General features: G+C 43.2%; 4 protein-coding genes across 9 annotated transcripts in view; 1 reads left to right on the top strand and 3 right to left on the bottom strand.

The window, feature by feature from the left end:
- Window positions 1-1,230: 1,230 nt before the first annotated feature.
- Window positions 1,231-3,065, top strand: RNASE1 (ribonuclease, RNase A family, 1 (pancreatic)). 4 transcript variants are annotated; one of them, XM_011976204.1, is made up of 3 exons: window positions 1,556-1,636; window positions 2,114-2,184; window positions 2,340-3,065. In XM_011976204.1, the coding sequence occupies exon 3, from the start codon at window positions 2,365-2,367 to the stop codon at window positions 2,821-2,823; it is 459 nt and encodes a 152-aa protein (XP_011831594.1). In that variant the 5' UTR covers window positions 1,556-1,636; window positions 2,114-2,184; window positions 2,340-2,364; the 3' UTR covers window positions 2,824-3,065. The 4 variants fall into 4 exon arrangements, with proteins under 4 accessions (XP_011831590.1, XP_011831594.1, XP_011831593.1 ...); XM_011976203.1 differs by having other exon boundaries at window positions 2,102-2,184; XM_011976200.1 differs by lacking the exon at window positions 2,114-2,184 and having other exon boundaries at window positions 1,231-1,636.
- Window positions 3,066-28,409: 25,344 nt separating this feature from the next.
- Window positions 28,410-29,827, bottom strand: RNASE6 (ribonuclease, RNase A family, k6). 2 transcript variants are annotated; one of them, XM_011976199.1, is made up of 3 exons: window positions 29,755-29,805; window positions 29,546-29,641; window positions 28,410-29,182 (listed from the first exon to the last, which is right to left on the bottom strand). In XM_011976199.1, the coding sequence occupies exon 3, from the start codon at window positions 29,175-29,177 to the stop codon at window positions 28,725-28,727; it is 453 nt and encodes a 150-aa protein (XP_011831589.1). In that variant the 5' UTR covers window positions 29,178-29,182; window positions 29,546-29,641; window positions 29,755-29,805; the 3' UTR covers window positions 28,410-28,724. The 2 variants fall into 2 exon arrangements, with proteins under 2 accessions (XP_011831589.1, XP_011831588.1); XM_011976198.1 differs by having other exon boundaries at window positions 29,546-29,827.
- A 9,317-nt stretch (window positions 29,828-39,144) lies between these two features.
- Window positions 39,145-41,615, bottom strand: EDDM3B (epididymal protein 3B). Its single transcript, XM_011976197.1, has 2 exons — window positions 41,536-41,615; window positions 39,145-39,960 (listed from the first exon to the last, which is right to left on the bottom strand). The coding sequence occupies exon 2, from the start codon at window positions 39,940-39,942 to the stop codon at window positions 39,499-39,501; it is 444 nt and encodes a 147-aa protein (XP_011831587.1). The 5' UTR covers window positions 39,943-39,960; window positions 41,536-41,615; the 3' UTR covers window positions 39,145-39,498.
- A 19,493-nt stretch (window positions 41,616-61,108) lies between these two features.
- The window catches only part of EDDM3A (epididymal protein 3A), a 26,208-nt gene continuing 16,478 nt past the window's right edge, over window positions 61,109-70,838 (bottom strand). Inside the window, exons 1-2 of one of the 2 annotated variants that reach the window (XM_011976195.1) lie at window positions 63,488-63,585; window positions 61,109-61,931 (exon numbers count right to left, since the gene is read on the bottom strand). In XM_011976195.1, coding sequence (XP_011831585.1) covers window positions 61,462-61,905 — 444 coding nt within the window. In that variant the 5' untranslated portion in view covers window positions 61,906-61,931; window positions 63,488-63,585 and the 3' untranslated portion in view covers window positions 61,109-61,461. Of the gene's footprint in view, window positions 61,932-63,487; window positions 63,586-70,838 lie in introns of those variants that run through there. The other variant, XM_011976196.1, reaches the window with a different exon arrangement.

Here is a 70,838-nt window from a genome sequence, read left to right as displayed (position 1 = left end):
TAAAGGCTTACAACCTTAAGGAGTCCATGTGAAAGGGTCGTGATAAACTGAGCAAGCGTGGGAAACGTGACTGGGGGCTACGTGCATCAGCTAACAGAACAGAAAGTTTTACAATGCTTTTTTCATACAGTGTCTGGAATTTACAGATAACACAAGCAGTTTAGGTCAGGGGTTGATGTTATTATTATTACTTTTTTTAACTCCTAGGGCCGGGTGGTGGTGCCAAGGTTGTCTGGCTGTTTATCTTACTTTTGTTTCTTTGTCTGTTTCTTCCTGTCTTGTGAACTAGGCAAGGTGGGGGGAGGAGGGCAGCAGGAGTAGTAGTGGTCTCCTTCCTTAACATAACACGGGGGCCTTCAGAAGACCCAAAGATAGAGGGGAAAGTGGGCATTTTTACACTTAGGTATCAACAAAGTATGAACAGCTGTGTAGAAATGTGATTGGACAACAGGGGTGAGATCTAATGAAAATAGACTGAGTGGGGAAACCCAGCAAGGCCTCCCTGTCTAGATTCTTCTTGGCCTCCCTGAGCATTCGTTCTTTTTTCTGGGTATGAGGGGCAGGACCTTCTCTGGAATGAGGATCTTATGACCTACAACCACACAACGTAGGTCAGATAATTTCACCATGGCCACTTTTTACACAGAAAGGCTGAAACAGTCTGAATACAGAGCATGAAGGGATATTTTGATAATTCTTACTCCACAGGTATCCAAATTGTTACTCAGCAAAAGAACAGGTCTCTTTCTAGGAGTGCATTCTGCTGCTAACAAATATGATATGCTTTGTATTTTTTACCCAAAAAGAATTTGAGATTTGGGATTTAAGTTTATCTTCAGTTTCTCTACTCAATTCCCACCTACCAGTGGTTCTGATCAGTAGATAAGAACAGCTCCATCCTCTCGATGCCCCCAGAGCAGGGGAGGAGGGTGGGCGGGAAGTGACCAGAACTGGGTGAGCTCACCCTAGAAGCCTCCTCCTCCTCCCTATTCAGTTACTCCCCGTTTCTTCTCCAGATCTGGGAAGCCTTCCAGCTGGGGGCAGCAGGACAGCCTCCATTCCCCCCAACCCCACCTTCCACCCCCGGGAGAGGTACTGTTGGGAGAATACCCTCCTAAAAAGAGACTTGGGTTTTGCTCCCTAGAAGCCCTGGAATAGCCTTGGCCAGAATTCCACATCTCCCATCAGTACCTCTCCTGAGGAGAGGGCCTCCCTTTCCCGTGATCACCTTTTGCGTCCTTTGTTAACCTCCAAGTCTACTTGGTGAAAACGGCCCACAAAGAAGTAACAAGGACTTTGTCCCTAGTGGGTCAGGTTTGGGCACCAGTGCTGTAGTGGCTTTCTCTGCTGCTCCTTGTGCATCAGCAGACAGATGTGGTTTACATAGGAAGAAAGACTAATGTAGGCAAAGATTTGCTCTTTCTTCAGCAGCCCTGGAAAGATGGTGGCCTGGGTGATTCACCACTCCTTCCTCATGTCCTTGATTTTATTTCAACTGAGTTCGATATGCTCCTCCCACCCTTTTCCTCTTGGAAGCCAAACCCCTTTGTAATCTGTGTAAGGTCCATACCCCAGGAGCTGAGTGACTGCAGAAACTGGCCTTCCATCTCTCTCAGACACCAAGCTGCAGATCCAGGTAAGCAGTCCAAGAGGTGTTCTCAGGTGCCGCTTCTGCTTCAGGGTTGGAGAGGAAGAAGCTAGGGCCAGTCCACAGCACTGAGAAAGCTTGGATGATGCTAGCACTGAAAAAATGTGGCCCAGGCAAACATCAGCTGGAGGCAGAGGGGTCGGGGTGGAACGTGCAGGCTGCAGAGCATCCATGGAACTGGAAAAGAAGGAGCCCTCAAGTTGGGGGAAGCCAGCATTTCTCTTTGGAATACAATGGAATCCTTTATGATGCCAGTGTCAGGCACTGGCCTGAGTTCCCTTATGCTGTAAGACAACAAGACTCTGTCACCCATGGTCCTAGATGTTGGGGATACAATCTGGTTCATGATTTATTCAAACTGATGTTTCGATGAGCCATTTGAGCACTGGATACAAATGTATTTTGGATCAAAGAAACACCAGTATTCAAAGATAGAAACTGACAGGATTTTAGGTCACTTCGTAGGTCACCACCTAAAGGGGAAAAAGACCTCGCTTTGGAGAGTGGCAATAAAACGCTTGTGGAGAAGGATACACGTGAGTGTCTCATTACACAAAAAACCTCAGGAAGTGGGACGGACAACTTTCTGGTTGACCTGAGACAGAAACTGTAAGCCAGAGAAGCCATAGGTGGGAGCTGGAGTTCTTTTTCTAAGAGGGCTCTTTTCCTTCTGTCTCCTTTTCTCAATTAGGCTTTTCCGGGAAAGTGAGGCCACCATGGCTGTGGATAAGTCTGTCATCCTGCTCCCTCTGCTTGTCCTGGTGCTGCTGGTGCTAGGCTGCCTGGGCAGGGAATCCCGGGCCAAGAAATTCCAGCGGCAGCACATGGACTCAGGCAGTTCCCCCAGCAGCAACTCCACCTACTGCAACCAAATGATGAAGCGCCGGAGTATGACACACGGGCGGTGCAAACCAGTGAACACCTTTGTGCACGAGCCCCTGGTAGATGTCCAGAATGTCTGCTTCCAGGAAAAGGTCACCTGCAAGAACGGGCAGACCAACTGCTTCAAGAGCAAGTCCAGCATGCACATCACAGACTGCCGCCTGACAAACGGCTCCAGGTACCCCAACTGTGCATACCGGACCAGCCCGAAGGAGAGACGCATCATTGTGGCCTGTGAAGGGAGCCCATATGTGCCAGTCCACTTCGATGCTTCTGTGGAGGACTCAACCTAAGGTCAGAGCCGCGAGATACCCCACCTCCCACAACCTCATCCTTTCCACAGCTGCCTCTTCCCTCTTCCTTCCCTGCTGTGAAAGAAGTAACTCCAGTTAGGGCTCCTAGTCAACATGCTCATGCTTCCTTTTCCTGAGTCCCACCCCTGCGTGATTTTGGGGGTGAAGAGTGGGTTGTGAGGTGGGCCCCATGTTAACCCCTCCACTCTTTCTTTCAATAAAACACAGTTGCAAGCACTTGATTTCTGAAGCTGTTCTGTCTAGGTACTGTTTCTGGCATTGCCTTCCAGCAAGGGGTAAGAACTGTAAATCTGATTCGCTTTGGAGAACGGTGAATGAAGTAATTAAATGCTTTCCCTTCTGACTTGGATTTTAGTGGCTTGAGAAAATTCCTTTCCTTGTAGATTCCTTGATGCCAAACCTAAAACTATTAAGTGTGGGCTGTTCTAGACAAAAGGGAGCAACAGCCTGGGACACTGCCATGCAGGGTGAACTGACAGAGGGGTGAAGCTCAAATACAGTCATTCTGTGGCACAGAAGGAAGGTGAGTGCAACCTCAGGAAGACCCTGCTTAGCCTCAGGATGAGGAAGAGGAGTCAATGAAATGATGATCCTAAATTTCCATTCTCCTTTTTTTTTTTTTTTTTTTTTGAGTAAGCTATTACTAAATCAGAAAAATGGGCACCTCTTAGTTGGAAAGTCAGAATCTTACATTTTAGAGCTAGAAGTGACTTTGGAGAGCATGGAATTGAGGGATAGCAAGTAGATTTCAGTTTGTGTACCAACTCTAATTGGAAGTGCCGGTCGGGCATGGTGGCTTACACCTGTAATCCCAGCATTTTGGGAGGCTGAGGCGGGTGGATCACCTGAGGTCAGGAGTTCGAGACCAGCCTGGGCAGCATGGTGAAACCCCATCTCTACTAAAAATACAAAAATTAGTGGGGCATGGTGGTGGGTGCCTGTAATCCAGCTACTAGGGAGGCTGAGGCAGGAGAATCACTTGAACCTGGGAGGCGGAGGTTGCAGTGAGCTGAGATGGTGCTGCTTCACTCCAGCCTGGGCAATAAAAGTGAAACTCTGTCTCAAAAAAAAAAAAAAAAGGAAGTGCCTACCCAAAATGCTGTAGAAAAAAAATTCTGGACAGTGATATGGTTGAACAAGAGCCTCTAATGAAGGCACAAGACGGGGAAGGGTGTGTGTGCCACACATTTGCCATCCCTGACCAAATGTAACCCCTGCCTTTCCAGTGACTTGCACATGGCTTGTTGCTAGTTAGTGGTTCAGCTGGAACTAGACCCTAGGTTTCCTGACTTCCAAGCCATTGTTCTAACTCAGGAAGAAAGTTCCCCTCCTCACTAAGTGCTGTGGAGCGGTGGCTCTCTCCCAGAGCTTGCTGCTGGGCTCTCACAGGCTCCCAGTGTACTTAGCCTGTGAGTCCACTCCATTCTTGGCAACCCTTCCTGATAGCCACTGAAAGACTACCTTTGCATCTGTCGACACTTAATCATTACATTTGATTCCCTGTTTACAGTGACATCTGGCTCCAGACAAGGTCACAGAACTAGAGAAAGGCCCTATTTTCAACCAACATGACTAGTTCTGTCCTTGTCGTTGTATACTACATCTATAAATGTTGGTAGAGGCTGTGATTTTCTAACGTAGAGTAAATCCTCAGCCCTGGGGGCTCTGCATAAGGAAGGAAACCTACAGGTGAGAAGGTCTGTTTCCACACTTCTGTGGCAATGGGGATCTCACTCCTTATTAGCAGTGAGAATGGAGGACAAAAAAAGAGGAAACTTCGAGTTTCTAAATATGTCTTCCTTAATCCATTTTTTTTTCTTAAGGTTATCTCACCCTTGTTCCTAGCCCCAAAGCTTCTCATTTTTCCTCCTGCTAATCTTACGAGAACACTTTAGTGAAGCTTTTACAAACACTCACTTGGAGTTTTGCCTCCTCCATATCTGCACATTCACCAGCTCTGGCTTCCGGCTCCTCTCACCTTCCCTGCCACAGGACTCCTGGGGCCCCCCATCTGGGGCATAAAGCAGTAAGTGAAGATGAAGTGTCCAGGTGCACCCCTGCATAGCCAGGAAGGCTCTGGGGAGGCACAGAGCCCTGAATAGGAGGGCAGAGGGGGAAGAAACCAAGCCAGGTCTCGGAGAGGACCAGACACAATGAAGGAGAGAAGCACCACAGCCACCTGGGGACAAATAAGACATCTCTGACCTGTGGGGGACGCCACTGTTACCCCCCAAATAAAGTAGTGCTAACACTTTCTAGGAGATGAACCCCAGCAGGTGAATCTTTTTTTTTTTTTTTTTTTTTTTGAGACGGAGTCTCGCTCTGCCGCCCAGGCTGGAGTGCAGTGGCCGGATCTCAGCTCACTGCAAGCTCCGCCTCCCGGGTTCACGCCATTCTCCTGCCTCAGCCTCCCGAGTAGCTGGGACTAAAGGCGCCCGCCACCTCGCCCGGCTAGTTTTCTGTATTTTTTAGTAGAGACGGGGTTTCACCGTGTCGGCCAGGATGGTCTCGATCTCCTGACCTCGTGATCCGCCCGTCTCGGCCTCCCAAAGTGCTGGGATTACAGGCTTGAGTCACTGCGCCCGGCCGCAGGTGAATCTTAAAATCGAGGTGCTGACATATGAAGATGGATCTCTGCATAAAGGCAGAAATGATCACATCCAGTCATTTTTCTGAAAAGGATACTATTAATTTTCAAAAGATTCTTCAAATAAGCTTAAGAAATTCTGCATTCTCAGTGGAGAGGTAAATATACTCCAGCAGATCAGCTTCTTCTTCTTTTTTTTTTTTTTTTTTTGAGACGGAGTTTTGCTCTGTCACCCAGGCTGGAGTGCAATGGCGTGATCTCGGCTCACTGCAACCTCCGCCTCCCGGGTTCAAGTGATTCTTCTGCCTCAGCCTCCCGAGTAGCTGGGATTGCAGGTGGATGCCACCACACCCGGCTAATTTTTGTATTTTTAGTAGAGACGGGGTTTCACCATATTGGTCAGGCTGGTCTCGAACTCCTGACCTTGCGATCCACCCATCTTGGCCTCCCAAAGTGCTGGGATTACAGGCGTGAGCCACTGCGCCTGGCCCAGACCAGCTCCTTCTTACCCTGGCAGCTGAAAGTGTACTCAGAAAATTAGAGGACCTTCTGCCTCTCTGACCTGCTGGTCCTCCCTCCACTCCAGCCTCTCTCTATGGTAAATTCCTCCTTCAATTCTAGTAGCAGATAGCCCCCCTCCTCCCAGCGCTACCACACATCAAAACAGGTCAGTCGTCTACACCTGAAATGAGTTCAATTAAAAGAGTAACTGATCATTGCATAAGGTTCTTTCTTACTCCTCAATCAGTATTCTCACCCTGAACTTTCTCTAGACTTGGGAAAGGAAAGGTGGCTCCCAGCTCCCACTCTTGCCTCTTTAGACTGATTCAGACCTCATGGAGCACGTGGGAATGAACCGTAGGTGAGCTCTGAATCTCAACGCCCATCATGGGAAGCAGACTTTAATACTGCTTTTGGGATCCATCATGAAGGTGTCCCAGCCCTCCACATGCATGATTCATGATGCATGATGGAGCCTTAAATAGAAGGTACAGAATGAGTGTGCCTCCCGGAGACTAGCCACTGGCACACCTGGAAGCATATCAGAACAGTTTCCCAGTAGCCACTTTCTGGGGAACAAATTGCATAGTACCTCTGTAAATCATTCAATAATTTGCATGTCTTTTTTTTCTTGTGGTTTTCAGTAAGCATAGGTAGGAAGGTGTCTTCTCAGCATCCTCCCTCCATGAGTGTCTTCCTTCCCATGCCCTTATTGTTGCTGCTACCACTGCTGCTGCCATCATCTTCTTTTTTGAAATTGACTTTATTTTTTACAGCAGTTTTAGGCTTACAGTAACAATTGTGTTCTTAAGTAACAATAAAGAAGGGGTTGTTGATCTGAATGGCTAGTCACAGGGCATGCTTTACTAGAGAGCATGGTGGTGGCATTTCAAAGCTCATTACTCCCATATGCCATTCTCTAGTTTCTTCTTAGAAACAAGTCTGGGAAGGGCCTATACTCAGGGTCATCTTCCTTCCCTTTCCACCTAAGAATGCATCAGGGTGGACAGTCGGCCAGGGTGCCTTGTTTAGTCCTAACTCTACGGTCAGCTCCCTGTGTCCCTGAGGCAAATCTGTATCCCTCTCTGCACCACAGTTTCCTAATCCATAAAACCAGGGGGAAAGACTTGATCATCACAAAGTCCCCTTACACTTACGGCTTTCTTGATGAGTGTCCACACTCTTTCTAGCAGTACTGGGCAGCAGAATGCAGTTTCTGGCTAGGTAGGAGCAGGCATTTTTAGAAAAATTTTGTCATTGAGATATGATTTATTTCAGAGTTACCCTCTCAACACAAAGCCACATTTAGAGGTATGGATCACCCTGGAAGACGTCAAACACCCTTCTAGGACTCAGGCTCTTTAGACAGCCTCTGAGACTCAAAGCTGGCCGGTAGACCCCTCCAGGGCTCGTTGGACTTATGGGCCGTGGGAGCTCATGAGGATTTTTGGCTTGGCTCAGAGCTCATGGATGGGAGAGGCTGATGTGGATGTGAAACCAGGGCAGCAGCAGAGAATGGAGGAGTGGGGTCAGGCATTTCCTTGGCTTTACTGGAAGCACGCCTAATGAAGGTGGAGGGCTAGGCAACACCTCAGGACAGCATGTCTGATGGCCTTTCTTCCTCACTTCCCATTACTCTCCAGCAAACACCATCAAATAATTATTTAAGGGAAGGATTCTGAGATAAGGGGAGCTGGGGCCATGGTAACATAGAGAAAAATCTGTTTGCACGGGGACATGAGTGTGTATGCTCATGAGTAGATGTACATGTGATCATGTCTGGAGATCTGTGGAATTAAGGAACATCAGGGTAGGAAGGACAAGAAGGGCCTTTTGTGATCTGACTCCAAAACCTTCATCTTAGAGATAAACAAACATAGGCATGAAATCAAGAATGGAATAAAGAAACCCAGGTCTGTTGATTCCCAGAGTGTGTGCTTTTATGCCCTATCTCCAAATTTTCTCTGTTTAAATATATATATTTTTTAATTGTCATACAGTAAAATTGACCTTTTGGTACACAATTATATGAATTTTAACACAGGTATATATTTGCATAACCAATACCACAATCAAAACACAGAACAAGGGTCTTTCCCTCTCGGAAGTCCCCTGTCTCTCACGAGAGAAAGCTGTTTTCCTTTTCCTTTTTCTCTCTTTCTTTTGCTTATTAAATCTCCGCTCCTAAAAAAACCGCCCCCAAACACAGAACATTTCCTCACCCCAAAACTCTCCTCGCTATCTATCCCTTTACAGTAATTCTCTTCTCCAACCCTAACATGTGGCAACCACCAGTTTGTTCTCCTTCACTATAGTTTTGTATTTGCAAACTATCTTACAGATAGAATTGCCTAATAAGTAACCTTCCAAGACCGGCATGTTTTACTCACCATAATGCCTTTGAGTCATCCAAATTGTTGCATGTAGCAACAGGTCGTTCCTTTTTATTGTTGAGTGGTAGTACATCATCATATGAACGTTCCACAGATTTTTCTTTCTTTTACTTACCACTTAAGGAAGCCAGAGTTTACTTATCCATTTACCAATTAAAGAACCATTTGAGCTGTTTCCAGTTTGGGTGACTATGAAGAGAGCTGCTTTAAACATCTGTGTACAGGTTTTTGTGTGAATTGGTGGAAGAATAGACACACAGATCAATGGAACAGCATAGAGAGTCCAGAAACAGACCCACACAAATATGGCCAATTGATTTTTGACAAAGGTGCCAAGCAATTCAAGAATGAAAGAATAGTCTTTTCAACAAATGACATTGAAGGAATTGAACATCCATATGCCAGCTGGACACAATGGCTTATGCCTGTAATCCCAACACTTTGGGAGGCCGAGGTGGGTGGATCACTTGAGGCCAGGAATTTGAGACCAGCCTGGACAACATGGCGAAACCACGTGTCTACTAAAAATACAAAAATTAGCCAGGCATGGTGGTATGTTCCTGTAATCCCAGCAACTCAGAGGCTGAGGCTGAGACATGAGAATTGCTTGAACCTGGGAGGCAGAGGTTGCAGTGAGCCGAGATTGTGCCACTGCACTCCAGCCTGAGCAGCAGAGCAAGACTCTGTCTAAAGAAAGAAAAAGAATATCCACATGCCAAGCCCCTCCCCTGTTCCAAAAACTTCCAGACCTTAAATATTCACCTTCCTGCCCCATATCAGCAACTCTATACTGGTGGAGAGGTCTATGAAATGCTTCTGAGTCCCAGCCCCATCAGCTGGATCTGTTCTAAGCCACAGCTTGAGTAAGTGGGGAGCCTTAAGGTTGGGGTAGGGCAAACAATGAAGAAGGCAGAGGAGATTAGAAGAAAGAAGGTAGAGGGAATTTTGGATATGGCTTTAAGGAGTAAGTATGGATGGACTTGAAGTACAAAGGGATGATAAAACAAGATAAGAAAGGACAGTATAGCTGGGTGCCTAACTCTCTTGGTTCTGTTAACTGCTTGGCCTGGCAGGATATAATTGATTAGGTCACTCTGAAGTAAAAGGAGAATCCACTTTTTTTCTCACGGAAAATGTAACTCCATGACCAGGCATGGTGGGTTATGCCTGTACTCCCAGCACTTTGGGAGGCTGGATCTTTTGAGCCCAGGAATTCGAGGCTGCAGTGAGCTATGACCATGCCAGTGCACTCCAGCCTGGACAACAGAGTGAGACCCTGTCTCTAAAACAGTCTTTAATTAAAATAAAAGAATTAGAAAAAAGAAAAAGAAAATGCATCTCAACTTTTCCAGAATCCCACTTTCTTTTCTTGGGCTTTCGGGGATGGTGGGCCTGCTTTATGGCAAGCATTAATACGTTACCTAAGCTCAATGGTGTGTTGTCTAGCACATGCAGTTTTTGCAGCTTCCATGTACTTTGCAATTCCTTCAGTCAGCAAAGATAATGGGAGGTGTTAAACTGTCAATTCTTTCCTCAAAATGTTTCCTTATGTAGCTGTCTGTGAAATACCCAACTCCATTGGTGAGTACCAAATAAACAGTTGTCATTAGATCAGGGTGCTGGTTAACGTTACCCATTTTATCTTTTTTTTTTTTTTTTTTTTTTTTAAGATGGAGTCTTGCTCTGTTGCCCAGGTTGGAGTACAGAGATTGTGAGCTCGGCTCACTGTAACCTCCGCCTCCCGGGTTTAAGCGATTCACCTTCCTCAGCCTCTCAAGTAGTTGGGATTACAGGTGCCTGCCACTACACTCAGCTAATTTTTGTATTTTTAGTAGAGGCTGGGTTTCACCATGTTGGCCAGGCTGATCTAGAACCCCTGCCCTCAAGTGATCCACTCGCCTCAGCCTCCCAAATTGCTGGGATTACAAGCATGAGCCACTGTGCCTGGCCCCCACTGTATTCTTACCTCAGAAAAGTAGCCAAACTGCAGTGACAGAGATGTAAATACTGCATATGGCTGTCTCATCACATTACTTGGGTGGTTGGGGCTCTTATGAAGCTTCTCTTTATACCCTCTCTATGGGCGTAGTTGCACTTCCTCCAAATTCATATGCTGAAGGCCTAACCTCCAGTACCTCAGAATGTGACTGTATTTGGAGATGCAGCCTTAAAAGGCTGAGTTAAAATGAGTCTGTTGGGATGGATCCTAAACCAATCTGACTGGTGTTCTTATAAGAAGAGAAAACGTGGACACACAGAGAGGTTCCATGATGAGTGCATGGAGGACAGACCATGTGAAGACACACGGCGCAGGCAGCCATCTGCAAGTCCAGGAGTGAAGGAAAGGAGCCTGTGGCATGGCAAGAGTGACTAATGCCACATCACCACTGTTTGACCCAGCGAAACTTGTTTGACCTCTGTACATCAAAGTGTTCCCATAGCAAGATAATTACGCATAAAGATGTTTATCTAATCTCTCTAGTAGTCACTTCACAAGAAAGTCTAAGATGTTACCAGTAGCACATATTTTTCCCTAAAAGTTTGCCATATAAGCCGGGTGCTGTGGCTCATGCCTATAATCCCGACACTTTGGAAGGCCGAGGCAGGCAGATCATGAGGTCAGGAGTTTGAGATCAGCCTGGCCAACACGGTGAAACCCCATCTCTACTAAAAATACAAAAATTAGCCGGTGAGGTGGCAGGTGCCTGTAATCGCAGCTACTCGGGAGGCTGAGACAGGAGAATTGCTTGAACCCGGGAAGCAGAGGTTGCAGGGAGCTGACATCGTGCCACTGCATTCCAGCCTGAGTAACAGAGCAAGACTCCACCTCATGGGGCGGGGTGGGGTGCCTGGGCCGGGGAAGCTTGCCATATAAAGAATACTTTCTGCAGGGCCTGTGCAGAGATCTGCTGTCTTGTGGCTGCCTGAGACATGGCTTCTATTTGTAGGTACCTATTAAATGTTTCTTTTTGAGAAACTGAACTTGTCATGAAGTGGGATTTAAGGAACCAGAGAGACCAGACGGAGTGCAGGAGGGTGTTTATTTTAAGGCCCAGCAGACATGTGTCCTAAAGGCTGAGCCCAGAACAAAGAAAATGAGTCACTTTTAGGCATTTTGAGACGGGAACTACGTGAAGCAGGCTTACAGAAGCGAGAACAAAAGGCTGCTGGGGTTTTTTTTTCTTGCACAAAATGCAACACGTCTTACATCTCTGTGAGAACTTGGTTTGCAGCTTATGCTCATCTGTGTCGTGACCTTGAAGCTGTGCAGGGAAGAAAGAAACAGGAGTTTACAGAGCCTACAAAATCTGGGGAGGATAGATATGGTTAATGTTTCTGGGCACAGACAGTTAATACTGTCTTCTAACTTTAACTTCAGGGGAGCTACTTAAATTCTTTTCAGCCTTGGTTAATACAGCAATTCATTCTATGAGCTGCTGTTCTTTCTCTTACTATTATTACTTATGCTGTTGTTCTGTTGTTTTCTTAATTTCCCACTTCAGTCAAGCCCTCTCTTTGGCCTCTCATCTCCCTCAGCCCTTGGGGGTACGTTCGCTTAGACCTGCTGACTGCAGGACAAGGAAAGAGGACGCAGAGAAACCAAACATGCCACACCTTGTTCTTCAACTTCTGGTCTCCAGTGAGAAAATAAATTTCTGGCTGGGCATGCTGCCTCACGCCTGTAATCCCAGCACTTTGGGAGGCTGAGGCAGGAGGATTGCTTGAGCTCAGGAGTTCAAGAACAGCCTGGGCAACATAGTTAGACCCCCGTCTCTACAAAAAATATTAAAAAATTAGCCAGGCAAGGTTGCAAACACCTGTAGTCCCAGCTACTCGGGAGGCTGAGATGGAGGATCACTTGAGCCTGGGGGGTTGAGGCTGCACTCCAGCCTGGGCAACAATGAGACCCTGTCTCAAAATTTTAATTAATAAATAAATAAATAAATAAATAAATGTCTATCATTTGAGCCATCCACTTTGTTATGGAAGCCCTAGCAAATGAATACACCCTCTAACCAATTCTTCCACTTCTCTTGGATTGCATCTGTAGCCGCCCTGACACATCCCTATGGTGGACTGGTCTAAATTAGATGCCACAGTGGTGGGGATGGGGTGGCTGTGGGGTGAATAGAAGTGTCTGTGGGGACAAATGAACATCTACTCCTTCCTGGGACAGCTGGATGGAGTGGGGGGACTTTAGAAACTGTTAACAGGTCTTAGGGAACTGGCTCTGCCTCCCTTCTGAGGCTGCTGTAAGGGGAAATATAAAGTAGGGGCATGAAAGCCCTTGGAAAGATGTGAAGTGAGGCAGCCTTCATGCATGCTTGGTCAGTTGTGTACCGCCAGCTAGTTAGTGTGCAACAGTCCTCGTGTTTCCTCTGCAACTTCTCCTCTGCCATCAGCTGAGCTTTCACGTTCTCAGTTCATGTTCTCGATTCATGAGTGTCCATGTTCTCAGTTACACTCTTGGAATATGATTCAATTCAGAAATTCTCAATGCACTATTAATGAACATAGAGAGACGGATATACTATCCTACCAAAAAAAAAAAACCTGCCCTTTTAAAATCCAGGGAATGTCTGGACATACACATTCTTAAGTCAAAGGCACATTTTTCTAGCATTCGTGACAGAAGGAGTGAATGAATGGAGGTTGGAGGGAGTGCAGTGGTTACAAAGACTGGCTTATTTTTTATGGGTCTAGCCTGGATTTTAAAAACCTGAGACAGGATAACAACTCCAAGTGTCTGTTGGACTTCTGCAAAATAGAAATATTCATAACACTTAATTAGAAGTCCTGTGGTGAAGATGACATTCAGAGAAAGCACAGTGTTCAGCATTCTGTGGACGCTCAGAAAGTTAGTCACTATCACCGAGGCATGTGGTGTGGTGTTCAAGAGCCTTGGTTCTGGAGTGAAACAGACAGGTTTCACACTCCACTGTGCTTTTTGGGCGTAGTGCGGCCGCAGGCAGGAGACTTAACTTTTTTAACATCAGGTTCCCTATGTAAAAAATCATGATAATCATGGTATCAGCTTCAGAGATTTGTTGAGGATTAGTTGAGATCACATATTAAAAATATGTAGGACAATGTCTGTATGTAATAAAAGCTATTACTCTTCGAATCAAGAATCATACATCCTATTCTATCACTTGCATGCAACCAATCAAGACTGGGGACAGAATTGACAATGTCTCACTACAGTTTTCTGTATTTATAATTCAAGGTGCCGACATACGATCTTTGTTTGTTTGAGGGCCTCAGATGAAAGAAGGGCCTGGAACATTAGAACTAGAACTCATAAGAGTATGAATTCTATCATCCCTAGAAAGGGGATAATCAGAGATCTAAAAAGCACAGAAGATCAGGCAGAGACGGTAGAAAGGCCTAAACTTGATTTCAAGAACCGACTCTCAAAAGAGTGAGTATAAAACCAGTGTATACAGCAAGTACAGTCATGTGTTGCTGAATGATGGGGATACAATGTGTCACTGGGTGACTTCATCATCTTGGGAACCTTATAGACTATATTACCCAAAACTAGACAGTACAGCCTACTCTACATCTAGGCTACATCATATAACCTATTGCTCCTAGGTTGCAAACATGTTCAGCAGTTTACTGTACTGAATACTATAGGCAATTATAACACAATGGTAAATATTTGTGTATGGAAACATAGATAAGTTACAGTAAAAATATGGTACAAAAGGTAAAAAATGGTACACCTCTGTAAGACACTTACCGTGTGTGGAGCTCATAGAATTAGAAGCTGTGACCAGGCACAGCGGCTCACGCCTGTAATCCCAGCACTTTGGGAGGCCGAGGCAGGGGGATCACAAGGTAAGGAGTTTGAGACCAGCCTGACCAACATGGTGAAACCCTGTCTCTACTAAAAATAAAAAAATCGGCTGGGCACGGTGGCTCACGCCTGTAATCCCAGCACTTTGGGAGGCCGAGGTGGGCAGATCACGAGGTCAGGAGATCAAGATCATCCTGGCTAACACAGTGAAACCCCGTCTCTACTAAAAATACAAAAAAAAAAAAGCGTGGTGGTGAGCGCCTATAGTCCCAGCTACTTGGGAGGCTGAGGCAGGAGAATGGCGTGAACCCGGGAGGCAGAGCTTGCAGTGAGCTGAGATCACGCTCCTGCACTCCAGCATGGGCGACAGAGGGAGACTCCGTCTCAAAAAATAAAAAATTAGAAGTTGCTCGGGGTGAGTCAATGGGTGAGTGGTGAATGATTGTGCAGGTCTAGGACATTACTGTACACTGCTGCAGACTTTACAAACACTATCATTAGGTCACACTGAACTTATGAAAAAGTTTTCTTTCTTCAATAAATTAACCTCAGTTAACTATAACTTTTAAACTTTATACATTTTTAATTAAAAAATTTTTGACTCTTTTATAATAATAAAAGCTTAAAACGCATTATACAGCTGTACAAAAATGTTTTCTTTATATCCTTATTCTATAAGTTTTTTTCTTCTTCTTCTTCTTCTTTGTGTGTGTGTGTGTGTGTGTTTTTTTTTTTTTTTTTTTTTTTTTGAGACAGAGTCTCGCTCTGTTGCCCAGGCTAGAGAGCAGTGGCACAATCTTGGCTCATGGCAACCTCTGCCTCCCCACCTCAGTCTCCTGAGTAGCTGGAATTACAGGCACGTGTCACCATGCCAGCTAAGTTTTGTATATTTTGTAGAGACAGGGTCTCACCATGTTGCCCAGGCTTATCGTTCTTTTTTTCCATTTAAAAAATTTTTATTTTATTTTAATTTTTAAACTTTTTTGTTAAAATTAAGACACAGGCTGGGTACGGTGGCTCACACCTGTAATCCCAGTACTTTGGGAGGCTGAGGTGGGTGGATCACCCGAGGTCAGGAGTTTGAGACCAGCCTGACCAACATGGAGAAACTCCAAGTCTGTACTTAAAATACAAAATTAGCCGGGCGTGGCAGCACATGCCTGTAATCTCAGTTACTTGGGAGGCTGAGGCAGGAGAATTCCTTGAACCCAGGAGGCAGAGGTTGCAGTGAGCTGAGATCGTGCCATTGCACTTCAGCCTGGTAGAGAAGAGCGAAACCCCGTCTCAAAGAAACAAACAACAACAACAACCAAAAAACCTAAGACACAAACACACATATTAGCATAGGGCTACATGGGGTTAGAATCATCAATATCACTGTCTTTCACCTCCACATCTTGTGCCACTGGGAGATCTACAGGGGCAATAACACACGGAGCTATCATCCCCTACAACAATGCCTTCTTTTGGAATACCTCCTGAAGGGCCTGCCTGAGGGTGTTTTACAGTCAACTTTATAAATGTAGATAGACACACACATATATATTATATACACGCACACACACACACCCCTACATATATACACATGAAATTTAACATGACATTTTCTTTCTTTTTTTTTCTTGAGTTGCTCTGTTGCCCAGGCTGGAGTGCAGTGGCATGATCTTGGCTCACTGTAACCTCCACCTCCTGGGTTCAAGGGATTCTCCTGCCTCAGCCTCCTGAGTAGCTGAGACTATAGGCACACTCCACTGTGCCCAGCTAATTTTGTAGTTTTAGTAGAGACGGAGTTTCACCAAGTTGGCCAGGCTGGTCTCCTGACCTCAGGTGATCCACCTGCCTTGACCTCCCAAAGTGCTGGGATTATAGGTGTGAACTACTGCGGCCAGCCTAACATAACATTTTCTAAGTAACATTTGGGTTAAAGAAGAAATCAAAAGAAAAAAATTAAAATATGTACAATATATGAAAACTGGGTGATGGTAATAAAGTACAATTTAAGAGAAAGTTTTGTGAAAGTTGTCAGGATCAAAACAGAGTCACTAATGTTAAAGAAACCCTGAAAAGGCTAGGCGCAGTGGCTTATGCCTGTTATCTTAACACTTTGGGTGGCCAAGGTAGGTGGACAACTTGAGGCCAGGAGTTTCAGACCAGCCTAGATAAAACGGTGAAACCCCATCTCTACTAAAAAATAAATAAAAAATTTAAAAAAATAAAAATAAATAAAAATGAGCTGGGTGTGGTTGCACACACCTGTAATTCCAGTCATTGGGAAGCTGAGGAACAAGAAACACTTAAACCCAGGAGGCAGAAGTTGCAGTGAGCCAAGATGGCACTCCAGCCCAGGTGACAGAGTGAGACTCTATCTCAGAAAAACAAACAAACAACAACAACAACAAAAATCCTGACAGATAGAGCTGGGGAAAGCTAAGAAGGGAGAATTCTTATGCTTGTATGCCTGATAACTATCACAACAGATCTCAAAAACCACAATCTTGCATAAAGGCCATTGCAACATCATCCAAAAAATATTTCTGCAAAGACATTTACTCAACAACTGCCTATCCAACCTCAAATTGGTGTCATCCTTGTTAGTGATCTTTGTAGCCAAGGATAATAATTTCAAAACAATTTTGTAATCCTCTTCATTTTTCTTTTAAAAACCTTTGTCTTCCTTTACCTCCGTGAATATGCACATAGTTTACTACGGCACATGTATTCCCATTGCAATACTTTATTCCCAAATAAATATCTTTTTCTTTTAAAGACCCTCTCTCTGTTTGTTACTTAGGTTAAAAGCTTTTATCGCTAAATACCTACATTAGAAAAGTGGAAGAATCTCAAATTATGATCATAGGCTCCTCCTTAAGAAAATAGAAAAAGATAAAATTTAACCCAAAGGAAGCAGAAAGAAATCAATAAAGATCAGGGCAGAAATCAATGAAATAAGAAACAGAAAAATGATAGAGGAATTTAATAAACCAAATCCTGTTTCTTTGAGAAGATCAACAAAATTGCTAAACCTTTCATTAAGCTGAGGAGGAGAAAAGAAAGACGTCACAAACAACCAATATCAGAAATGAGAGATGACTTCGCTACAGATTACACAGATAGCAAAAAGATAATAGGAGAATATGATGAACAACTTTATGTCAATAAATTTTTAAACTTCAATAAAATGGACAAGTAATTAAGAGGCACAAATTTCCAAAGGTCACTTAAAAAATAGGTAACCTGAATAGCCATAGATCTATTATGAAAGCAATTAAGTTTGCAGTTAAAAACCTTTCCACAAAGAAAACTTTATGCTTGACTGGTGAAGTTTATGAAACATTTAAGAAAGCCATGTTAATTCTATACAAACTACTCGAGAAGAAAAAGTTTTCCAACTAATTCTCTGATGTCATCCAAGACAAATTATCCAGATACATTTAGAAGAAAACTACAGACCAATAGTTCTCATAAATGTAACTCTAAACAAAATTTTAGCAGTTTGAACAAATGTTGATGTAATTTTTCATGTCAATCAATATAATTCATCATATTAGCAAACTAAAAAAAAAAATCATGTGATGATCTCAACAGACACATAAAGAGCATTTGACAAAACCCCACATTCATTTCTGATAAAAGCTGTCAGCACACTAATAATAGAAGGGAATTCTCAACCTTCAGGGTATTTGCTATGGATTAAATGTTTATATCGTTCCAAAGTTTACATATGGAAACTCTGATCCCCAGTGTGTTAATACTTGGAGATGGGGCCTTTGGGCAGTAATAAGGTCATAAGGATAGAGCTCTCATCATGAGATTAGTGCCCTGATAAGAAGAGACATGAGAGAGAAGACCATTATCCCTCTGAAATGTGAGGAGAGAGCAAGGTGTCCCACTGCAAACCAGTGAGTGGGTCTTCACCAGGAGCCAAATTGGCTGATGTCTTGATCTTGAACTTCATAGTCTTCAGAAATTTGAGAAATAAATGTTTGTTGTCTGAACCACCCAGTCTATGGTATTTTTGGTATAGCAGCCTGAATTGAATAAGATATCATCTACAGACACCCTACAGTTAACATTATACTCAATCTTTGTTTTTCTATCAGACCCCTAAGGAGCTGTCTTAGTCTAGTTCATGCTACTATAACAGGATGCTGGCCAGGCGCCGTGGCTCACATCTGTAATCCCAGCACTTTGGGAGGCCGAGGCGGGCAGATCACCTGAGGTTGGGAGTTTGAGACCAGCCTGACCAACATGGAGAAACCCTGTCTCTACTAAAAAACAAAACTAGCCAGGTGTGGTGGTGCATGCCTGTGATCCCAGCTACTGGGGAGGCTGAGGTAGGAAAATCGCTTGAATCCGGAAAGTGGAGGTTGCAGTGAGCTGAGATCGTGCCATTGCACTCCAGCCTGGGTAACAAGAGTGAAACTCTGTCTCAAAAAAAACAAAAACAAAAACAAAAAAACAAACAGGATGCCACAGACTGAGTGACTAATAATAAACAGAACTTTATTGACTAACAGTTCTGGATGCTGGGAAGTGCGATATCGGAGTGCCAGCATCTAGCAAGGGCCTTCTTGCTGCATCATCACATGGTGGAAGGGCAAAGGGAGAGCAAGAAAGAGATAAAAGGGGGCTGAGCTTGTCCTTTTGTAAGGAACCCATTCCTGCAATAATAGCATTAATCTATTCAGGGCAGAGCCCTCATGGCCTAATCATCTCTTAAAGATCCCACCTCTTAATACTTTTACACTGGCAATTACCTTTCAACATGAACTGGGTAGGGGACAAATATATAGGAGGAGCCCTTTTAGATATTTTTCTTCCTAACCACTCCACCCATCCTATGAAATTAAATACTATGAAATGAGTCTGTTGAGTAGGGTTTGAAGGACCACAAGCCATTGTAATATCTAAGATTTTTTTACATCTCAAGAAATAATTTTTTTTTTTTTTTTTTTTTTTGAGATAGATCTCCTCTCTGTTGCCCAGGCTGGAATATTGTGATGCGATCTTGGCTCACTGCAACCTCTGTCTCCTGGATGCAGGCAATTCTCCTACCTCAGCCTTCTGAGTAGCTGGGATTACAGGCACCTGCCACCATACTTGGCTCATTTTTGTATTTTTAGTAGAGACGGGGTTTCACCATGTTGGCAAGGCTGGTCTTGAACTCATGACCTCAGGTGATCTGCCCGCCTTGGCCTCCCAAAGTGCTGTGATTACAGGCATGAGCCACTGTGCCTGGCCAAAAAATAATTTTTGCCCTCTCAGGGGCATTATTGCTTCCATAGAGAAAGCTTGTACTAAATAATCCTCAAACCCCACCTCCAAGGAGATTTTCTTGGTTTTTTGACGACATATCTTCACCACACAATAATCAACTACTTCCTTTTGCCAACAGGAGAAATTTTGTATGCCTGGGCCTAATAATTAATGACACTGTTTGAAAGAGAAGTCATGTTTAAAAACACATCAGTTACATTTTACAAAATACCTCACCAATTCTCCACAAAGCTGTCATGGTCATCAAAAAAAGTATAGTTTGAGAAACTATCATAGCCAAAGGAGCCTAAGAACACATTACAATTAAATGTAATTGGTGTCCTGAATAGAATTCTGGAACAGAAAAAGGACATTAGGTAAAAAACTAAGGAAATCTGAATAAAATAAGGACTGTAGTTAATAATAATAATTAAAAAAACAACCCAAACCCTCCCCCTCCTCACTTTGTCCTTGGTAGTGAACACTCTGGGACTTTCTCAGGGAGCGCACCTTTGATTAAAATAGTAGCTGAAACACAGCAGTAGTGGGATTCCAGACACCTTGAGCAAGACCCTGTACTGAGACCTTGGCTTAACTTATCAACTGCAACTGTTGTTAAGTGCTATAAAACATGAGCACAAGAAGAAGAAGAAGAAAGAACATTTCCACATTTGTGGTAAAAACTGTAAGTGGGACCATAGGCAGTTACATTGCTCAATGTTTCCCTTCCAAGATTTGTGTGAGAGATTTTTCTTCCTTGGCACTTTTTGTTATAAATGAAGGAAAAGTTTGAGTTTTTATTTCAACTACATCTGGTTTCAAATCACAGGTAGGCCCTTTACTAATTTTGTTATTTGGGGAAGATTCTGAATCTCAGTTTCTTCACCTATGAACTGATAATAACTGCCTTGAAATGGTATTGATTTTTCACATATCAAATTGAAATGGGAAAATTCCCTTATCCCCCTCCCAGGGCTCACTTCTTTGGTGCCCTGCTGCTCATACCCTAGGAGAAGTATGCAGACAGGCAGGTCATGGGGCTCTGACCCCACAGCAGCATCTGGAGTTCAGTGTTTACAGCTCTTGAGGCCCCAGTGGGCGTGTGTTACAGTGTACTCTTTCAGTTTAGCCATCCACAGGAGGCTTGTGTTAATCAGCTCAATTAGACCCTCTGCCTTATGGTAAGGACAGAGGGCTTTCAGTATCCCAGGGTTCTTGTCTTAGTTTACTGGAAAAATTGGATCACATGTGGGCTTGGAGGATGGGTGCAAGGTTTTTTATTGAGTGGTGGTAGCTCTCAGCAGATGAATGGGGAGCCAGAAGAGGGATGGAGTGGGAAGGTGGTTTTCCCTTGGAGTCAGGCTGCCCAGTGCCAAATTCCCCTCGGCGTCCACATTGTTCCACCGGTGGATGGCTTGCCAGATCTGCTGGTGTCTGCTGGTATGTTCTTCTGCCAGCATGCTCCTCTCGACATCTAGCAGCTCGGTTGTTCTTCCAGTGGAGTGTTCCTCTCGACATCCAGCTGATTCTGTCTGTGCCCACTAGGGTCTCGGGGTTTTTATAGGCACAAGATGGGGACATGGTGGGCCACAGTGGTCTTGGAAAATGCAACTTTTGGGCACGAAAACAGAAATGCCTGTCCTCACCTAGGTGGGTGGGCACAGGCCTGGAGGTGGAGCCCTAGCCAGAGACCCACCCTTCTCTACCCAGCGCTTCCTTGCCCCCTCCTGTCTCAAAATCAAGTGGCATCATTTCTTCAGAGAAGTCATTTCTGACCCTCTAAACTTATTCATATTCCTTCTTAATGGTCTCATAACTCTGTATACACTTTCTTTCTAGAATTGATCCAAATTGAGTGATTATTGAGTTAATATCTATTTCCCCCACTAGACCCTAAATTCCATGAAAACAAAGAGCATGACTCTTTATCTATCATTATATCAGTAGCTCTCAATGCAGCCTGGGCACATAATTGTCACGTAGTAAATTTTTGAATGAATAAATGAATAATGATTAAATGATATATAGAGAATCTACAGCTGTCTTAAAAACACTGGGCTGCCTTGAGATATCCTACTGATTGAATGAAGAGAACCAGGTATTTTATGGCTTGTTTGTTGAGTGGGCTGTCAACTAGCTCAGGACCAACTCTGACATAAATTATGTAATGGCAATCTGAGTGACAAATATTTGATGAAATATGAAATATTTGATGAAAAGAGCAAATATTTGATGAAAGACATGAAAATAAAGTAGTAAGTAGAATAAAATATAATTCTTTTAAAAAGCGTTATATAATTTGTAAGCTTCTTTGGGCATTAATGTAAAAGAGAAAGGGAAAGGGCTTTGTGTCTGAATTCAAACTCTGCCAATTATAAGTGCCACTTATAAATATGACCTCATTTAAATGCCTTCATCTCCTGAAAACTATTTAATATTTATAAAATGAAGATGAGTATGCTCATTTAAGTTAATGTGTAGATTAAGGAAATCAGGTTACATAAACCACTTAGAATAGAGTTGAGCAAACAGTGGCACTTACTAATTCCTACATTCAGCAAATATTTCTTAAAAACCTCCTAGTGCCAGGCATTGTGCTAGAAACTGAGGATTTGTTGTTGTTGTTGTTTTTGGAACTGAGGATGTAATGACACTTATAATATCTGTGGTCGTTGTTTTTTCCTACAGACAATGATGGAATAACGGCGGGCTATTTTTTTTCTTTTTAAAAAAATTCTGTGCTATTTCATAGCCATTGGATTGGCAAAAATGTAGGAGTATAACCATGTCATGTTTTGCTACAGATAGAATATAGCAAAACAAAATCTCATATACCATAGTTTCTGTTGAATATGAACTTGTACAATCAATGCTTCTGTTGCTATACCAGTGTAACAAATTAATCCAAAACTTGGTAACATAAAACAATGATTTATTATGCTCCCAATGGGTCAGAAATTCAGATAAATCACAACTTGGGCAGCTTGACTCTGTTTCACTGACTGGGACCTCAACTGGAAGACTCAAAAGGACCTCAACTGGAAGGTTCTGAAATCATTTGAGGGTTCACTCACCCACATGTTGGGTGGTTGACTCTGGCTGAGACTTTAACTAGGCCTGTTGACTGAAATATCTATAAAAGGCCTCTCCAGGTAGCATAGATATTCTCACAGTGCGGAGATTGGGTGCAAGGGTGAGTGTCCCACAACAGAGAGGGTAAGCCAAAGCAGAAGCTGTAGCACCTTTGATGATCTAGTCTTGAAAGTCAGGCAGTGTCACTTTCACGTCATTCTAGTCATTAGAAATGAGTTCTCAAGACTAACTCATACTCAAGGAAAGGGAACATAGAGCTTATTTTAGATAGAGGAGAGCCAATGTTACACAGTAGAAAGAACATGTAGAATGGGATGTGTTGGCATGGACATTTTGTTTTGGTTTTTGTTTTTGAAACAGAATCTTGCTCTGTCACCCAGGTTGGAGTGCAGTGGTGCAATCTCGGCTCACTGCAGCCTCCACCTCCCAGGTTCAAGCAATTCTTCTGCCTCAGCCTCCCGAGTAGCAGGGACTACAGGCGTGTGCCACCACACCCAGCAAATTTTTGTATTTTTAGTAGAGTCGGGGTTTCACCATGTTAGTTAGCCATGGTCTCAGACTCCTGACCTCAAGTGATCCACCCACCTCAGCCTCCCAAAGTGCTGGGATTATAGGTGTGAGCCACTGTTTGGAAAATACAATTGGCTACAACTAGTTTGAAGAAAATATGGCAATGTTTGGTAAAATTGAACATGCATATGGCTTAGCAATTCCACATCTAGACATATCTTAGTGAAAATTTACCACATGTACACACAGAAAAATGTACAAAGATATTCATTGCAGCATTGCTTGTTAGAGTGAAAATTTGGAAACATCCTAAATATCCACCAGAAGACAGATAAATAAATAGTGGTATACTAATACAAAGGGGAAAATAATGAATCAATAAAAATAAAGGAACAAGAAAGGCACATTTTAATATTGTTGAGTCTTGGAAACACTGTTGGGTAAAAAAACTAGTTGCAGAATGATATGTACCTTATGATAGTATTTATACAAATGTATTAAAATTGCATACTGAAACACTATATTTTGCTTATGAATGTATTATACTTGAAGAGTATAAAAAAACAGGACTGAATATACCCCAAATGTATGATTTCATCTGAGAAGAGTTAAGAAGAATGGCGAGAGAGGAATCAAATGGACCCCAATGTTTTTATATTTTATTTGTTTTAAAATATTAAGCAAATGAAACACTTAATATTTATTTATTTTGCATGCCACTAATGTATTGCATTTATCTGCATTGTTTAATTTTTGAAAAGTAAATAATCCCACTAAAAATGAAGTGAACTCATGAGAGAGAGCAAGATTCTGTTTCAAAAACAAGCAAAAACTTGACAAAATCCATCAAGTATGAAGAGCCCCCAAAGACTCTGCATCCCCACGAGCTTCTGCTTCTCCTCCATGCGAGGCTCTTTGGCTCTGCTATTGCCATCCCTACGCCTGGGTTTTTGTGGAGTTTTTTTGCAATCTTGACTCAAATGTGGACAAACACTTTCTTGTTTTTGTTAGCACTGTCTAGATAAGATGGCATTTTCAAAAATAACTACAAATTAAGAAGACGACTTGAAGAAATATTCACAGTATCAAAAGAATCAATAAAATCAGTTTTAGATTGTATAATCTTTTCAGATGGAATTAATTAAAATATCCACCTAACTCACTAAGTAAAGCTGTAAAATGGTTTAATGTTTTTACTGGTCCCACTTCCTCCGGTCTTAAAATAAACTTTCTTCTATCCCTCAAGAGTACAGTGTTATTCAATTTCTGTTTCCACACTGTGTGGTTAAAGAAAAAGTATTTAATTGTCTATCTAGCCCATTTTCTCTGGGAACTATGACATCCCTAACCAGGGCTAACTCACCTGGAACCAGTCCTGGCCCCAAGACAACACTACAGACATTTGTCCTGAAGCTCCTTAGGGCTTCCTGTGCTGGAAGGAAGGGTTGAGGGTGGGAGAAAGCCCCAAAGGAGAGAAAGAGAATAGGATCCCATGCAGATCTCAGGCCAGGCACTACCAGCCTGGGCTGACTGCAGCCACTGATGAGAGACTTAGAAAATGTTGAGAAGGGTATTCCAAGATGCAAGGGGGTGCCTGAGGAACAGACGAGGCCGGAGACTCCATTTGGCCAGCCCTAACGGCAATTCTCTCTAACCCTCTCTTCTGCACGGCCCATAAGAAAGGCTCCCGCGGGAGGCTGAGGCAGGAGAATGGCGTGAACTCGGGAGGCGGAGCTTGCAGTGGGCCGAGATCCGGGCACTGCGCTCCAGCCTGGGCGACAGAGCGAGACTCCGTCTCAAAAAAAAAAAAAAAAAGAAAGGCTTCCGGAAGCTATTTTTTGCAACGTGATTCTGTCCAAGTGGTCATGTCTGATCTATGTGATCAGTCAGAATCCCTTCAAAACTAAATAATATTTATGAGAAAATTAGAAAGTAAGATGGAAAGGGATGACTGCCTACTTACTGTGTGAAAAAGAAAAACAGAGGAAATGAGTACGTTAGAGAAAAACACTGAAACAGTGCACAGAAAGGAATATTAAGAATTCATTACTTTCCTGAGGCCCCAGTTCAAAATTCTCAACATGCCAGGTGTCGTCTCTCCTACTGAATTCCAGTCACCTGCCTCAGCCACAGCCAAAGGACAACATCCATTGAATAGTCTAGAAGACCAGGCGTCAACACACTTTGTCCTATAAAGGACCAGACAGTAAATGTTTTACTTTTGTGGAACACATAGAGTTTGTGTTACTTCCTCTCCTTCTTCTTCCTCTTCTTCCCCTTCCCCCTTCCTCACCCTGTCTACCCTTTCCTTCTTCCTGTTCTTTCTCCTCCTCCTCTTCCTCCTCCTTCTTCTTCTCCCCCTAAAAAAGTAAAAACAGCCAAGCATGGTGGCTCACGTCTGTAATCCCAGCACTTTGGGAAGCCAAGGAGGATGAATCATCTGAGGTCGAGAGTTCCAGACCAGCCTGACCAACATGGTGAAACCCCATCTCTACTAAAAATACAAAAATTAGCTGGGCATGGTGGCGGGTAATCCCAGCTACTCAGGAGGCTGAGGTAGGAGAATCGCTTGAATACAGGAGGTGGAGGTTACAGTGAGCTGAGATCAAGCCATTGCACTCCAGCCTGGGTGACAGAGCCAGAGTCCATCTCAAAAAAAAAAAACCAAAAACTAAAAACCACACTACTACAGGCAGTATAAAATAGGTGCGGCAGGCCAGAGGTCTGCAGATGTAGTTTGCTTACTCCTGCATCAACAGTTGTTACCAATATTTGCCGCCCATTACAATTACATGGGGATCTTTAAAAAACATCGATTAGTGCCCAGGTCTCACCCCCAGATATTCATTTAATTTTTCATTAAATGTTCATAAAATGTATTTAGTAGATCCAGTCATTGGTATTTTTCTAAAAGCTCCCAGGTGAATCTAATATGAAGCCAGAGTTGAGAGCTGCTGGAACATCTGCTGAATTCATTTCGAAGTTTTGCCTGCTTTGGGATCATTCTGTATATTCTAGGGATATATCTAAGTGAACTCCTTAGCAATTATGTATTGAACTTCTTCTGCAATACATAATTGCATGTAGAAAAGAAAATAAATCTATGAGAGAGTCCATCCCTGTCTATTCCACTTGTTTAGAACTAATACCTTCTAAAAGTTTGGGCATAATAGATTGTTGCAAAGTTACCCTCATTGTTGCCTTCTCCTTGATCGGCAATAAAAAGTGACTGTAATTGTCGTTGGGGATAGGTTTGTCATAGGAGGGTGGGGAAGATTAGGTATTGTTGTTGTAAATCTCTTCAAAAGATGGTACTCATTATATTTTTGTTTTTAACCATTTGTTACAAAATATTTGCAGTATTTTAGATCTCACAATTTATTTCACTAATTTTAAGTAATATTTCATGTTCCCTAATGTTTCTGACGTTGAAAAATTTTTGCAGCACAGATTTATTCAATCCATGAGGTACCTTTACTATATAAATAATAATAGCATGAGAAATTGAGCTGTTTGGTTTTACTAGTTTACCTTTAAGAATCTCTGGCAATTTCCAGGTAATGTTCATATGTTATATAAATCCATTCAGCCCATTTCCTTTCAGATGCTGCTACTTTCACATACTTGTTCATACCAAACATGAGCACAGATTCTCCCTGCCATTCCACCACACTTTACATGAAGACTCTGAGACAATAAAATGTAAATGCAGCACAGCTTAAAGCTGAATACAACTGAAAGCTGCTTTGAGTTAGAGCACTCAAGTCCCACTGTAGGATTCCCTCTATAAGGTACCCACCTTCTTAGGTGCCATATTGCCCTGACCTGCTAATTTCTTCCCAATGGGAGGGCCCTTAATCAGTCATCACCCTGAAACCTCATATTCCCAGATTCCTGAAACCTCATATTCCATTCTTCGTTCCTATGATATGACGTAAATGTGTGGCATTAAGGAAGGTGAGCTGAGTTCACATATCTATTAAACTAATAGTCTGGTTTGGAACGAATCATTTTGCAGCACAGGTAACGAATACACTTCAATATGTAGCCTTTTCAAACTTCATTGTCTTTGGCTGCTACTTAAAGACTCATCAGTGTACAAAGCACTTGGGATTTACACCTGGCCCACTAGCCCAATGACTCTAGAGGCTGACAAGGAAACTGAAGTTCCCTCTGTGAAAGTGACTTAGTTCAGGTTCTGTTCGAAAACCCCGATATTTCTGTGATATTTCAGTATTTACACAGGACTAGAATGTTTTTAGTTTCCTAGTGCTTTTTTCTTTTCTCTTTCTTTCTCTTTTTCTTTTCTTTCTTTCTTTCTTTTTTTTTTTTTTTTTTTTTTTTTTTTTTTTTTTTTTTTTTTTTGATGGAGTTTCACTCGGTCACCCAGGCTGGAGTGCAGTGGTACAATCTTGACTCACTGCAGCCTCTGCCTCCCAGGTTCAAGTGATTCTCTTGCCTCAGGCTCCTGATTAGCTGGGATTACAGGCTCCTGCCATCATGTCCGGCTGATTTTTTGTATTTTTAGTAGAGATGGGGTTTCACCATATTGGCCAGGCTGGTCTCAAACTCTTGGCCTCAAGTCATCTACCTGCCTCGGCCTCCCAAAGTGCTGGGATTACAGGTGTGAGCCACTGCATCAGGTCTCCTGGCGCTTTTTCTTTTTCTTTTTTTGTTTTTGAGATGGGAGTCTCACTCTGTTGCCCAGGCTGGACTACAGTGGCGCAATATTGGCTCACTGCAACCTCTGCCTCCTGGGTTCAAACGATTCTCCTGCCTCAGCCTCCCAAGTAGCTGGGATTACAGGCACTGCCACCACGTCCAGCTAATTTTTTTGTATCTTTAGTAGAGATAGTGTTTCACTATGTTGGCCAGGCTGGTCTTGAACTCCTGACTCAGGTGGTCCACCTGCCTCGGCCTCCCAAAGTGCTGGGATTACAGGTGTGAGCCACCACACCCAGCCTAGTGCTTTTTCCTTGATCTATACTTTCTATTTGTCCATTTCAATAGATAATGGAGGATTGACTCTAAGGTTACTACAGTGGATTATTATCCCTATTACTACTACTATTACCTTATATTTAAATCATTAACTGATTAAAAACAGAAACCAATGGGAAAGACATAGGATCCTTCAGTTGCCAGTGTCAGAATCTATGTGTGAAATTATCATCAACTGTCTTTGAGGTATCAGTACTACCTCCAATTAAACATAGACAATGGTTTCCAGGGAAATATATGAAGTCATGAGCAGAGTTTGAAGAAATGCTCCAAAGTCCCAAACGCTCTCATTTCTTGTGGGCAAAGAAGTGGTAGAGGCCCCAGGGAGGCCTTAAAAGTTTTCTAGGGACTAAAGTCAAAACAGTGTTCCTTTGAATACCGGTAAACAATACTTTGAAAGGGGATCTCAAACACACACTCATTAGAAAGCAGCAGGAAATGGTTTTATTGCTGTGAACACAGGGCAATAAAGCTTGGCAAAAGTTGCAGGGTTAGAAATCGGAATCTTTCTTTGCTCTCTTCCCTATTCTCTTCTCTCGAAAAGTACAGACCTACAAAGCAGAAGATAATCTTATTTCTTTTTGTCTCAACTCTGGTCTGGTATCCTAGGCACTCTAATTCTCCCAACACCTTTCTTCTTTCTTCTGTGGGAACAAGAAAATCAACAAAAGAAAAGAAAACGTGGATGCAGTTGTAACAGAAGCTATGCCAAATGAAAGGAAAAGCAGTGGATGCCTTAGACAATACTATCTAAGTGTACAGGAACCAACTTGTAGGGGGGGTCGCTCTTCTGAGGGGGGTCACAGGCAACAATGAAGAATTTGTACTGGGCGGCGGTGCTATAGCGGCACTGGGGGTACTTTCCTGAAGTGAGTCTGCAGTCAGTCATGTTGACAGGCTTTGAGCTCTGGTGGCAGTTGTGCTGACGATTTTTGCAGATGATGCTGAGCAAATCACAGACAGCAGCCACATTCTGGAAAGAGTCATGCAGAAAGGTATTTTGATGCTTACAGTGCTGGGTGTAATTGTTGATGCCACTCATTGCCCTGTTGCATTGGAGAGGACTTGGCTGTATATGCTGAATTTCAAACCAATGAGCCCTGGTGAGATGCTTAGGCCAAGCATGAAGTAGACACACTGGTCCCCATAGAACCAGCAGCAATAAAAGAAGAGGAAAGCGTAGCACCATCTTTTCTGTGTAGAAAGAGAGAAGATAATTATAGTAGGAGAAGCAATAAGAGCAAACATTTTAATCATAACTATTTAGATTTTTATTTTGCCTTTTGAGATGTTATAGCTCCCTTTTAAAAACCATCTTCTTTCTCACAGAGTCTCACAATTCTATAAAGAACCTGAAGCCCAGGAAACAGAAATATGACCTCTCCTTTGATTGGCCTATCCTATTTTCTTTCACCTGTTCTCATGCATTTGATGACTGTCATATCAGAAACAGTTGCTTCCATCTTCCCTCCTGAAATATTTACCCTCTATCTGACCACTACCTCCCAGCCGTCTTTACTGCTCTACTCGCTCCAGCCCTGAGGCCTTCTTTCTTACCTGGTCTCAGTGTTGGGGCTCCTACTGAGAACGAGGCTGTGATTAGTTCAAAGCTCAGAAGCTGTTGTCTGCCTTTCTTCTCTAACCCTTCAAGTCCTGTGTGTGTAGGGAAGGGGAAGAAATATTCTGAGCTTTCAGAAAGAGAATCCTAGGGCTTGGCAGATTAACTTCTTGTGCAGAGTTTAGATTAAACTCTTAGACTTTCATGCCTGTTCTTCAAAACAGTATCATTACAGGAAGGCTAAGTCAACTTAAAGAAACAAGATGACTGAAAACTCACAGTTTTGAGGAACTGATCACTTCCTGATATGGGTTGAGTGCTTCCTGCCTCATCTGAGGCTTCAGTGTTGTTTTTCTTTCTTTTTTTTTTTTTTTTGAAGCTTTATGATTTCTGTTTCTTAAGAGAAAATATGTCACATAAATATGATATAATACCTGCCACATACTTGGTAATGTTGTAAGTTCCTACAACAGATGTGAATAAATTATTCATTTATGCAAATACTTATTGGGCCAGGTACCGGGCTACACAAATTCAGGAGCTCACGATTTAATGAAAGAGATTAGAGACAGGCAGGTAAGTATATAGACAAGTAGATGATGTTAATATAAGTAGCACTTACAGTGTGATGGAGGACACTACAGGAGGCTACGGGAAGATAGTAGAGGGGAAGGATTGTTGGAGGGCACAACACCTGAACTGAATTTTGAGGAATAATTACAAGTTAGGTGAAGAGAGTGTTAAGGGCCTCCCAAAGATGGAACTGTGTATGAAAAGACCTGTAAGCCTGAAGAAGAAGGCCGAATTTAGGATGTTTGCCTCTTGAATCTGTTCTTACCTTTTCACTGGTACTGCAACACCCTTATTCAGAAACTCATTGTCTCATGAAGGGCTCACATAAAAGCCTCCCACGTGGACTCCTTGCCTTGCTTTTTTCTCCTTCCAATCCATTCTACACATTACTTCCAGATTCGTCTTTTTTTGAGCAAGATATGATAGTACAACACTCTTGCCTCATGCTTTTATGGCTCCAAATATCTGCAGAATAAACATAATGTCTGTTTATACCAAGGCTGCAGGATACAAGGTTAATATACAAAAGTCAGTTGCTTTCTTATATACCAGCAATGAACAACTGCAATTTGAAATTTAAAACACAATACCATTTATATTGTACCAAAGAAAGTGAAATACTTAAGTATAAATCTAACACATTATGTAAAAATTGGCATGAGGAAAATTTTAAACTCTAATGAAAGAAATTGAGGAAGCATAGATACTCCATGTACATGAGTAAGAAGACTCAATATGTTAAGATGTCGTTTCCTCTCAACTTGATCTCAATAGATTCAGCACAATCCCAATCAATGTCCCAGCACATTATTTTGTGGATAGTAACAAACTGACTCTGAAGTTTATATAAAGGTAAAAGATTCAGGTCTGGTGTGGTGGCTCACACCTGTAATCCCAGCACTTTGGGAGGCTGAGGCAGTGGGATCATGAGGTCAGGAGACTGAGACCATCCTGGCTAACATGGTGAAACCCTGTCTCTACTAAAAATACAAAAAATTAGCTGGGCGTGTTGGTGGCAGGCGCCTATAGTCCCAGCTACTTGGGAGGCTAAGGCAGGAGAATGGCATGAACCCAGGAGGCAGAGCTTGCAGTGAGCCACGATCCCACCACTGCACTCCAGCCTGGGCAACAAAGTGAGACTCCATGTCAAAAAAAAAAAAAAGATTCAGAATAGTTAACACAATGCAGAAAAAGAAGAACAAAGTCAGAAGACTGACATGACCCAACTTCAAAACTTACTATAAACCTACAGTAATTAAGATAGCGTGGTATTGGTGAAAAATAGACAAATAGGTCAATGGAACCAAGTAGAAAGCCCAGAGGTAGACCCACACAAATATAGTGAACTAATCTGTGACAAAGGATCAATTTTCAATTGAGAAAAGGTAGTCTTTTCAACAAATGGTAGAATTGAATGTCCACATGCAGAAAATAAATCTTTTCATAGATTAGATTTCATACCTTTTCATAGACCTGGACTTTACACCTTTCACAATTTTTTTTTGAGATGGAGTTTCACTTTTGTTGCCCAGGCTGGAGTGCAATGGCGTGATCTTAGCTCACCGCAACCTCTGCCTCCTGGGTTCAAGTGATTCTCCTGCCTCAGCCTCCCGAGTAGTTGGGATTACAGGCATGCACCACCATACCCAGCTAATTTTGTATTTTTAGTAGAGACAGGGTGTCACCGTGTTGGTCAGGCTGGTCTCGAACTCCTGACCTCAGGTAATCCACCCACCTCAGCCTCCCAAAGTGCTGGGATTACAGGTGTGAGCCATTGTGTCCGGCCACACAAATATTAATTCAAAATGGACCATAGACCTAATGCAAAATGCAAAACTATAAAAATTCTGGAAAATAACATAGGAGAAAATCTAGGCAACCTCAAGTTTGGCAATGATTTTTTAGATATAATAGCAAAAGCACAATCCATGAAAGAAAAATATTAATAAGTGGAACTTAATTAAAATTAAAAGCTTCTCCTCTGCAACAGATACTATTAAGAGAATAAAAAGACAAGCCAGAGACTGAGAGAAGATATTTGCAAAAGATATATCTGATAAAAGAACATTATCCAAAAAGATCTCAAAAAACCTCAACCATAAGAAAACCAACAACCTAACTGAAAAATGGGCAAAACATCTGAATGGTATGGGGCAAAGACAATTTTTCCTCTCCCTCTGAAGGTTCAAAACTTCTGAAATGAACTGACAATAGACAGATTAATGGGAGAAAAAGGCATACAAATTTATTATTGTGCATAATCATGGGAACCATACAAATTATGAGACTTAAAAAAGACTAAATAGTTGAAATTCATATACTCTTTTCATAGGGGAGGAGAACATGGGGAAAATGTAGGTAATTTTGAGGAGTTTTAAATGTTTTTTAGGGAATTGGCCCCAAAGAGCAGACAATAGTTTGTAAATGAGTCTCTTTGGAAGCTGAATGGAAGGGTGACGAGTCACGGGAAGGTGAAGGGTGGAACTGCACTGTGAACAAAGGTTGTCTCATTATACAGATAAAGTCTCTTAGGTACTCTTTTGGAACTGCTCTTGGAAGAATAGATGAAAGGTCTACCTGAGTGTAGTGTGAAGAGACTTTTAGTCTCTTCTCTTTTCAAGTGGCTAATATTTCCTGTTTATCTGATGAGATTTTTAGAAAGAGGGGTCTTAAGACAACTGCATTGCTTGGAAGAAGTTTTCCTTATCCAGACAAGGGAACTCCCAGAGAGAGCTCCTCTCTGCCTTTGAGAGCTAGGGAGAGGAAAAAGAGTAGATTAGAACATCTTTGGTCCTGAGGCAGCTTCTAAGAACTTTTGATTTCTTTAATTCTTTAATTCTAGGTAAATTTAATTCTTTAATTTAATTTACTTTCTTTAATTCAAAAGTGTTCAGAATGCCAATGCATCATAGTTTGTAGTATGATTCTCTACATCCCAACACTTCGCCAAACAAGATACACAGACGGCAGATGAGCAGTGAAAAGATGGTCAGCATCACATTATTTGCAGAGAAACTTTTCCTCTATCATTTTAGGTTTTAAAGGTGGTGGTAAAGGAGCTTGTGAATTAGAAAAAGATTTACAGGAGAAAAATTCAAAGTTTATTTACACATGCACACAGGAGTATTACATAATGAGTAACTTGCTGAATACCCAGAGGTAAAGTTATATACCACCTTTTAAAAAGTGTTTCTGGCCAAGTGTAGTGGCTCATGCCTGTAATCCCAACATTTTGGGAGATTGAGGCAGGAGGATCACTTGAGGTATACAGTTTGAAACCAGCAACATAGCAAGACTCCCATCTCTATTTTTAATAAAAAGAGTTGGCCGGGTGCGGTGGCTCACGCCTGTAATCCCAGCACTTTGGGAGGCCAAGGTGGGCAGATCACCTGAGGTCAGGCGTTTGAGGCCAACCTGGCCAACATGGTGAAACCCCGTCTCTGCTAAAAATACAAAATTTAGCCGGGCATGGTGTGGGCGCCTGTAATCCCAGCTACTCGGGAGGCTAAGGCAGGAGAATCTCTTGAACCCAGGATGCGGAGATGGCAGTGAGACAACTCCTGGGCAACAAGAGTGAAAGTCTGTCTCTAAACTAAAATAAAAAATAAAAAAAGATTTTTGTTGGGGCTTCAAAAGAAAAATGTGGAAGGTTCTAGTAAGCTTTCTGATGCTAATAGAAATGGGTAGATTGATTTCTTCCTGGCTGGAAGTTTCTTTGTATGGGGGTTTATGGCAGCAAAATGTACACATCCCAGTGCTAAGGGGCTGTCTCCTTTCAAACAGGAAAATACCTTTGAAGGGGATCAATGGCAGCTGAATTTTCAGGAGGCTTCAGTTAACTTTAGACAGTGTTTCTTTCTGCAGCTTCTGTCTGTTCAGACATTTTCAGTTTAAAATAATTTTCATGCCACTATAATAATAACAGATTTGTTACTGGATGCACAACAAATGGATATAGTAACACAACAGCGATTGAAAAAGAGAAGGAGTTTAATTTTCATAGGGCAGCCAAATGAGTACATGGGAGGTAACCTAAAATTTGGTTTTGGGTTTAGGGATAGGGTTTTTAAGGAGTCTGGAAAAGGGCCAAAGTGTGAGGATTTCTGATTCATCAAGAAGTGAGGGGTGAAGTCGTGGGACAGGGACATGAAGAAATTCAGCATTCTTGTGCCAAGCCAGTTCCTTGGTAGAGGTCTTCAGACTGGTTAGCATTAGCTGTTGCACTGGAATTCAGGATCAGAAAAACACCTTAAGCAATTCTTAAGCAAAAAGGTCTCATGATTCTGGTATCAGAGATTCTACCTATAGGAACAATTGGGGAATAGGGGGTCAGCATGCTACTTGCGAAGTTAGAAGCTACAGGGAAGTGGGTTGAAGTGTACCAGCATGCTATGATTAATGTGCAATTCTGCCTAGAGCCTGGCTTGCAACACTCCATAACTCTGCAAGGGCAGTATTGCCATATTGGTGGGCTGTGAATCCCTTCAATCCATTGTTAGAAAATTGCACATCAAAACAATGGGATAATACTACACACCTACATGAATGACTAAAATGCAGTGAAAACTGACATCATCAAAGCTAGTAAGGATGCAGAGCAGCAAAAATGCTGATTGACAGGACTTTGAACCTGGAGGCATATTTTGGGGTGACATATTCTTACTTCCTATGAGAGTTCAGTTAGGCTAATTTGGATCTCACAACCATCCCTTGGCTCAATAGAGGGGACTGCAGACCTTAGTGGCCAGCCTCACTAATACTGCACACAAAAGAGGAAGGGTAGATACCTAAGGGGAGTCAATATGCAGCTATCCAAATAAGGGGTGGACCACCAGGAAAGCCAGAGAAACAACACAAAGCTATTACTAATTGCCCTTAAATCTACTTTCCTCCTGTACTATTTTGAACAACCATCTGCTAATCCTTTAATAAAAGCAAGTTTTAAAGAGTTACTTAAATGAGGTATTTGTGAGAACCTACTATAGGAGACCAGAATATGCCACCCCAAAATTTGCTTCTGTAGTATAAATACTATTTTGAACTGCTTATTTTGAGAAGCAGTATACACAAGACAAGCTCTGAAAATAGAGTGCACGTTGCCCTTTTGTAAGGAAATTTGCGTTTATAAGGGAAACCCTCATTTGTAAGGATGTCTCCCTCTCTGTACCAGAAAGAGAAAGGTGACTCTAAATCAAAAGAAACCCTTATCAGTGGAGAAGGTACTGACTTAAATCTGCATGAGTAAGCTTTCCCTTGTGTACTATACTTTTCCTGGTCATCTCCCTGTAAGTTGCCCCCCGACACGCTTCTTCCTTTGCTTTAACTGAAGGCATTTAACTCTAAGTTCTAGCCACCTCTTTGAGTTGCTTTCTGAGCTTCTCTCATGTATACATGAGATATACATGTTACTACATTTCTATTTTTCTCTTGTTAATCTGACTTTTGCTACAGTGGCCCCAGCCAAGAACCAAATGGGTAGAAGGAAAATATTTTTCCTTTTCTACATATATTTTGAAGAGCATTTGTCAACTGAGAAAAACAAACAGTATTGTTTCTTCTCATATGTATATTGATCCTACAGGCAGAGCTACTGGTTTAATACTAGTCTCTTCTGAGTTTGGTTGGTAGAGATTGTCATCCCCAGGTGTCTGCTCCTCCCCAGGTGCACTCAAAAATTGCAAAGTTGAGGAACTGCCTTTGGAACATGATGACCAATCTAGATACACTGACTACTTATTGAGACCAGAGTTATAGGAAAGTATGCAGTCACTTAATAAATAATGTTGACACTTTGGCCTTTTTTTTAATTGTTTCAAGGCCAGAGTCATTCCACATTGTAGGAGTCTGAAGAACACAAGGTACTTTAACGTTTAGCACCCTGCCCAAACTGCTCTAGGGAAAATTGTATGAAGTAAACATTTCTTACTTTGCATCTCACTCCTGCAATTAGCAAACAGAATTTCTCATGGACTCAACTTGCTTGTGAACCCAACATTTTTGTTTTGTTTTGCTTTTGTTTTATTTGAGGCTGGCTGGAGTGCAGTGGCGCAATCTCGGTCCACTGCAATCTGCGCCTCTGGGTTCAAGCGATTCCCCTGCCTCAGCCTCCTGAATAGCTGGGACTACAAGTGCGTGCCACCACACCTGGCTAATTTTTTTTGTTGTTGTTGTTAGTAGAGAGGGGGTTGCACCATGTTGGCCGGGATGGTCTCAATCTCCTGACCTCAAGTGATCTGCCTGCCTCAATCTCCCAATGTGCTGGGATTACAGGCATGAGCCACCTCATGTGGCCCTTAGAAACATTCTTTTTTGGTTTTTTTTTTTTTTTTTTTTGGAGACAGAGTCTCTCACTGTCACCCAGGCTGGAGTGCAATGGCACGATCTCAACTCACTGCAACCTCCACCTCCTAGGTTCAAGTGAGTCTCCTGCCTCAGTCTCCCAAGTAGCTGGGATTACAGGCACCTGCCACCATGACTGGCTAATTTTTTGTATTTTTAGTAGAGATGGGGTTTCACTATGTTGGCCAGGCTGGTCTCAAACTCCTGACTTCATGATCCTCCCACCTTGGCCTCCCAAAGTGCTGGGATTACAGGTATGAGCCACCACGCCCGGCAGAAACATTCGTAATGAATTGAGTCCAGTAGGGACATCTGTAGGTCTGTGGTTGATAAAAGAGGAGTTCCTTTTTTTTTAATCCTAGGAATGTATAGCTCCCATACAAATGTCAACAAAAAAAGTCAAACTCCATAAAACATTTAAAAAGGTTTACTATGAGCCAAATGTGAGTGACCATGGCCCCGAGGCATAGTCTCAGGAGGACCTGAGAACATGTGCCCAAGGTGATTGGTTTACAGTTTGGTTGTGTAGCTTTTAGGGAGATATAGCAGTCAATATAGGTGATATATACATTGGCTCAGTCCAGAAAGGCAGGACAACTTGAAGCAAGGGCTTACAGGAATTAGTTGAATTCAAAGATGTTTTGATAGGCAATTGTTTGAAATAATTGTTATTATTGAAAAGCCTAGACTCAATAGATAGGAGTGTCTGGGTTAAAATAAAGGATGGTGGAGACCAAGATTCTTATTATGTAGATGAAGTCTCATAGGTGGCTACCCTTAGAGACAATAGATGGCAAATGTTTCCTATTCAGACCTTTAAAAGGTGCTAGACTCTCAGTTAATCTCTTCAGGATTGGGAGGGCCTGGAAGGGGAAAGATCTGATTATGTTAATAGAGATTCCTTACAGATGCAACTTTTCCCCACAGAAGATGGCTTTGCAGGGCCATTTTTCAAAATAAGGCAAAAAATATTTTGGGATAAAATATTTTGATTTCTTTATCTGTCATGTGATGTTATGGCAGAGTCAGGTTGGAAAGTAAGCCACATTAAATTACTTATTTTCACAGTGGTGATATGCTTTAGTTCCACTCAGATTTGGGGGTATTGGCAGAACTGACTGGGTATAAACATGAATTATACAGAGTTAAATAAAACCCACTTAATAATATTTTATGGTTTTCAGGGTGTGATTCTCCAAGGCCCTTAGATAGGAATTTGAGCAAGAGAGAAAAAAAAGGTTAGAATTCAGTCCTCACAGATGATGGCCTGCTGTAATTTTTGTTTGCTTATTTGTTTTTAGTTTTTGAGATGCTTTGGTTCTGTCACCCAGGCTGGAGTGCAGTGGCACCATCTCAACTTACTGTAGCCTCCACCTCCCGGGTTCACGTGATTCTCTTGCCTCAGCCTCCCGAGTAGCTAAGATTACAGATATGTGCCACCACACTTGGCTCATTTTTTGTATTTTTAGTAGAGACAGGGTTTCACCATGTTGGTCAAGCTGGTCTCAAACTCCTGACCTCAAATGGCAAACTCTTGACCTCAAACTCCTGACCACCCGCCTCAGCCTCTCAAAGTGCTGGGATTACAGGTGTGAGCCCACATATCCAGCATGTATTTTTATTGTGTAAATCCCCATCTCTAGAGTTAGGGAGAGCAAATGATTGATGAGCACTTGTTATGTTTGTTTATCAAAGTCAAAATGAAAGTACTAAGCCAAAGAATGAGTTGAGAAATGAAGCAATTTTCACTGAGCACCTACTATAAGCAAGAAACCATGCTACATGTTTTACACCCAGTGAGCTCTGCCAGTGCCCCAAAATCTGAATGGAACTAAAACATGTCACCACTGTGAAAATAAGTAATTTAACAACTCAGTTGTTGGAACTCTAAATTATTTTTAACCTTAAAGAGATGTGATTTTGGGGCCTCAGCCACATGCCAGGCCACTGTAACCAAGGCAGCTGTAACCGTGGTTTCTCTGTTTATAGATTAAACCTTCTTTCTTGCCTGCATTGTTTGGTGAAATGTTGTAATTTACCGAAGGGTACAGGAGAAGACTCCTTTCCTCTCCACTGTTGGTCTTCATTATAGAGTAACTTCCCTCTCCTCTTAGAAAGACTTCATCACTATCACATTAAGATGGAATGTTAAAAACACTCTTTTAAATTGAAAAGGAAGTGAAAACAAGCTATAAAGAAAAGAAAAGAAGACTTGAAGTCAGGGACAAACTGTAATGAATTAATTTGTTGTAACTCTTAAACCAGCTGGTATAGAAATTGTTGTAATTCTGTTGAATTCTTTTGTCTTTTTCCTACATAAGCAAGAACTTAATTTTCAGCTTTGGAGCACTGAACCCATTTCTGTGGAGTCTGTGTGTCACTGAATGGCCACTCCTAGCCTTTTGCTTGAATCAACTCTTTAAAACTGGATTCTGACACTTTTGATTATTTCAAATTGATGCTGCAATCAATGCCTACATCACAACTTGTATTGAACTAAGCACACAATCATTTACACCACCATCATATACAGAAACATATTACATACATTAGACATACACCCATAAAATATACCTTAAATCCCTTGCACAGCATCAATCACATGCATAAGCTAGATCACACACACCCATATCAATCACACAATACTTACTCCGTGCACATAACATATATGAATGTCACACACACATTGGAATCATATAATTTATTTAGGAAAGGGAAGATTGTTCAGCTTGGGTATGTATCAAGAGAGGCAATATCAGAAAGTCTTGGGTTAGTCAAGAACAGATGCCATATGAGCTGAATGTTGACAAAAGTGCAAGAGTAAATTAGGTAAATGAAGACAGAAGTGTATTCCAGGCAGAGAAACAACACAGGCAAGGTTATGGTATCAAGAAATTATGCTATTCATAACTCTAAGTATTTGGAAAACATTGACAAATAAATGCAAGTGGGGAGTGGTAGGGGCTTTTGATGGAGGCAGGGGCTGCTACTTAGAAAGCACTGAATACTCTACCAATACCTGAGGATGTGCATAGACTTTCTAGTTGCTGATAGGTTCTATCATCTTTAGGTCTTCTATCCTATCAACATACCCATCCATGCTACAATGGAATTCAATGTAGTTGAAGCTCCTGCTCTCTGTGTAGCTATTTTTGGAGTTCTCCTGGTGACACTTGAGTACTTTGAGAGGATTCTGGACCCATACATATGCATTTCGGAAGCGATCCATCCAGTTGTCACTAGTGCATATATGCTCGATTTTGTACCACGAGATATAGATAAACATGTGAGAGCTCTTGTCTTTCAGAGCTTCATTTTCTCTCATGAGGACATCACATTTGTACTCTTTGAATTCTCTACTTGGACTTAAGTAGTGCAGTTTCATGAATTCTCTCCAAGAAACTTCCTTGCTCTCTACAAGCAGTGTGCATAGGATGCAAAGCAGGGCCAAGAGTGTGCCCCAGATCTTTAGAGACGATGCCATCTCAGTCACCAGGGCCACCTGTGTGTCCACAGAGAAGAGAAAGAAAAGCGTTATCCAGACAATGCCCAGAGAGCTGAGCACTACCTTAAAATTCCTTCCCCACCAGGCAGGTACTTGGGTGCAATTTTACTATTTGGTTCCCCAGTGAGATGATAATTCTCATTAGAGAATAGAGTTTCTAAGAACTAAAAACATGCTTCAGCCTGTGTGAGCAAACCACAAAATTAGAAAAAATAGATAAAGTTCATTTTGAGAATTCCAAGCATCTCCTGTCGTCCCTCTCTTACTCCCAACCCGAGGAGCCGATCACCCTCCAGCTGGCTCATTTTTACCAGACCAACTCTCAGGAGATCATGTGTCCATAAACCATGATATTTTAAGGTTTATGTCCTTGAAGTGGAAAGGGTTGTCAGATTTTAGGGAAATGTAAAAGATGAGTAACTACTTGGGAGGTGGTTCCTAGGCAGGAAGGCTTCGATTTCCTGAAATGATAGCCCAGCCTGCAATTACACTGACTCTGCAAAACGATGCTTCTCCAATTTTGACTTCCTTATAACACTTTCTCCAAAGCCTGAGTGGAACATACGTTCATTACTAACTACCCATATTCCTTCTCAGGGGTCATTCCCCTAATTATCACTATTACAAATGATCTTGGTTTGTTGGAGCTGCTCCTTGAAAATGTCATCATAAAAGAACTCCAGTTTTGAGGTTTTGTTTGTTTGTTTGTTTGTTTTTGAGACAGAGTCTCACTGTGTCACCCAGGTTGGAGTGCAGTGGCACAGTCTTGGCTCATTGCAACCTCTGCCTCCAGGGTTCAACAGATTTTCTGTCTCAGCTTCCCGCGTAGCTGAGATTACAAGGTGCCCACCACCACACCCAGCTAATTTTTGTATTTTTTTAGTGAAGACAGTTTCACCATGTTGGCCAGGCTAGTCTCGAAATCCTGGCCTCAAGTGATCTACCTGCCTCGGTTTCCCAACCAGAATTCCAGATTTGAAATATTCCTGTAATCAATCAAGTACCAAAACTAAAAGGGCCCTCACAGTGGCTTCTCTGGTGATAGCATGGAGTGTGGGGGTCTTTTTGAAAGAGTCTGCCCTTTAAACCAGTGCTCTGTCCTCATTTATCATGAGAAGTGTTCCTGCCCTTACTGAGTCTCTAACCTGATTCACAACTCTAAGCATTGGTGTCCTCAGATGGATTTAATAATAGCTCCCTACAGAGCTGCGAGAGTCTAAGGAGACGCATGTATTTGAGAGCACTTCTAATGACGTCAAATGTCCACATCAGACACAGAATAAAAGGTGGGTACTTCCTATCTGTGGAACCCTGTCCTGATGATAAAGACCTGAAGAGGATAGAAGAGCAGAATGCAAGTGGTTTTAATGCATTGTGTTTGAGAAGACTGGGGGTGAAGGGAGGGAGGGGCAGGGAAAAGCTTGTATCGGTGGAACTGAGGCTGACCAGAATTCAGGCCTTTGTTTTCCATGATTTGGATCCTTCTCCATTTTTTGCTATCTAAAAGTTCAATCAGCCTCCTTCCAGTGCTCCTGGCTGTTCCCCAAGCACCCTCAGCAGAGCCCTTCTTACCCTACTCAGACTCCAAGTTCAGGTCACTGGTTGTAGCGGGGATCAGCGCGTGGATCTGAAAAGCAGAATCTGGGTCCTCCTCCTTTTCTCAGAGCCCTGGAAATCTGCAGCAGTGGAGAAAGGAATAGCATGGGGAGCTGCAGCGCTCCAGATGATTGGTAGTGGAGGGGGTGATGGAGAACAGCCTTATTATGTAAACCTGTACCTGTATCTTCTCATCTGGAACATCTGAATTCATTCAGACAATGGCCTCAAGCAAAGGCTGCAAACATCAAAGACTGACTCCGGGGCACAAAAGAAGTGCAAGACCCTAGAGTGAGGTGACCCCAGAAAGGGGTTATCTGGTGCTATCAGTAGACAACAAGAGACCTGGCTTCTGCTCTGAATTTTTGACAAAGTTCTGGGAAGTCCCTGGAGGGTTATGTTACGTTACGCAGAAACTTCTCTGAGGAAAGCCACTTATAACATTGTGAACTGTGGGACTTTCATTGAGAGGTGAAAGAGTATCTAGTGAAACTGATGGCCAGATAGTTATGATTAGGTAGCCAGTATCTGAAGTTTTACTAGGCAGTTTGTTGTTGTCGATGAAAAGAATCGGCTGGGTGTGGTGGCTCACGCCTGTAATCCCAGCACTTTGGGAGGCCAAAGCAGGAGGATCACTTGAGGTCAGGAGTTCAAGACCAGCCTGGCTGACGTGGTGAAACCCCATCTCTACTAAAAATACAAAAATTAGCTGGGCGTGATGGTGGGCACCTGAAATCCCAGCTACTTGGGAGGCTGAGGCAGGAGAGTCGCTTGAACCTGGGAGGCAGAGGTTACAGTGAGCCGAGATCACGCCATTGCACTCCAGCCTGGGCAACAGGAGCAAAACACTGTCTGAAAAAAACAAAACAAAAAAAAGAGTCAAACTCTGTAAAATATTTGAAGAAATTTATTCTGAGCCAAATATGAGTGACCATGGCCTATAACACAGTTCTCATGAGAACATGTGCCCAAGGTGGTTGGAGCGCAGCTGGTTTTATACATTTTAGAGAGGCGTGAAACATCATATACATTTAAGAAATACATTGGTTTGGTCCAGCAAGGCAGGACAACTCAAAGCTGGTGGGGAGTTGGGGGGTGCTTCAGGCTATAGGTGAATTTAAACATTTTCTGATTGACAACTAGTTTTGTCTAAAGACCTGGGATTGATAGAAAGGGAATGTTCAGGTTAAAATAAAGATTGTGGAGACCAATTCTTTTGAAGTCCTATAGTGGCTGCACTTAGAGACAATAGATGACAAATGTTTCCCTTTCAGATCTTAGTTAATCTCTTTAGGATTGGAAAGGTCTGGAAGAAAAAGATCTACCTGTTAACAGAGATTCTTTACAGACGCGAATTTCCCCCCACAAAGAACAGCTTTGCAGGGCAATTTCAAAATGTGGCAAAGAAACATGTTTTGGGGCAAAATACTTTTTCTTTTTTGTCTGGTAATGTTATGCCCGAGTCAAGTTGGAACGTAAAACATGATATATAGGGTTAAATAAAACTCATCTGATGAGAATTTATGATTTGTAGGGCATGACTCCCCAGACATGTTAGATAGGAATTTGGGCAAGATTAAAAAAATCAGAGTTTAGTCCTTATTAACAATAACCTTTGCTGACGCTATAGTGCTTACTACCTTAGTAAAATGTCAGGTAGCCTAGCCATAGTTTCTGCAATGTTCCTACACATCACATCTGACTCTGAAGCATGGTTCACAAGGTGTTGACCTCGTTGTTTTTCAGGAACTCAAGACTCAGCCCTAAACTCAGCTCAAGCTGGTCAAGACCACCAGCCCTTAAACTGAGTTTGTGTGAGCATCTCATGGGTGACCTTTCTATATCACATCTGGAATTTCCACCATGTTTCATACCAACTCCCCCTAAATTGGTACGTGCAACCAATATTGTTTCAGTAACAGTAACCTATGGTGTAACTTATGGATAATGTAAGATACTTGAATATATTTTATTTATTTATTTATTTATTTATTTATTCATTCATTCATTTTGGAGACAGAATCTCCCTCTGTCACCCAGGCTGGAGTACAGTGGTGCCATCTTGGCTCACTGCAACCTTCATTTCCCAGGCTCAAGCAAATCTCCTGCCTCAGCCTCCCAAGCAGCTGGGACTACAGGCGGGCACCCCCATGCCCAGGTAGTTTTTTGTATTTTTGGTAGAGGTGAGGTTTCATCATGTTGGCCAGGCTGGTCTCGAACTCCTGACCTTAAGTGATCCGCCCATCTCGGCCTCACAAACTGCTGGGATTACAGGCGTGAGCCATTCATTGCACCTGGCCTTGAATGTATTTTATATCAACATTCACAAGGCCACTCCTACCTGAGCCACCTTGGTTGAGTTTGTCACTGGACCACCTACTATTAGAATGTCAGAATATTCCGTTTATATCCAGAACTTTTCTTCAAACTTCAGCTCATGTCAAGCAATCATTGAATAATAGGGAATCATGTGCTGATAGATTCTGTGGGGCACGGGGGAGATTGTTCCTATGGAACTGAACTGGGGTCTGATCATCCGGCACAGTAAGATCAAACATCCACACCAAGGTCTGTAGCAGGAGAAAGGAGGGAGTTTATTTGCAAGGCAACAAGCAAAGCGAAGCTTGTGGCTCACACCGAAGACCTGACCTCTCTGATGACTTCAGGTAAGGGTTTTTAAAGGCAGGAATAAATTTCAGGAAAGCAAAAGTTACAGGCAAAGTAGTAAATTAGTATGTGGAGATTATACATTAGTTTGGCTGAGTAAGGCAAGATCTTGAAGCATGGGCTCACAGGTCATAGGTAGATTCAAAGATCATCTGATTTGCAATTGGTTAAGAAGATGAAAGTTTGTTTAAGAATAGGGTGTCAGCAGAACAGAACATTAGTTTTGGATCATGGGTATGACTTTCTCTAGGCCACTCGAAATAATTTAGAAGAACAATAGTCAGAGTTTAGTCTTCAGTTTCCCCCTTATCTGAGGTCTACGGGCCAGCAGATCTGTTTGGTGGGGGTCTGAGTTTCTGAAGAACTCAGGAACATATGTTAAGATGTTATTTTTAGTTTCTATAGGGAACCAAACATCCCCTGATTCTAACGTCCCTGGCTATTGTTTTAAGCTAGTATTACCTTCTTGCTTATCTAGTTCTTCCTCTTTTTTCTTTTCAAGGCTAGCTAAGAAATTGAAGATTTTCCTTTATTTCCATGCTGGGTGGGGGAGGGTGCCCTGCTAGCCTCTAAGATAGATCCCTGCTCTGTCTCATTGCCTCAGAGCAGGTTCTGTGCATCCTCCTGCTCTCTAGGTGTTTTGATGATAGGGAAGAGATAAAGGAAACAATTCTGGGCATCTGGATTTGGATGGCTTGAGAAGCGATTCTGAGGGAAAGTCAGCTGTTTGTCGTGTGCCCACACATCCAGAGCTCTTTCCAACAAGTGTGCATTATCTATTGAAGATTTAAATTCAAGCAGTGACTCAAGGAATGTAGAGAGAGGTGGGAGAGAGAAGCCACCTGAGCCAATGTTTGAAGAAGCAAGCTAAGAAAGAGCTCTATAGCTTCTCAAGGCATCATATCTTATGATATATTCTAGGACATCAGTGAGTCATTTTGAGAAGTTTTAGAAGTAATGAATTTGAAAGCAGTTTTTAAACAATCAAATATAACAAAATGTAGGCTTGGCTGCTTGTAAAACCAATAACAAGGACAAGATGCAGTGAAAAGAAAGTAACTTTGCTCCAGAGCTAGCACTGGGGAAGTGGCCCTGGCTTGTGCCTTAAAGGAACCATTTCAAACTTTAGCCTAGGGAGAGGGGCTTACAAAGGGAACTTATAGTGGGTGGCATGCAGGGAGTGGTGCTGGGTGCAGGTCTGCGCATCTTGTTCTGGTGACTATCTTGAGTCATGGTCCACCTGGAGCATGAGCTGGCATCATCCCCACAATGGCCAGGTTGTTGACTAGCTGCTTTGAGGTAATCTCTCGAATTTTGCAGCTGGGTTTTCATGCCTAGGTCTTAGTCCCTAGAACTTCTAAATAAGCACATATTTAGATGCAAGCATACAGTCAGATAAATGTATGCGAAGTAAGGGAGTGTACAGTGGGAAAGGGGGGGGAAACAAAGACTTAGTATGTTTCAAAGCTATGTATTAAGACTAAGGAGGGGAAAAAATTTCTGCAGTTTGCTTCAAGGTTATCTCTTGAGACTAAAAAAAGAGAGAAAAAAGAAAAAGGTTTTAAAATGCATTCTTCTTTTTTTTTTTTTTTTTTTTTTTTTTGAGACGGAGTTTTTGCTCTGTTGCCCAGGTTGGAGTGCAGTGGTGTGATCTCGGCTCACTACAACCTCCACCTCCTGGATTCAAGTAATTCTCCTGCCTCAGCCTACCAAGTAGCTGGGATTATAGGTGCCCTGCCACCACACCCGGCTGATTTTTATACTTTTAGTAGAGATGAGGTTTCACATGTTGGTCAGGCTGGTCTCAAACTCTTGATCTCAGGTGATCCACCTGCCTAGGCCTCTCAAAGTGCTAGGATTACAGGCCTGAGCACCACGCCCAGCCTAAAATGCATTTTTGAAGTTAAGTTACTTGGTTACAGCTCCCCACTGTCAAATCCCATCCATTTCTATGGAAAGTGGTCAATGCAGTCAATCTGGCTACTTCCTGCTAAAAAGAGGCATAATTATGAGGTAGTAGGATGGAATCTGCATACCTGGAGTTGGAAATATTCTTGAATCCCAGATTAACAGTGGGAACTTGCTGGAGTATTTTGGTGTGGGGAACTAAGAGCTGCTGAGAAAGTCTGTCTTGCATCCCCATACAGAGCGCACAACAGCAATAAAATTCATAGCAGCTGAAGAAGACACTGAGTAGAATGCCAATTATACTATAGATGAGTCTTCCACACACTAGGGAGTTGACTAAAGCATGCCATCACAAGGCCTTGGGATGAGGCATCTATGGGGGAAATATAGTTACTTAAGGCCTCCATAGCTAGGGTTACACTGTGGGAATAATCTGGTGTATATGTGTGTGTATACACATACACACACACACACATGCACACACACAAGACTCAGTCTTAGTTAATGCACATGTGCCGCCTTGGGCTGCAGGCAGGATATCTAATGCCATGCAGTTCTTTAAGACTCTGTCTAATCTGTAAGGTTTCTTGAGGGAGAAAGATGATGGCAGAGTGAGTGTTATTAAAGGCAGCAGCCATATGCTTAGCTACGGCCTCTACTTGTAATTTTACATCTATGGCCGCCTCCTGGAGGGTAAAACCACAAGTGTGTCCATTTCTGACGACAATATCTGGCTTTTATGCTTTCCTGATTGGCAGGGAGAGGATCCAGATGGGACAGGTTGTCCTGGTAAGTAAGGGTGCCCCCAGTTGCATCTCCTGGTTCCATTATAAGGTAAGTAAGGCAACCATGAGTGCCGCAGGCCCATAGCCAACCCCAGGTGGAGGGATGGGCCCCAGTATGAACGTGGGCATTATTCTGCTATCCTAGCCAGTTAACTGGAGAGATTGGCTACATTGAGGACGTAACCATCCCATATGGTGGGCTATGGTGCGCTTGACCCGTTACTTGTATTTGTACCGCAGTCAGACATCCCATGCCATCGTGTACAGCATATCCCAAGGTGGGGGTACTGTTAATCTATTCATAGAATAGGTAAATAAGGTGTCTCTGAGTTTCCTTATAGGAGGGGAACCCACTGTGAGAGGTGCTATGATCATAGAAGGGGAATGGGTATGAACTCTTATCCCAGGTATAGAAATGACTCCAACTGCTTAGGTTAGCAGCTTGTATGCACCATGGCAAGCACGCAGTGTAGGAAAGGAGTAGTTCCCACAGACCCAGCAGTCTGTTTTATTTTGAAGAGAAGCCACTGTTTTTACCCATTCGGCAAAAAGGTTAGTCTTAGCAAAGATCAAGAATGTACTTCGGATTATAAAATTCATTCAGAACTTCATGTTAACAGCAGAGTGGTATTACTCATCCATATGATTCTTGTATCAGTAACTTCAGATCTTCCTTTGGCTCACATGTCCAAGACAAGCAAGGTTGGTTGTCTGAGGTATCAGGTTGAGGAGGAGCTGCCTTCACCCAAGTGTGATGCATCCATAGCTCCATCCCAGCTAGTCTGTCCGAGGAATGAATGTCCAGCAGCATTTCAGGGGATCCCGTCTACTTTTCAGCTAGCTGCTGAACTGGTCCTCAGTTTTCCCAAGACTGTAGCAGCACCTTGTCTCCTGGGTGGAAAGGGTGAAGGGGCTTATCCGAGCAGTAAGTAGACCTGCAGAGAGCAAGCCGGTGCCCAGTTAGCAATGTTTGTCCTAACTGTTGTATGCATTGCTTCATTGCTGGCTCTTTTAAGAGATCCAAATGTGGGACTCTTGGCAAGGGGCTCTGGAAAAGTCTCCCATAAACAAGTTCAAAAGGGCTTAATTCAACCCACTTCCGGGCACTACCTGATCTGGACCAAGGCAACAGACAAAACCCTATCCCAGCTAAGATTTGTTTCCTGACAGAGTCTGGCTATTGTCCTCTTTAAAGTAAGGTTCATCTTTTCCGTTTTCCTGTCAACTGTGGTCCCCACAATGAATGCAATTTCCATTTGATTTATGGTGCCTGACTTACCTTTCAAGTGACGTCTGAAATAAAGGATCATTGTTGCTCTGTATGAAACATGAAATTCCCAGTCCAGATCTGGGAATTATTTCCTTTAATAATGGCTTGATTACTTCTGTGGCCTTTTAGACTACTAAGAGGGGTACACCTTGATGCACCCTGAAAGGTGTCCATGAACACCAGGAGGAATCTGTAATTTCTGCTGGCCATGGGCATCTGAGTGAAGTCTACCTGCCAGTCCTCAAAAGGGCGTAGTCCTTTGTATCACACCCTTCTAGTGGGAGGATTGCGTTCAGTCTTCCTGTTTTCATTGCATAAGACCCATCCTTGCGTAGTCTTTTGAATAGTCTTCCGGAGGTGTGGCCTCTGAAGATGCTGCTGCACTAGGTCAGCGAGAGCCTCTCTCCCATAGTGTGTCCCTTCGTGCAGATGCCTAAAATTGGGTAAACTAAGGCCTCAGGGAGTAATATCATCCTGTAAGTGTTAGTTTCCCAGAGAGAATTAGAATCTGTTTTATCAAACCCCAGGCCCTGGTGCATTTTTTATGTTACTCAGTGTAATGAGGTTTGAAGTCTGATAAGTTCAAATGGGATATTAAGGCCTCCAGTGTTTTTGCTTCCCAAGCAGCCTGTTTTGCAGTCATATTGGCTGCCTGATGGCCTTTGGTTGTTTGCAAATTTTTTTTTTTTTTAAGACAGAATTTTACTCTTGTTGCCCAGGCTGGAGTGCAATGGTTCGATCTTGGCTCACTGCAACCTCTGCCTCCCAGGTTCAAGCGATTCTCCTGCCTCAGCCTCCTGAGTAGTTGGGATTACAGGCACCTGCCACCATGCCTGGATAATTTTTTTGGCATTTTTTAGTAGAGATGGGGTTTTGCCATGTTATCCAGGCTTGTCTCGAATTCCTGACCTCAGGTGATCCACTCACCTCAATCTTCCAAAATACTGGGATTACAGGCATGAGTCACCCACGCCCAGCCGGTTGTTTGCAGATTATCTTTCTGGTGTCTGGGGCAGCACATAACAGAGGTGTGGGCAGGCAAGGCAACTGCTTCTAATAGGGACAGAATTTCCACTGGGTGCTTAACGTCCTTGTCTTCTGATGTCAAGAGGCCTCTTTCTTCCCAGATGGCTCCATGCGCATGTCCTTTCATGAAGGTGTAGCTGGAATCAGTGTAAATGTTTTCTTGCTTCCCCTGGGACAGTTTAAAGCCCTGGTAAGAGCAATTAACTCAGCCCTTTGTGTGGAGATACCCGCAGGAAGGGCATGGGCTTCTATTACCCTGTTGGTGGTCACCATGATGTACCCTGCTCTGTGTTGTTCATCTTCCATGAAACTGCTCCCCTAGTTACAGTTCTCAATCTGGAGCATCCAATGGCTGGTCTGACAGGTCCTGCCTGCTGGAATAGACTGCATGAACAATTTCTAAACTGTCATACTCTAAACTGGAATCAGGTTCAGTAGCTGGGAGCAGTGAGGAAGAGTTTAGAGCGATGGAGGTTTGCAAGGTGATATTTGGGTCATCCAAGAGGATGGCTTAGTATTTGCCCATTCACCCCACAGTAAGCCAGTAATCTCCCTTTTGTTCTAGCAAAGTCAACACCTGATGGGGCACAAAGACAGTGACCTGCTGCCCCAGGGTAAACTTTTCTGCTTTCTGTAGGACTTCACAGGTGACTGCCAATGCTTGAAGGCAGGGGTCCACCCTTTAGTCGTTTGATTCAGTTGTTTAGAAAAATAGACTATTGGCTGTGGGGTGTCTCCTGGCATCTGGATTAGCACACCTAGACTGACCTATGCCTTGTTTCTTATAAATGTAGAGTTTGAATGGCCTTTGGGAATCTGGCAATCCCAACACCAGGGTTGATACTAGTTTTTCCTTGATGATATTAAATCTGTGTTGGCACTTGGCTGTCCAAGGCAGGGGCTCAGAGTCTAATCCCTTTAGGGTTTCATAAAGGGGCTTAGTCATCAGTCCAAAACTAGGACTCCAAATCCAACAGAAGTCAGCCATGCCTAAGAATCCTTGCAGTTGTCTACTATTTTCAGGAGCTTTAATGGCGCCTCTTGCCTTTCTTTAACCTGAATCTGAGATAAGTTTACTTTTTGTTTACACATTTATAAACAGACACTTGGTATCCACCCTGGGCCAGGTGGTTTAGAACTAGGATGGTGTTAGACAAACATTTTTCCTGCTTGAGGCTATCTATAAGTGAGTCATCCACATAGTATAGCAGGACTCCATCAAGTTTTTTTTCTAAACTTTTTTAAAACTCTGTCCCAGGCTGGAGTGCAGTGGTGCAATCTTGGCTCACTGCAACCTCTGCCTCCTGGGTTCAAGCGATTCTCCTATCTCAGCCTCCCAAGTAGCTGGGATTAGAGGCATGCACCACCACTCCCGGCTAATTTTTTGTATTTTTAGTAGAGATGGGTTTCACCATGTTGGCCAGGCTGGTCTTGAACTCCTGACCTCGAGTGATCTACCTGCCTTGGCCTCCCAAAGTGCTGGGATTACAGGTGTAAGGCACCGTGCCTGGTCATTCTTCTTGTTTTTTGAGACAGGGCCTTGCTGTCACCCAGGCTGGAGTACAGTAGTGTGATCATGGTTCACTGCAGCTTCAAACTCCTGGGCTCACATAACCCTCCCATCTCAACCTCCCAAGTAGTTGGGACTACAGACATGTTCCACCATGCCAGGCTAATTTTTTGTTGTTGCTTTGAAAGAGAGTTTCACTCTTGTTGCCCAGGCTAGAGTGTAACGGCACAATCTCGGCTCACTGCAACCTCCGTCTCCCAGGTTCAAGTGATTCTCCTGCCTCAGCCTCCCAAGTAGCTGGGATTACAAGCATGTGCCACCACTCCCACCTAATTTTTAGTAGAGACGGGGTTTCTCCATGTTGGTCAGGCTGGTCTCGAACTCCCAACCTCAAGTGATCTTCCTGCCTTGGCCTCCCAAAGTGCTGGGATTACAGGCATGAGCCACCGCTCCTGGCCCAAGGCTAATTTTTTAATTATTTGTAGAGATAGGGTCTCACTGTGTTGCCCAGTCAGGTCTTGAACTCCTTGTCTCAAGCAATCCTAGTGCTTCAGCCTCCCGAAGTGCTGGGATTATAGGCATAAACTGCTATGGCCAGCAAGGAAGGTCACTTTGGTCTTTAGGTTATGCGATTCAAAAGTAAACAATTGTTGGGATGCAGAAAAATGCATCCTTTAGATGCAATGCTGAAAACCATCTGTAGCTTCCAGGTATAGCAGCAAAATATATGGGTTAGGTACCGTTGGATGAATATCCTGGACTATTTCATTAATAGCTCTCAGGTCTTAAATCGATATTCATTGGAATGTGGCTTTCTTACAGGCAGGATGGGAGTGTTACATAGGAACCTATAAGGACAGGTCAGTCCATTTTTCAGAAATTTTTGTAGGATAGATTTTATCTCTTCTGAGGCTTCCTTTTTTAATGGGTAATGTTTTTTCCAGGGCACTCCAGCCCCCTCTTTTATCTCCATGTGCCCTGGCTGCATGTTTCTTGCTTTTCCTGAGACCCCCGTCTGCCCAAATGCAATTATTCACTCTTTTGCAGACTTCTGGGGAAAGCTTTTCCTTTTTCATCTCAGGGTGAGTGGGTAGCATCTATAGTCGTAGTGCCTGTTCTGGTGGGACCTGCAGGTGCAGTTGCTGTTTTTCTGGGGAAAAAGTTACTTGAGCACTTAATTTGCACAGTATGTCTTGTCCTAGCAGGAGAATCAGCCATTCTGGCATATAGAGAAGGCTGTGCCTTAGTTCCAGGTTTTCCAGTTTGCATTCTGAAGGTTGTAAGAAAGCCTTTTGTTGCATTCCTTGTGCAACCCCTGCCACAGGCACAGTCATTTCGGTGCTCTTTGCCTCTAGGGTGTTAGGAACTGAGTAGGTCACTCCCTTTTTGACAATAAATCAATTAGTTTGTTCCCCACTGTCAACTGTACCCGGGGTTTCTGTGAGGAAATTCCTCATTCTCTATCAGAGCTGTAGTCCTGGTTCCACCATCTGCTGGTGGGTCTTTTCCTTCGTACTTTCCCCCTTTTTGCGGTCCTTGGCTCCCTTCATTTTGGGGCAGTTAACCTTCCAGTGGCCCTCTTCCTTACGATAGGTGCACTGGTTGTGGCCCAAAGGCTTACCCTGACTTTTCTGGCATGGAGCCTTCTCTGCTTGTTCCGCATATACAGTGCCTGACTTTTATTTCTTTGCCATTGTACACTGTGAAAGCAACGTCAACTAGCTGAGAAGGGGTAATTCCAGTGCAGCCTCTTTTCTTCTCTGCTGAACGAAAGTCAGGGGCACTCTGCTGAATGAAAGTCATATGTACCAACTTCGAATTCTCAGGGTCTTCTGGTTTTATATCAGTATATCTGCAGAAGGGTTGGTAAATGCATTCTAAGAGTTCAGAGGGGTCCTTATCTGCCTTTTGAATGACTGGCTGAACTTTATTTAAGCTCTTTTGGTTTGGCGCCCCCTCCTGATTCTGACGCCCCCTCCTGATTCTGCCCTGAATGCATGTTTGGTAGTGTTCCAGATGGGTCATGTCCCCATCTCAGCTGGGGTCCCAATTAGGGTTTGTACCTGGAATTGCTCCTGCAGGATCGGCGATATTGTTTGTCTCGTGGAGGTGATGGGCCTCTTCATTTGCCTTCTCTATTACTAGCCTTCTTTCATCTGTGGTCAGAAGCATAATAAAAAAGACCAAACATCTGCCCAGGGAGGCTGGTGGGTAGCAATGATGGATTCAAAGGGATTAGTCATTTTCTGGGAGTCTTCTCTATAAGGTGGTTTGGAGCTTTTCCAATTTAGCAAGTTGGATGTTGAAAATAGACTGTAAGTCCAGTAATGTCTGACAGATTGCGCTTCTATGTGTGAACCACCCACAGGCATCTGACTAAGTGGGAATTGCCCTGCTCCAGGCACAGTATTGCCCTGTCCAAATAGAGTGCCCTGTTGGGTCTTGGAGGGACAGACCATTCCAACTCCCTCATCATATTGAGGTGGGGCAGTAGCCCCTTCCTCCAAATTTGGAGCGTCAGGTGGTGATGGTGAGGCAGTCAAGCAGCAGTGGAGAAGGTGGTGCAGCAGCCATGGTGGCAGGAGCTGCTGGGGCAGCTGGGTTTAAAGCATTTAAAAGAAATCTTTATCCCTTTGTTCCTGCATCTGGCTATCTGGCTTATGAAAGACATTCTTCTCATCTCTTTGTACAGCCAGTAGAAGCCCCCTGCCCCATCCTGAATCCTGATTTTACAATAATATGAGAACTTGTTATAAGGCCCTTCTTGCCATTTCCCAGATATCCGACAAAATAATTCTAACTGAATTAAAGTCCAATATAGGGTACTCCTGTTCAGAGGCCAAATTCCTCACCTAATCTGTAAAAAGTCTAAACAGTATCGTAGGCCTGGTGGGGTGGCTCACGCCTGTAATCCCAGCACTCTGGGAGGCCAAGGTGGGCAGATCACCCGAGGTCAGAAGTTTGAGACCAGCCTGGTCAACATGTTGAAACACCCATCTCTCTTTTTTTTTGAGACGGAGTCTCGCTCTGTCGCCCAGGCTGGAGTGCAGTGGTGGGATCTCGGCTCACTGCAAGCTCCGCCTCCCGGGTTTACGCCATTCTCCTGCCTCAGCCTCCCGAGTAGCTGGGACTACAGGTGCCCGCCACCTCGCCCGGCAAGTTTTTTTGTATTTTTTAGTAGAGAGGGGGTTTCACCGTGTTAGCCAGGATGGTCTCGATCTCCTGACCTCATGATCCACCCGTCTTGGCCTCCCAAAGTGCTGGGATTACAGGATTGCGCCACCGCGCCCGGCCTGAAACCCCCATCTCTACTAAAAAAAACACAAAAATTAGCCAGACGTGGTGGCTCACGCCTGTAATCCCAGCTACTCGGGAGGCTGAGGCAGGAAAATCTCTTGAACCCTGGAGACAAAGTTTGCAGTGAGCCAAGATAATGCCACTGCACTTCAGCCTGGGCAACAGAGTGAGACTCTGTCTCAAAAAACAAACAAACAAACAAAAAACAATATTGTAATAATAGATCATCTTATTCTTGGTCACGAGCTCCTAGCTATAAGTCCTCCAGTTAGCAAGGATGCGACTCAGGGGCTTCTGGACGGCATTGAGAACTTGTTGCCCATTCTGGCTTGGTTCCTATACCTGCACCACTTGACCCTGCTGAAACAGTGGTGACACCTTTTCACCACCTTGTTTATTCTGCTCCTGTACTGATCGTCTCCCGTAACTAGACTTCTAGAAGTTGGATGGATCTTCCTGACCTCACACAACCAATGTGAGTAAAACCACTCACAGTTCCAATAGGCATAATTGTGCAATTCCCGCCACACAGCAAAAACAGTCAGAGAGATCAGAGAATGAACTTCTTGGACAGGTAGGGGGAGACTGGCAATAATATCCGCTACCACATCAACCTTATCCCAAGTTCAGGTGTTGCTGTGCTCAGTGCTCTGATAAAGGATGACTGAATGGCAACAAAGGGGGATGGCAAATCAGAAACAAAAAAGGGAACAAGGGTTGGAGTTAGGACTACTTAAGGACTTACCCCAGGTGTTTTCAGCCTTCTTTTCACACAGACAGCATTGAGCACTGTAAGCAGGGTGACAGGACCACTTAGATAACCCGCAGAAGAGTCCACACACTTCTTTTCCCCCACAAGGTCTGGCACAGCTAGTTGTAAGATACACTTTGGGGTCCTAGAAAGATGACCTAGTCAAAATGGCAGAGATTGTTCCCCTCCAGGGCTAGGTTCCTGGATTGACCGGGGACTTACGCAGGTTACCTTGCAGAGAAAAGAAAGAAAGAGAAAGAAGGCTGGGCCTGGGGGCTCACGTCTATAATCCCAGCACTTTGGGAGGTGGAGGTGGGCAGATCACCTGAGTTCAGGAGTTTGAGACCAGCCTGGCCAACATAGCGAAAACCCACCTCTACTAAAAATACAGAAATTAGTCAGGTGTGGTGGCACTCGCCTATAGTCCCAGCTACTTGGGAAGCTTAGGCAGAAGAATTGCTTGAACCTGGGAGGCAGATGTTGCAGTGAGCCGAGATCACACCACTGCACTCCAGCCTAAGCAGCAGAGCGAGACTATGGGGGAAAAAAAAAAAAGAGAGAGAGAGAGATGGGTATGGGCCCAATGTAGATGCTACACACTCACACAGTCACAGATTCAGACAGTGCACTCCCAGATAGATCCCAGCTGAGAGGGCTACATACAAATCTTGAACGCTTTTCTCAATCTCATGGCCCCATGAAGAGCCATGTTGCCCAGGCTGGTCTCGAACTCCTGAGCTCAGGCAATCCGCCCTCCTCAGCCTCCTAAAGTGCTAGGATTAAGGTGTGAGCCACTGCAACTGGCCGACAATACTGTTTTTCAAATTTAACAAATCAGAAATAGAGAATAGAGAGTGTATCCAAATGAGACCCATGGGTTGCCCTGTGTCCATATCAATGCCTCCTCTAGGAAATTGTTGAAGGGAAAAATGTTCTGCTGGAGTTAAAGTGGCTCCCTGGCCAAACTGGATGCTCCGACAGGTTTGAGAAGGGGAAATCATTCCTGCATCTCATCATTCCTGGTCTCTTGGTCCCCAGTGGGGACTATGACTCAGGTGCCAGTGGCCTGGCCATAGCTCCTTCACCAGGTGAAGGAGGCAGTGCCGACAGCTCATTTAACTGAACTAGCAAAGTACCATCATCCCTTTCCTATGACTCCAACAGTACAGGCTTAGTAATAGTCCCCCGTACCATAACTTTACATTTTTCTGTGTCAGCAGAAATTTTTCTGTGTCAGCTTATATTGCCAAAGCAACACAAAACACTGTCTATAAGAGATATCTTTCCACTTTTCTTCCTTGTTACAAAAGCGGTCTAGCTGCCAGATGACATAATAACTAAAGAACCTATTTTTGGTCACTTTTCCCCCACATTCTGATGGATGAAGGGGCCAGGTTGTATTACAAAAGTATTTTTTTCTTTTAATGGATTCTTAGGCAATGGATGCCCAATTTTGTGAAATGCAGCCTAACAGCCTGCCTGAGAGGACAAAATCAGCATTTTTCACATCAACCAAGATAAAATTACAATTAACATACAAAAAAGATGCAAACACCAGTTGTTCCACTCAATGTCTGAGTGCCTTTGATCCACTCCATGGGGGGAGGGATGACCTCTAGCCAGCAATGTAGTGAATGGCCACTCGTGAGGAAGAGGGAACAAATGGCCACCCTGAGCTAGGCCACAAAGCTGCTGCTGGTTGGTCCGTCGGCACTCACCAAAAGTAACTGCGAGGCAGAGAGGATGGGTTCCCTGAGTCAGGCCTACTGAGCTTCAGCTAGTGATTCCTTTAGGATGCCCCCTGACACACAGGTAAATGGGACAAACAAGAACAGTAATGAGACCTCACAAGTCAGAAATCAGATTTCAGAACTGAGACCAAGAGGCCCAAGAGTAGTTCCCCTGGACAGTGCCCTATGGGCTCCTTCCAAGTGGGAAAGATGCCCTTGAGCAGGGCCCTTTGTATAGGTGGAGGAGAGTCGATGGGACCTCCAAAGAGGTTGCAAAACCTCTAAGAAGGCCAGTAGATCGGGAGAAGGAAATGGGGGATGTCACCTGTGCTTGGGAACACACAGTAAAGATTTCTTCCATTTCCAGAAACCGTTCCTCCCCTGCAAGCAAGCCTGAGCTGAAGGTTGGCAGTGCAATGCTGGCAAGAAAGATTCCAGGGACTTCAGTGGATCTCCAGGTTCACCACAGTGGCAAGAAGGCATTGAACCAGGGACAAATGCCCATGAGGAGCCTCCAGGCTAGCTCTTGTTAAAAACAAGTTTTGGTGCTGCAAAAGGAATAGCACTCAACTGGAAATTTTCTCAGCAAGGCAAATTTACTTCTACAGAAGGATGCAGCTTGTGCCAGTCACGATGGCAAAAGCACACTGAGCCGGGTAGGGACAGGGTTTTTATCCCTAATGCAATTTGTTCCTACTGCTGTGTCCTTTCTCCACTGGCTGGGGTTGGACTGCAAGGTCTAAACTGACCCAATTGGCTGTTTGAAATTGAACACAGGTATCTAGGCAGGAAAGGGAAGGCCATCCCTTATGGCACAAGGCATGTCTAGGTTTGTCAGGGCATGTCAGGGTGCGGCAAGGGCAGAAAGGGTTGTTTACAGCATGGGTAACTATAGAAACTAGAGAAACAAAGATCCCAGAAGAACAAGGAATTAAAACCTTTTGAAAAGGAATTTATCATCTCTGACACTCTCTACTAAATTTTAACCACAATAGATTCGTTGCCTGGTGCCTAGCAAGTCAACATACCAAATAATGGCGATAAAGGCAGAGAGATAGTGTAATATTCCTAGGGCAGACAGACAAGGGGATGAGAAGAAAACTCAAATCTGCCTCCCTCAGAGGTTTAGGGGTAAGGTTTGTAAGGGGTCTGGACCAGAGCTGATTCATCAGGGATCTCTGATTCATCAAGAAGTGAGGGGTGCAGTCATGGGACGGGGGAAAAAGAAAACTACAATCTTGTGCTGTGCCAGTTCCTTGGTGGAGGTCTTTAGACCAGTTGGCACCAGCCACAACACTGAAATTCAAGATCTGAAACACCTTACGAAATTCTTGGCCAGGCATGGTGGCTCACACCTGTAATCCCAGCACTTTGGGAGGCTGAGGAGGGCAGATCACTTGAGGTCAGGAGTTCGAGACCAGCATAACCAATATGATGAAACTCCATCTCTATTAAAAATACATAAATTAGCCAGGCATGGTGGTGGACACCTGTAATCCCAGTTACTTGGGAGGCTGAGGCAGGAGAATCCCTTGAATCTGGGAGGCGGAGGTTGCAGTGAGCCAAGATCACACTACTACACTGCAGCCTAAGCGACACGAGGAGACTCCATCTCAAAATAAATAAATAAATAAATAAAATACTGTGAAAGGCAGAGAAACAACACAAAGCCAATATGTGAATTGCCTTTAAATATATATCACTTTGTATATCACATTCGGCTGATATACAAAGCTAATATATTAATTGACCTTAAATGCACTTTCCTCTTGTACTGTTTTGAACCACTATCTGCTAACCTTTTAGCAAAAGCAACTTTTAAAGAGCTACTTACATGAGTTACTTGTGAGAACCTATTTTAGGAGACCAGAATATGCCACCACAAAGTATGCTCTCTAGCACAAAGATTATTTTGAACTGCTTATTTTGAGAAACAGGATACACAGGAAATCTCTGAAAATAGAGTACACGTTACCCTTTTGCATGGAAAATGTGCATTCATAAGGGAAACCTCCGTTCTTACAGATGTCTCCTTCTCTGTGCCAGAAGGAGAAAGGTGACTCTAAATCACAAGAGACCTTTCTCAATGGAGAAGGTACTCGACTCAAATCAAACCTTTCCCTCATTTACTCTACTTTTCTGGTCATCTCCCTATGACTTGCTCCCCACATGCATTTTCCTTAGCTTTAGCTGAAGATGGCATTGAAGCCCAAGTTCTAGCCATCCCTTTGAGTTACTCTCTGAGTTTCTCCTATGTGTATATGAGATATGCATGTTACCACATTTCTATTTGTTTTTCTCTTGTTAATCTGACTTTTCTTATAGGGCCCCTGCTAAGATCCTAAAAGGGTAGAAGCAAAATTTTTTTCCTCTCCTACACTATATTTTGAAGAGCATTTATCAAATAGGAAAAAATGGCGTTTTTTTCCCCATATGTAAATTGATCATTGATGAAGAGCTACTGGTTTAATACTAGCCTCTTCTGAGTTTGGTTGGTAGAGATTGTCATCCCCAGGTGTCTGCTCCTCCCCAGGTGCACTCAAAAATTGCAAAGTTGAGGAACTGCCTTTGGAACATGATGACCAATCTAGATACACTGACTACTCATTGAGACCAGAGTTACAGGAAAGTGTGCAGTCACCTCATGAATAATGTTGATACTTCGGTCTTTTCCCTGATTGTTTCAAGGCCAGAGCCCTATGTCTCTGCGAAGCGAACATGTTTATTATCAGATAAAATCATTTGTGCTAATGTCTTCTACTTGATGTGTCATCCTTAGGAAATGTAATGCTTTAGCCCATTTAACATGCACTGACCTTCTTAGAAACATTCTTAAGGAATTAAGTCTAACAGAGACATCTGTAAGTGTGTGGTTGATGGAGGAGGTGTTCTTTTTCATCCTGGGTGTGTACAGCTTTTATATAGATGACAGCCTACTCTATTTTTGTATGAGAAATTCCCACCCCTAGGGTCAGGGACAGCAGATGATTGATGGGTATTTACCATGCTTGTTTATCAAAATCGAAATTAAAGTACAAAACCAGTGGGTGAGATGGGAAAGGAAACAATTTTCACTGAGTACCTATTATAAGCCAGAAACCATGCCACGTGTTTTATACCCAGTCGGCTCTGCCTATACCCAGAAATCTGAGTGGAACTAAGCGTGTCACATCATTAAAATCTACAATTTCAAATCTAAGTTGTTGGAACTCTAAATTATTGGGAACCTTAAAAGAATGTAATTATGGTGCTTGAGTCATGTGCCAGGCAGCTGTAACTAAGGCAAGTGTATCTTGGTTTCTCTAGAGATTAAGCCTCGTTCTTACCTGCATTTGTGAAATGTTTTAAATGGCTGAAGGGGCCCAGGGAAGACTCATCCCCTCTCAACTGCTGATGTTCGTTATGGATTAACTTCCCTCTTCCCTTTCTCTTGCAAAGACTTCATCGCTTTCACATTGTCTTTTTGTTTTATTGTTGTTGTTTTGTTTTTGTTTGTTTGTTTTCGCGACAGGGTATGGCTTTGTCACCCAGGCTGGAGTGCAGTAGCACAATCTCGGCTCACTGCAGCTCTGTCTTCTGGGCTCAAGCCGTCCTCCCACCTCGGCCTTCTCAGTAAGTAGCTGGGACTAGAGGGACATGCCACCATGTCTGGCTAATTTTTGCTTTTCTTTTGTAGAGACAGAGTTTCACCATGTTGTCCAGGCTGGTCTCAAATCCCTGAGCTCAAGCAATCCGACCACTTCAGTCTCCCAGTTTCACATTGTCTTAAGATGGAATGTTAAATACACTCTTTTGAGTTGGAAAGGATTGAAAAACAACTATAAATAGAACAAGTCATGTGGTGGGGGCACAGAAGTGTAACCAATTAATTTGTTGTAACTCTTGAACCAGTCTGGTATAGAAAATGCAATTCTCTCTCACTTCTTTCTCTTTTTCCTACATAAAAAAGAACTTAACTTTTAACTTTGGAGTACTGACCCTATTTCTCTGGAGTCTGTGTGCCACAGAATGTCCATTCCCAGCCTTTCACTTTAGTAAATTCTTTTTTATTTTTTTTGAGACGGAGTCTTGCTCTGTTGCCCAGGCTGGAGTGCAGTAGCGCAGTCTCGGCTCACTGCAACCTCTGCCTCCCAGGTTCAAGAGAATCTCCTGCCTCAGTCTCCCATAGCTAGAACTACAGGCATGTGCCACCAAGCTTGGCAAATTTTTGTACTTTTAGTGGAGACAGGGCCTTACCATGTTGACCAGGCTGGTCTCGATCTCCTGACCTCAGGTGATCCACCTGTCTTGGCCTCCCAAAGTGCTGAAATTAGAGGCATGAGTCACAGTGCCCAGCCCGCTCTTAAAACTGGATTTTGACCTTTTTGATTATTTCAAATTGATACCATGATGAGTGCTTACATCACTACTTGTCTCCAGTTTAGCACACAATCATTTATATCCACATGATATACATAAATATATCACATACATTAGACCCAGACGCATAAAGTGCACCCTAAACCCCTTGCACAGCCATAGGCAAAAATAGCCTAGATCACCCATACGCACACCAATCACACAATACATACTCTGCACACATAATATATATAAGTGTCGCATATATTAGAATAATATATTTTATTTAAGAAAAAGAAGTTTGTTCAGCTTGGGTAGGTATAAAGAGAGTCAATATCAGGAAAAATCTTAGGTTAGTCAAGGATAGATGCCATAGGAGCTGAATCTTGGAAAAAGTGTGGGTGTAAATTAGGCAAATTAGGACAAAATTGTATTACAGATACAGACACCACACAAAGATTTGGTATCAAGAAATCGCAAGGTACATAAACTCTAAGTACTTGGAAAACACTGACACATAAATGTAAGTGGGGAGTGGCTGGGGCTATTGATGGAGGCAGGGCCCACCACTTTGGAAGCACTGAATACTCTACCAATATCTGAGGATGTGCATAGACTTTCTAGTTGTTGATAGGTTCTATAATCTTCAGGTCTTCTATGTTATCAACATATCCATCTATGCCACAGTGGAATTCAATGTAGCTGAAGCTTCTGCTCTCTATGTACCTCCTGTTGTACTTCTCCCAGTGACACTCGAGTACTTTAAGGGCACCTGGGGCCCATACATATGCATTTCTATATCGGTTGCTCCCCTTCTCATCGATGCATGTACGCTGAATTTTGAACCATAAGCTATAGATGAATATATGAGACCTTTTGCCTTTCAGAGCTTCTTTTTCTCTCATGAGGACATCACATTTGTACCTTTTGAATTCTCTACTTGGACTTAAGTAATGAAGTTTTATGAATTCTCTCCAGTAAACGTCTTTACTGTATACACACAGCCTGCAAAGGATGTAAAGCAGGGCCAAGAGCATGCCCCAGATCTTTAGAGAGGATGTCATCTCAGTCACCAGGGCCACCTGCGTGTCTACAGGGAAGAGAAAGAAAAACATTATCCTGACAATACTCAGAGAACTGAGCTCCACCTTAAAATTCCTTTCCCTGCCAAGCAGGCACTTGGGCACATATTATATTGCTATTTGTTTCCCTATTAGAAGATGATGATTCTCATTAAAGAATACAGTTTCTGGACCAGGCGCGGTGGCTCACACCTGTAATCCCTGCAGTTTGGGAGGCCGAGGCGGGTGGATCACCTGAGGTCAGGAGTTCGAGAAACACCCTGGCCAACATGGTGAAACTCCATCTCTACTAAAAATACAAAAAGTAACTGGGCATAGTGGCTGTAGTCCCAGCTGCTCGAGAGGCTGAGGCAGGAGAATCGCTTGAACCCGGGAGACAGAGGTTGCAGTGAGGTGAGATTGCGCCTCTGCACTCCAGCCTGGGCAACAGAGCAAAACTCCATCTCAAAAAAAAAAAAAGAATACAGCTTTCTAAGAACTAAAAATATGCTTTAGCGTGTGAGAGCCAAACACAAATTTGAAAAATATAGATCATGTACCTTTTGAGAATTTCAAATATCTCCTGTCTACCCTGTCTTCTATCCAATTTGAGGAGCCAATCACTATCTAGCTCTCTTTTACCAAATAAACTATCAGGAGATCATGTGTCCAATAGAAAAATGACATTTTAAGCTTTTTGTCTGCAAAGTGGAAAAGATTGTTGCATTTTAAGGGAATGTAGAAGATGAGTAACTACTTGGGAGGTGGTTCCTAGGCAGAAGGCATTGGTTCTGGAAACCACAGCCCAGGTTGCACTTCTCTGAAAAATGATGTTTTTCCAACCTTGGCTTCCTTATAACACTTTCCCCAAAGCCTGGGTGAAACATGTGATCATTATTCACTATCCACATCCCTTCTCAGAGGCCATTTCCCTAATTATTGCTATTACAAATGATCTTCATTTGTTAGAGCTTATTGGCAATGCCATCATAAAAGGACATCAGTTTAGAACTTTTGCTGTAATCAATCAGGCACCAAGACTAAAACAGTCCCCCGCAGAGCTACTGTGGTCACAGCATAGGATGTATGGTCATTTGAAAAAGTTATCTCTTTACCAGCTCTCTGTCCTCATTTCCCATGAGGAGTATTCCTGGCCCTACTGAACCTCTAGCCTGATTCACAGCTCTGAGTATCGGTGTCCTCAGATAGGCCTAATAACAGCTCCCTACAGACCTGCGAGAGTCTAATGAGATGCAAGCATGTGAGAGTACTTCTAACCATGTCAAATGCCCACATCAGACACAGGGTTCCTCATCCACGGAACCCTGTCCTAGTGATAAAGGCCTACACAGGATAGAAGAGTAGGATGCAAGCAGCTTTAATGCATTGTGGTTAGGAGGACTGGCGGTGAAGGAAGGGAGGAGCAGGGAAAGCCTGTATCAGTGGGACTGAGGCTGACCAGAATTCAGGCCTTTGTTTTCCATGATTTGGATCCTTCTCCATTTTTTGCTATCTGAAAGCTCAGTCAGCCCCCTTCTAGTGCTCCTGGCTGTACCCCGAGCATCCTCAGTAGAGCCCTTCTTACCCTACTCAGACTCCGAGTTCAGGTCACTGGTTGTAGTGGGAATCAGCGTGTGGATCTGAAGAGCAGAGTCTGCGTCCTCCTCCTTTTCTCAGAGCCCTGGAAATCTGCAGCAGTGGAGAAAGGAAGAGCAGGGGGAGCTGCAGCGCTCCAGCTGATTGGTAGTGGAGGGGGCGATGGGGAACAGCCTTATTATGTGAACTTGTTCTTGTATCGTTTCATCTGGAACACTTGGGTTCACTCAAACAGTAGCCTCGAGCAAAGGCTACAAACATCAAAGGCTGAGCCCTGGGCACAAAATAATTGTAAGACCTAGGTGACCCCAGAAAGGGGTTATCTGGTGCTATCAGGAGACAACCAGAGACTTAGCATCTGCTCTCAATTCTAAGAAACTTCTGGGGAAGTCCCTGGAGGGTTATGACTTATGCCATGTTACATGGGAACTTCACTGAGGAAAGCCACTTTTTTTTTTTTTTTTGAGACAGAGTGTTGCTCTGTCGCCCAGGCTGGAGTACAGTGGCATGATCTCGGCTACTGCAACCTCTGCCTCCCGGGTTCACACCATTCTCCTGCCTCAGACTCCTAAGTAGCTGAGACTACAGGCACCCGCCACCACGCCCAGCTAATTTTTTGTATTTTTAGTAGAGATGGGGTTTCACTGTGTTAGCCAGGATGGTCTCGATCTCCTGACCTTGTGATGCACCCGCTCGGCCTCCCAAAGTGCTGGGATTACAGGTGTGAGTCACCGTGCCCAGCCTTTCCTCCTTTCTTTCTTTTTTTTAGACAGAGTCTTGCTCTGTCACCCAGGCTGGAGTGCAGTCGCACAAACACTACTCCTTGCAGTCTCAACCTGCCAGGCTCAAGCAATCCTCCCACCTCAGCCTCTCGAGTAGCTGGGACTATAGGCGTGCAACACCATGCCTGGCTAGTTTTTTGTATTAATTTTTGTAGAGACAGGATTTCATCATGTTGCCGAGGTTGGTCTTGAACTCCTGAGTCCAGCTAATCCTCAACACGTTAGCCTCCGAAAATGCTGGGATTACAGGCATGAGCCACTTGGTCGGGCCAGAAAATCACTTTTAATGTTGTCAATTGTAAGACCTTCCTTGAGAGGTGAAAGAATATCTAGTAAAAACAGTGGCGAAATAGCTATGAATGATTAGGTAGCCAGCATCTGAAATTTCTTTACTCAGTTCTTTAATTATAACCTTTAGCTGTTTGGTGACACTGTACTGCTTGCTATTAAAATGTCACATAACTTAGCCATAGTTTCCACAATGCTACTATACATAACATCTGACTGTGAAGTACAGGTAACAAGGTGCTGGTTAAGTTGTTTTTCAGGACCTCAAGATTCAGTCCTGAACTCAGCTCAAACTGACAAGACCACGAACTCTTCAACTGAGTTTGTGCAAGTGTTCAATGGGTTACCTTTAACATCACTACCTGAATTTTCCACCATATTTTTCATGCCAACTCCCTGCAAATTGGCAAATGTGACCAATACTGGTTCATCAATGCTAGTCAAAATTAAGATTTATGAATAAAGTAAGATTCTTGCAAATCTTTTCTATCAACACCTCTGAAGTCTGCTCTAGCCAAACCACCTTAGTTGATTTTCTCACTGGGCCACCTTATTGTTGGAATGACAGAAGGTTCAGTTTATATCTGGAACTTATCTTCAAGCCCCCGCTCCTGTCAAACAATCTTTGAGTAACAGGAAATCATGTGCTGATAGACTGGGTGAACGGGAGATAGTCTCAGAGCAGGTTCTGTGCATCTTCTTACTCTCTAGGTCTTTGGGGGACAGGGGAGAGCAAAAAGGGAACAATTCTGGGCATCTGTATCTGGATGACTTGGGAGGTGATTCTGAGGGAAAGTCAGTTGTTTGTCGTGTGCCCACACATCCAGAGCTCTTTCCAACAAATGTGCATTATCTATTGAAGACTTAAATTCAAGCAGTGACTCAATGAATGTAGAGAGAGGTGGGAGAGAGAAGCCACCTGAGCCAATGTATGAGCCAATATTTCTCAAACAATTGATATTCCACTTTTAATATGGAAAAAAAATATGGACTCCAAGCATACATCCATGAACTCTCTTATGAGCTAAGCCCAAAGTCCTAAAGCTTTTTGGATGTAAAGCCAATTAGGAAGCAATCTAAACTAAACTGGAGAAAAGTATATTGTTATATTTACAGAAATTAGCCACTACCAATGCAGCCCAGGAAGGTAGCCCAACCAGTATTTCTGGAAACCACTTAATGGGTCTACTTCCTAGAGTCATCTACCAGCTTCTGTAACAGAAGCTCCTTGGGCAGTGACTTTTGATTTCAGTTCTTAAGGAAGTATTGCCCTTTAAATATAAATTTTAAATCACTTGAAAATTATGTTCATCCTTTAAATATTGTCTTTGATTTTAAGCATTTTCTGTTAATTCCTTGATATATCCTATTATTATTATTATTGTTATTATTATTATTATTATTAGGAACAGAGTTTCACTCTTGTCGCCCAGGCATGATCCCAGCTCATTGGAACCTCTGCCTCCTGGGTTCGAGCAATTCTCTTGCCTCAGCCTCCTGAGTAGCTGAGATTACAGGCACCCACCAACACATCTGGGTAATTTTTGTATTTTTAGTAGAGACGAGATTTCGCCATGTTGGCCAGACTGATCTCAAACTCCTGACCTCAGGTGATCCACCCACCTCAGCCTCTCAAAGTGCTGGGATTAAAGACGTGAGCCACCACACCAAGCCAATATTTCTTTTGTTAGCAACTATTCAATTCTTAAATGTTTGTGAACTACTGTTTCACAAAACCATAAAAGTGACTTAGGTTCCTTATTCAGGGGATGACAATGTCTGTAGGTGTCTTAATCTGTGATCCACGGGCTTCCAAGGGTTCCATGGATGGAATTCACAGCATCAATGCAGTAGTGCAGTGCAGAAAATTACATCTGTATTTTCACTCACCCCTATTGAAATGTAGGGTCTGGGCATGGTGGCTCACACCTGTAATCTCAACACTTTAGAAGGTCAAAGTGGGAGGACCACTTAAGCTCAGGAGTTTGAGATCAGCCTGGGCAACGTAGGGAGAAATCTAATCTCTACAGAAAATTAAAGCAATTAGTTGGGTGTGGTGGCACATGCCTGTAGTCCCGGCTACTTCGGAGGCTGAGGTGGGAGGATCACTTGAGGCCAGGAGTTGAAAACAAGCCTGGGCAACATAGTGATAACCTGACTTTACCAAAAAAAAAAAAAAAAAATTTAAGGCCAGTAGTGGTAGCACGTGCCTGTAACCTCAGCTACTTGGGAAACGGAGGCAGGAAGATTGCTTGAGCTTAGAAGTTTAAGGTTGGAGTGAGCTATGATAGCACCATACTGGGTGACTGAGCGAGACCCTGTCTCTCAAAAACAAAACAAAACAAACAAAATGAAAATTAAAAAAAAAAAACCCAAAACCCTAGCCCCATACTGCTTGACACACAGATGAGAAGATGAATATAGGCATCAGGCCACACACCTATCATGGTTACATGAGGATTCCCTTGGAGAGAGATAATGGTGGTTGTATTTTCACAATGCTCTGCTTTAGTCAGTTGAGAGAAGTCCAGATAAGATTTCTTACATGAGGACCAGCAAGGTCTATTGAGTACAAAGACTGGAGGAAATCAGACAACAAAGACTGAACACCTCCCCATACCTCTTCTCTCAGGTGGTATTGTTTAAGACTCAGCAGTGTCGTTCCTTCACATACTTTGGTACTGGGACTGCAGACTTAGTATTCTCTGGTTTCCCATCTGCCCAGGCATCAGTACCCACCTCTTCTAGGAATTCTTCAGGGATGAGAAAGAGATTCTGAGCCTGTTGCTGCAACAATGCAGCTTGCAAGGTATAGGCTTGATCTGCGGACACTGTAATATTCACTTATCCTGGGGAAAAGGTAACATTTGCATTCAGTTCAGTCAAGAGATGATGTCCCAAGAAATGGATGGGGTATTCAGGCATATATAAGAAGCGATGCTTTAAGCAGGTCTGTCACAGTTGGAAATCTAGGGGTTGCAGGAATGGTTCTTTTAGGGTCTTCTCTAAAACTGCCATCACTTTCATAGTTTCAGAAGACAATTTGAACAGGCGTGCGTTTAATACTGAATAAGTGGCACTGGTATCTACTAGAAAGGCTAAACGTTGATTTCTCAGCATCATAATGACTCAGGGCTCCACGTGGGAAATATGGAGGGTACTAGCTGGGTCAGAGCCTGCCCTCAGACCCCATCATTTTTGATCCTTATTACAGAAGTTCTCAGCCCCAGATCCCTCAGGTATTTCAGGCATTTGGTGAATTGGAAGTTGATTTTTTCATTATTGGCCCCTTTGTGGTTTGGTCAGTCTTTTTTCCAATGGCCTTCCTGTCTGCATTTGGCACATGGAATTCAATAAGTAGAGTGTTCCTACTTACAAGGAGCCTGGGTCCCAGGGGCTCCTAACTTAAATGGGGCTCCTGTGGTGGGTCTGTGTCATGGTCCAAGGGTTCCTTGAGCAGCTGCTAGCAAGGTGGCTTGCTGTTGAATGTTTTATAGTTCTCTCTGTTTCTGACCAGGTCTCTGCCAGTGAACACCTTTGTTTCTACCATTTGAGACAAAGATATGTCCAGTACCCCTTCAACTTATTGCAAATTTCACTGAATGTCAGGAACACTCTGGCTAATAAATGTCATGTTTATCATCTTTAAATATTCTAAGGCCTTTGGACCAATATCAGTGTATTCTTTCAACACTTCAAAATATAGTCCAGAAAACTTGAAGGGCTTTCATTGGGCTTATGCCTTACTTCTTGAACTTTCTTAAGGCTCCTCTGCTTTGGTACGCCCTTTCAGAGTCCAGGTTTGAACATTGGCCCAAGTAGGATTATGGGATATAAGATATAGAAGAAAACAATATGGAAGAGAACAAATTTTCCATTGGCTTTGGATCATCTCAATAGGTAGCAACACTATTTTTCAAATTTAATAAATCAGAAATAGAGAATGGAGAGTGTACCCAAATGAGCCCCATGGGTTGCCCTATATCAGCGTCAATGCCTCCTATAGGTAATTGTTGAAGGGAAAATTGTCCTGCTGGAGCTAAAGTGGTTCCTTCGCCAAATTAGGTCCTCTGACAGGTGTGAGAAGAGGAAGCCATTCCTGCATCTCGTCATTCCTGGCCTCTTGGTCAAGTGCTGGTGGCCTGGCCCTAGCTCCTTCACCAGGTGAAGGAGGGAGAGCCAACAGCAGTGAGCCGAGATTGTACCACTGCATTCCAGCCTCAGTGACAGAGCGAGACTCTGTTTATAAAACAAACAAACAAAACAAAACAAAACAAACAGATTTCAGAACTGAAACCCATAGAGCCCATAGAGTGGAATAGTTCCGCTGTACACTGCCCTTGTGCTCCTTCTAATTGGTAAAAATGTCCTTGAGCAGGGCCCTTTATGAAGGAGGGACAACAGGGCCTCCAAAGAGGTGACAGGACCTCTAAGAAGGCCAGCAGATCAGGAGAAGGAAAAGAGGATGTTGGAACACTCACCAGAGATGTTTTCCCATTCTGGCAACCATTTCTCCCTTGCAGGTGAGCCTGAGCTGAAGGTTGGCAGTGCCATGCTGGCAAGAAAGACTCCAGATACTTCGGTGAATCTCCAGGTTTGCCACAGCAGCAAGAGAGTACCGAACCATGGACAAATGCCCATGAGGAGCCTCCAGGCTAGCTCTCCACTAAACTTTAACCATAATAGATTCATTGCCTTATGCCCAGTAAGTCAACATACTGAGATAATGGTGATAGTAGCAGAGAAATAGTGTCATATTTTTATGACAGTCAGACAAGGAGATGGGAGGAAAAGTCAAATCCACCTCCCCAAGAGGTTTAAGGTAGGGTTTGTGAGGGATCTGGACAGCAGCTGAAGTGTAGGGATTTTTGATTCATTGAGAAGTGAGGAGTGCAGCCTTGGGACAGAGAGGTGCCAAAGGTGCATTCTTCTGAGCCTGTTGCATGGTGGGGTCTTTAGACTGGTTGGTGTCAACCTCTCCACTAGAGTTCAGAATCTGAAATGCCTGAAGCAATTCTTGAGCAAAAAAGACCCATGATTCTTGTTTGTGAGTTTCTACCTATAGAAATAATGGGGGAGCATGTGGTCAGCATGCTACGTGACCCTTGGTTAGTTAGCAGCTGCAGGGAAGCTGCTCCAAGTGGACCACCATGCTATGATTAATGTGTAATTATAATTCTTCCTACTTTGACGAGCTGTTAATCATTTCATTGTATCACTATCATTAGAGAATTACAAATTAACACAATAGATGTGATAATGCTACACATCTATTTCAATGGCTGAAATGCAGTACAAACTGACATCACCAAAGCTGGTGAGGATGCAGAGCTACACAAACACTAATTGACAGGACTTTGTATCGAGGCATATTTTAGGGTGCCATATATGTATTTCCTACAAAAGAAAGTTCAGTTAGCCTAGCTCGGATCTCATGGCAATTGCTTGACTTAGCAGAGGGGACTGCAAACCTTAGTGGACAGCCTTACCAATAAGGTCCACAAAAGAGGAAGATAGGTCCCTAAGGAAATTAATATGCAACTATCCAAATAAGGGATGGAAATCAGGAAAGCTAGAGCTTATAAAGCTCTGATATTTATCCCTGATTTGGAGAGCTGCATATTCATTCATTTCTGTATCAGTTTCACGTTCCACTGATATACAACCCTAATATACTAATTGCCCTTAAATGCACTTTCCTCCTATACTGTTTTGAATTACCATCTGCTTACCCTTTAGTAAAAGCAACTTTTAAAGAGCTACTTACATGAGAAATTTGTGAGAATCTACTATAGGAGATCAGAATATGCCACCACAAGGTATGCTCTGTAACGTAAAGATTATTTTGAAGTGCTTATTTTGAAAAACAGTATACACAAGACAAGCTCTGAAAATAGAGTATGCGTTGGCCTTTTGTAAGGGTAATGTGCATTCATAAGGGAAACCTCCATTCTTATGGATGTCTCCTTCTCGTGCCAGATAGAGAAAGGTGACTCTAAATCACAAAAGACCCTTCTCAGTGGAGAAGATACTAAAATCTGCGTGACCAAACTTTCCCTCATTTACTATACTTTTCCTGGTCATCTCCCTATGACTTGTTCCCCACATGCATTTTCCTTTGCTTTAGCTGAAGACGGCATTTAAGCCCAACTTTTAGCTACCTCTTTGAGTTACTGTCTGAGCTTCTCCCATGTATACATGAGATACACATGTTACCACATTTCTGTTTGTTTTTTTCTTGTTAATCTGACTTTTCTTTTAGGGGCCCCA

Source organism: Mandrillus leucophaeus, unplaced genomic scaffold (genome assembly GCF_000951045.1).
Source record: "Mandrillus leucophaeus isolate KB7577 unplaced genomic scaffold, Mleu.le_1.0 Scaffold163, whole genome shotgun sequence".
In the NCBI taxonomy this organism is placed as follows: Eukaryota; Metazoa; Chordata; class Mammalia; order Primates; family Cercopithecidae; genus Mandrillus; species Mandrillus leucophaeus.
Note: the sequence above shows the minus strand (reverse complement) of the source record. Positions and strands in the feature narration are given on the sequence as shown.

Excerpts from the sequence above, each read along its gene's own strand:
- EDDM3B (XM_011976197.1), bottom strand. The coding sequence starts at position 39,942 with ATGGCATCGTCTCTAAAGATCTGGGGCACACTCTTGGCCCTGCTTTGC.
- RNASE6 (XM_011976198.1), bottom strand. The coding sequence starts at position 29,177 with ATGGTGCTACGCTTTCCTCTTCTTTTATTGCTGCTGGTTCTATGGGGA.
- RNASE1 (XM_011976200.1), top strand. The coding sequence starts at position 2,365 with ATGGCTGTGGATAAGTCTGTCATCCTGCTCCCTCTGCTTGTCCTGGTG.